Raw genomic sequence first — 72,089 nt, forward strand, 5'->3', positions numbered from 1 at the left:
GGTCTGGGTGCCAACTCCCACTACTCCTAACCCTGCAAGTGTAATTATTGCAGTTTTTTTATAAACTGCAATAATTACCTTGCAGGTTTAACTCCACCTATAGTGGCTGTCTACTAGACAGCCACTAGAGGTCACTTCCTGCTCTTTAGCACAGGAAACCTGTGCTAGAGCGTCGCTGGAAGTCCTCACGCTATGTGAGGACCTCCAGCATCGCTCAAATCCCCATAGGAAAGCATTGAAATTATTTTTCAATGCTTTCCTATGGGGAGCGCTAATGCGCATGCGCGGCATTGCCGCGCATGCGCATTAGGTCTCCTCAGCCGGTGGGCGGGATCAGTCTTGCCCACCGGCTGACGCAATACAGAGGAGGAGCGTTGCGGAGGAGGAGACAGCAGCGAGGGACATCGCCGCTGCCTCAGGCAAGTGACTGAAAGGGTTTTTACCCCTTCAGTAACCGGGGATTAGGGGGTGGGAGGGAGAGGGACCCTCCAGTGCGGATCGTTTTCCTGGCACTGGAGATTCCCTTTAATATAGGAAGCTTGATTAATAAAGATGCCCAGCACAACTGTCTTATGTGAATATCGCTGTTTATACGGCAATAGAGTATTTCTGATTTTAGGCACCAACATTGGAATGTCTGGCTCACAATTAGAATTTTAATTTATCTAAAAGGTGTTCAATTGGGTTAAGGTCAGAGCTCTGTACAGGCCACTCAGATTTCTCCAAGCTAAACTCATCTAGGAGTCCACGTCTGGATTACGTACATTACTCAGAAGCAAGAGATTATGAGAACACATTTAAAGTCACTGAGTCTGCAGTATGTCCCATTGTACTGTCAATGTTTGATTATGGAGGTTTCAGCAATGGATAAGATAGAAACATCTAAACTCAATTAAAAGTGGTGTCTAAAAACCTATGGCTACATAGTGTATTTTCCAAGTCAGGCCAGCCACCAAGACTCTTTGTAGCGCAGGAAAAAAAAAAAGCAGAGCCAATAGTGAAAGGTCATTAATTTCTTGGGTGCTTAATGGCATGTGCGTGTCCATTTTCAGAACTTGAAGGTTCTGACTAGAAATTGTGAGTCTGTATGCTATGTAATATTTTATTCCAAAATATATATATAACGGTAATTCATTGTAGCCTTTTTAGAATTCTGGTTTTCTATTTTTCATTTTACATTGCCATATTGTTACCTCAGACATCTTACTATCTTGTTCCTCAGATATTATATTATCTTGTTTTGCAGGCTGTTTGTGATGTTGCATTTGCTTTCAAGTGTTTTGTTATTTCTGGAGGCAGGTAGAAAACATTCATCATGTTATGATTAATCTATGCAATGTGATTGCTAGATTAGCTTTAAACTTGCAAATATAAATCATCTTCGATGGCATGTTTTCAATGAAAAATAACATATCTTATTATAAAGTCTTTCTGGACAGAACTTGTAGTGCTTGCCCCCGTGGCACAAGGAGGGAGCCCAGAGCTTTATTGAGCAATGGAGCACATTGTATAATTATAATGCAATGCCTAACCTCCACAGCCAGCAGTTTTACTATTTACTGCAGGTCTTTACACATCAGACAATTATATACACAGTTCAGACAGTTATATACACAGTTCAGAGTTCATGTTTAAAGTAGAAACTGGAGCCTCCTATATTAAGTAATAACTAGGTTCCTGAGATGACACATGCATTTCTTACTTTACTAAATGGTCATGACCTACTACAAAAGGAAGCCCCACTTGTATAAATACTCTTAATATTGTAACAAACCCATTATACATAAGATGCTTTTTAGATAATATTCTTCATTTGTAAATTGGTTTTAGTAGATGAAGGATTTATGCCCACACAACTTTATTCACATTCTTCACATTAGTCTATAGCAGGGGTAGGCAACATTTTAGCAGCACTGTGCTAAAATAGGATTGTGATGTCCCATATCGTGCCGGTCCTATTTTTTAAAATTGAGGTGTATATGTTGCCATATTCTGTAAATAACATATTGTGTTATTTATGAGCTATTGTATTGTATATGTTCATGAGTAGTTTGTGCTATCCTGTATGATAGCTATGAATGTGGGCTGTGTATGGGGCTGCTTGTAGAATTGTGTGTGTGGATGGATATGTCACATAGTGTGTTTGGTATTGTGTGTATGTGTGGGTCTGTTTGGGATACTGCGTGTGAGAGGCTGCATATAGGGTTGTGTGTATGGGGATTGTCAGTGGTGTTGAGTTTGTGCAGATTGTGTGTTGTGTTTGTGTGTGGGCTGTTCATATTATTTGTATGAGATGAGGGTTATTCTGCATTTCTGTGTATATCTAGCAGTGTGGGTGGATTCCCTGGGTTCCAGTGGAGACCAGGCTGGCCAGGTACAGGTCAAAGACAGGAGCTGCAACAGCAGCTGCAGCTGTTCTACCCCAGTGTGGATTCCCATTCACAAGTGCTGGAATGAAGTGATCTGAGATCACTTCATATATGTGCTGCAATGCATAAATTGAGTATTGCCCTTCACCAACATTTTGTATTAGTAGATATCTGAAGTTTTAGAATAGAATTTCGTACCTTGGCATCTGAGGTAGACTGGACTAACAACGAATGAATCAATGCTTTTTAAAAATAATTATTCGAAGTTATACTTGATAAAATTGCTGCCAAAGACCTACCTAAGGGGTTAAATTACTTTATTGCCTATGTGATGCATATCGATAATAGACTCAGGACCAGGGAAAGTACTAGAAACAGAACTAGACGTTTCACTATGTCACTAGCACCTCGATTCTCAAAACCTGTTGTCCCTGACCTCTCGACGCGGTCTGAACCCGAACCTATGCAGTTAGGGGTTACAGGAATGTATGAGGCAGAGAAACAGTATAGGAGAAGAGAGGGTCTGTGCTTATATTGTGGCAAGAAAGGGCATATGAGAGATGCTTGTCCTATACGTCCGGAAAACTTTGGCACCTAAGAACCTTAAGGGGAAAGGTCTTAGGTGTAATGGATACGTCCTCTACTAATTTCCGAAGCAGATTTCTCCTTGACATTTCCACCTTTTGCAACGAGGAGAACTTTTCATGCAAAGCCCTGGTTGACTCAGGTGCGGCTGGTAACGTTATTGATTTGTATTTTGTTAAAAAAAACACACTATACCAGTCAAGGAGAGATCATCACCTCTAGCAGTTGAGGCTAATGATGGAAGACCCCTATGTCAACCTCTTATTACCCATGAGACCTTGCTTATTTGCATCACGATAGGAGCTTTGCATAAGGAAGACATTACTTTTCAGATAATCGCTTCCCCTTCTTGTCCCATCGTATTAGGGTTCCCTTGGCTCATCAAGCATAATCCTCATATTGACTGGACTAGAGGGGAAATACTGGAATGGGGTAGAGACTATCAGGAAAGCTGCATGTTACCCATTTCTCAAAAAGTGGGCATCGTTGCTTTACCCACTGCTACGTCTCCCGAAATTCCCATACAGTATTGGGAGGTTAAGGAGGCGTTTAGTAAAAGTCAGACTAATGCTCTTCCTCCACACAGATCTTCTGATTGTTCCATTGATCTGTTGCCCGGGGCTATGCCTCCTAAAGGAGCGGTATATGCCATATCCCCTGATTAAAGTAAAATCATGGATGAGTACATCAAGGAATCTATAAGTAAAGGCCATATATGTAAATCATCCTCGCCTGCTGGTGCAGGGTTCTTTTTTGTAGCTAAGAAAGATGGAGAATTATGACCTTGCATAGACTACAGGGCATTAAACAAGATTACTATCAAGAATGCCTATCCCATTCCCCTTATATCCAAATTGTTTGATAGACTCCAGGGTGCTAAGATCTTCACTTAGGAGTGAGTACAATTTGGGGAGAATTAGGGAGGATCACGAATGGAAGACGGCGTTTAAAAGTAGGAGTGGGCACTACGAATATCTTGTTATGCCCTTCGGGTTATGTAATGCACCAGCCGTAATTCAAGATTTCATTAATGATGTACTCAGACTATATTTACTCTTTTGTGCTTGTATACCTGGATGATATCCTTATTTATTCCCCCCGACATCCAAACTCATCATGATCATGTCAAACAAGTTTTTCAAACTTTACTTAAAAATGGTCTTTATTGTAAACTTAAGAAATGCGTATTTGATCAACAAGAGGTTCAGTTTTTGGAGTATAACATTTCTGCCTCTGGTTTCCAAATGGATCCTCGCAAACTAGAGGCCGTTCTACCATGGCCATTACCCAGTGGGTTAAAAGCCATACAGAGGTTTATTGGTTTCTCTAACTATTACAGGAGATTAGAGATGTCCCGAACAGTTCGCCGGGAACTGATCGCCGGCGAACATAGCTTGTTCGCGGTCGCCGCGGCGGGCGAACATATGCGATGTTCGGTCCGCCCCCTATTCGTCATCATTGAGTAAACTTTGACCCTGTACCTCACAGTCAGCAGACACATTCCAGTCAATCAGCAGCAGACCCTCCCTCCCAGACCCCCCCACCTCCATGACGAATAGGGGGCGGACCGAACATTGGATATGTTCGCCCGCCGCGGCGACCGCGAACAAGCTATGTTCACCGGCGAATAGTTCCCGGCGAACTGTTCGGGACATCTCTAAGGGAGATTCATCAAAGGTTTCTCTTTGGTAATAGCCCCCATCACCAATATGACACGCAAGGGGGGTAATTGTACTATATTGCCTAAATAAGCTAAAGAGGCTTTTGAGCTTCTTAAACAAATGTTTGCATCTGGTGGGTGATCGGATTTGTTTATGATCACGCACAACAGGTTGAAGGTTCCCAGCATGAAGTTTGCTTGGCCCTCCGAGGTTTCTTGGCCCTTTTCGTGTGGTTAGGAGAATCAACCCTGTTTCTTATTCTCTGGCCCTTCCAGCATCCTTACATATACCTAGTACTGTTCATGTGCCCTTGCCAAACCGCTTGTTTGCAATCGGTACACAAGTCAGATTGTTCCCCCTGTGGTTGTTTCTGGACAGCAGGAGTATGAAGTCTCCTCCATCATTGATTCCAGGTTTTCTCATGGTTCCTTACATTATTTGATTTGAGGGGGTATGGGCCTGCTGACCAGTGGGTTTAAGCTTCTGATATCCATGCTGGCCATAAAATGTGTTCTTTTCACGCCAAGTTTCCTCTCAAACCTGGTCCTGCTCGCCCGGTGGGCGGTCTTCAGGTGGGGGGTAATGTCACGTATTCATCCACGCATAAAAATATGGTTAATGGCATTTACTGTCCTGACAGGAAAAGTTGTGCCGAGCAACATTACCGTCCTGACAGGAAAAGTTGTGCTGAGCAGCAATCATGCACATGGTAATTACTTTTGAGTGTCACTGTATATCTCTGTGTCTGCAAGTGTGTCTATGTGTGTGTATATGTGTTTATGTTTGTCTGCCAGTGTGTATCTGTGTTTGTACCAGTGTGTGTGTGTGTGTGTATCTGTGTGTGCCAATGTGTGGATGTAGGTATGTGTGTGTGTGTAGGTATATGTGCCAGTGTGTGCATGTGCCTGTGTAGGTATATGTTTGTATATGTGTGTGCGAGTGTGTGTATGTGTGTGTGTGCCAGTGTGTATATGTGTATCTGTGGATGTGTCTGTGAAGGTATATGTTTGCATCTGTGTGTGTGTCAGTGTGTGTACATGTGTTTCTGTATGTTAAGGTTTTTCTGTGTCACTGTGTGTGGCCACATATATGTATATGTGCATACAGCCCAGCATTCAAACATCAATATGACATACAAACACACTCCTACTATCAAATGCCAACACTACATGCAAACACATCCCTGCAATCAAATGCAATCAAACCACTACATATAAATACACTCCTATATTAAAACACCAACATTATATACAAACACACCCCTGCATTCAAACGCACTACACACATACACTAGTGCTTTAAAGTAGCAACAGTATATATTAACACAAAACTTAATTCAAATGCCAACACTATGCACGTATAGGCCATGTAATTTCACACACACATACATACTTTATAAATAAACATGCTTACATCACTGCGGAATATGTTGACGCTTTATAAATGGCAGTAATATATAGTAATAATAAATGCATTCAAGCACACAAAAACTGCTCACAAGTAAAACCCTGTAAGGATGAGCAAATAGTAGATCCCCAGTTGGCAATGCATCATGGGAATCTTTCTTTTTATTTAGTCTTTTCATCTTTTTTAATACAATTTCTCTACAAAAAGGGTAAAGTACAAAGTAAATACAAATACAAAAAGAGAAGTCCTGCGCTTAAGCAGCAAGGACTACAACACACATCAGCCCAAATATATAGTAAAAACCAAAGAAAAGAAAAACGTTACCTGCGCTTTCTCCTTAATCCCTATGTATATTTAGACAAATGGAGGTCATTTAGTTGCTCCAATGGCCATTGGAGGGAATGCCCGCCTGCCAACGTCAAGGCAGACCCCCCTAAGCGGGCTGATGTGTGTTGTAGTCCTTGCTGCTTAAGCGCAGGACTTCTCTTTTTGTATTTGTATTTACTTTGTATCACACAGCCTGGTTACAATGCTGCTACCCATCCCATGTGTTCCCTATTAAGGGTTAATAAGTATAGGGGTGTATATAAAAAATACCCCTTTCTGTCTCATTAGAGATATCTTTGCCAGAAGCTCAAGGAAGCAGGCTGAAGGGTCAGTGTTAGGACCCGCTTAGGGGGGTCTGCCTTGACGTTGGCAGGCGGGCATTCCCTCCAATGGCCATTGGAGCAACTAAATGACCTCCATTTGTCTAAATATACATAGGGATTAAGGAGAAAGCGCAGGTAACGTTTTTCTTTTCTTTGGTTTTTACTATATATTGGGGCTGATGTGTGTTGTAGTCCTTGCTGCTTAAGCGCAGGACTTCTCTTTTTGTATTTGTATTTACTTTGCATCACACAGCCTGGTTACAATGCTGCTACCCATCCCATGTGTTCCCTATTAAGGGTTAATAAGTATAGGGGTGTATATAAAAAATACCCCTTTCTGTCTCATTAGAGATATATTTGCCAGAAGCTCAAGGAAGCAGGCTGAAGGGTCAGTGTTAGGACCTGCTTAGGGGGGTCTGCCTTGACGTTGGCAGGCGGGCATTCCCTCCAATGGCCATTGGAGCAACTAAATGACCTCCATTTGTCTAAATATACATAGGGATTAAGGAGAAAGCGCAGGTAACGTTTTTCTTTTCTTTGGTTTTTACTATATATTGGGGCTGATGTGTGTTGTAGTCCTTGCTGCTTAAGCGCAGGACTTCTCTTTTTGTATTTGTATTTACTTTGTATCACACAGCCTGGTTACAATGCTGCTACCCATCCCATGTGTTCCCTATTAAGGGTTAATAAGTATAGGGGTGTATATAAAAAATACCCCTTTCTGTCTCATTAGAGATATCTTTGCCAGAAGCTCAAGGAAGCAGGCTGAAGGGTCAGTGTTAGGACCTGCTTAGGGGGGTCTGCCTTGACGTTGGCAGGCGGGCATTCCCTCCAATGGCCATTGGAGCAACTAAATGACCTCCATTTGTCTAAATATACATAGGGATTAAGGAGAAAGCGCAGGTAACGTTTTTCTTTTCTTTGGTTTTTACTATATATTGGGGCTGATGTGTGTTGTAGTCCTTGCTGCTTAAGCGCAGGACTTCTCTTTTTGTATTTGTATTTACTTTGTATCACACAGCCTGGTTACAATGCTGCTACCCATCCCATGTGTTCCCTATTAAGGGTTAATAAGTATAGGGGTGTATATAAAAAATACCCCTTTCTGTCTCATTAGAGATATCTTTGCCAGAAGCTCAAGGAAGCAGGCTGAAGGGTCAGTGTTAGGACCCGCTTAGGGGGGTCTGCCTTGACGTTGGCAGGCGGGCATTCCCTCCAATGGCCATTGGAGCAACTAAATGACCTCCATTTGTCTAAATATACATAGGGATTAAGGAGAAAGCGCAGGTAACGTTTTTCTTTTCTTTGGTTTTTACTATATATTGGGGCTGATGTGTGTTGTAGTCCTTGCTGCTTAAGCGCAGGACTTCTCTTTTTGTATTTGTATTTACTTTGTATCACACAGCCTGGTTACAATGCTGCTACCCATCCCATGTGTTCCCTATTAAGGGTTAATAAGTATAGGGGTGTATATAAAAAATACCCCTTTCTGTCTCATTAGAGATATCTTTGCCAGAAGCTCAAGGAAGCAGGCTGAAGGGTCAGTGTTAGGACCCGCTTAGGGGGGTCTGCCTTGACGTTGGCAGGCGGGCATTCCCTCCAATGGCCATTGGAGCAACTAAATGACCTCCATTTGTCTAAATATACATAGGGATTAAGGAGAAAGCGCAGGTAACGTTTTTCTTTTCTTTGGTTTTTACTATATATTGGGGCTGATGTGTGTTGTAGTCCTTGCTGCTTAAGCGCAGGACTTCTCTTTTTGTATTTATATTTTAATTATCACAATGACAAAGAGGTTTGGAGATAAATGCATACAAAATCCATTTATTCTTTAGAAGTGAATAACCACATAGCAAACATTTGTGGGTAGAATATTTAAGAGTTATGTGAAATTGTATTAAAGTAGTGAGTATTCTACAATACAGAAAACAATGTTCTGAGGAGAACTGTATATAGTCCTCTAGCAGTAGAATTAGTAATAGGGATATCTCTATTGGTAATAGAGTCTCACCCATAGCAGACAGTGACAGGTACAACTGACTGATCTCCTATAAGCCACAGAATCCTAGACATTAAATTTAAATATTAAGAGTAAGAGAAAAATTGTAGCATTCAGGGCAAATTCAGAAATATGTAGGGAGATTGTGTCAGCTCTTTCAGAATCATATTGTCAGAGGTTGGCAAAAACAAAAAAAACGAGAAAAAAAAAAGATTTTCAAAGTTTAAATGATTAATTATATAATATCAGTAGCAGGGAACCCCACAAGGTAGATCTCCAGATGTTTTGGAAATGCAACCTTTTGGGTATCCCTGCTCTATAGTGATTTGTCAAAGATATTCGTTTAATAGAGTGGAACAACTGAGACGCAAGCGTAGAAATTCACAAAATACTATTTAAACTTGGACAAACCGTGGCATTTTAAAGGAGCACTATAGGGACAGGAACACAAACATGTTTTCCTGACCCTTTAGGGTTAAAACCACCATCTAGCCACCCTGGTCCCCCAATGCCTCCCTAAAAAAATGTAAAATCTTACTTGTATTCAAGTATAGAACTGCTAGCTGTGGCTCTGTTTCCTGTAGACCTCACCACTGCCTGCTGACATCAGCAGAAGTGGTAGCCTGCTCCAATCGCAATGCTTCCCCATAGAATTGGCTTAGACTGACAAAGAGGCAGATCAGGGTCAGAGCCAGCATGATTCAAACACAGCCCTGGCCAATCAGCATCTCCTCATAGAGATGAATTGAATCAATGAATCTCTATGAGGAAAGTTCAGTGTCTGCATGCAGAGGGAGGAGATACTGAATGTTTGGATGCATTTTAGGCAGCCATAACCCAGGAAGGATCTCTAACAGATATCTAAGGAGTGGCCATTGAAGTTATCACTAGGCTATAATGTAAACACTGCATTTTCTCTGAAAAGACAGTGTTTACAGCAAAAAGCCTGAACGTAATGATTCTACTGACCAGAACAAATTCAATAAGCTGTAGTTGTTCTGCTGACTATAGTGTCCTTTTAAGAGTAAGTCCAATTAACTCACTAAAACTTTAAAATCTAGCAGACAGATTTGGACAGTCCTAAGGATTTACTCTTATTTCTTGTAGTTGCCTGCTAATTTGTCTCTGTGTATTGATTTAAATTCTGTTACCAATGCCTGTGAGTGTGTTTCCTGAACCGTAGAACATAACACCACTCTGAACATTCAATAGGAAGATTTACAGCCAGCCATATATGAGGATTACATGCTAAGATCTATAAGCCTGTTTCTTAGTGTGGAATTGGTATCGTTTTTGTTATCCTGTCTGTTAAGCTACACTTAAAGATCAAAAATGTAAAAACAAAATTAGTAATATTTTATGAAAAGTGCTATAATTTTACCATCAACCTTTTATTTATAATCATTATTATTTTATATTTTAATAAAATAAATGGATTTAAAAAAACATATATTCCAGTACAGCAAACGTTGGCAATGTAAATGTTTTTTTACCTGGATGTAGTGTTCAATCATTCTAAGCATCATACGAAATAGACTGCACAAACAATTGCAGTGGCAAGGCCCATGACTGCTTTTAAAAAGACAAAGCAGTCACATAAATATATAAAAAATATTCTATACTTTTTTAGAAAATAATACAACTGACAGATTTTGCAATATAGGCAACATACTTTAAGTGACACATCTGCTTTAATTCAGCCACTGTCAATGTGCTTTGGGTTTAAAAGACACATCTACAACAAAAATGGTACTAAGACCCAACAATGATAAAGCAGAGTCAATATACTGAACTGGAATCCAACTCAGTCACATCAATTCTACCTTGAAAGAAAAGCCCTCGATTACATACAGACCCAGTTAGATCAATGTCTAATATCCGGCCACATCATACTTCATGCAGCATTATATTCACTAGGTCACACTTACATCATGTTGGACTAAACCAAACCTAAATTCATCCTTAGCGGCTTTTTATACATTAATTGTTTGGCATCCTGCCTGATGTTCTATACATGTATAAATGATGCAAAATTGCCACAAGGGCAGGACCTGCATATACTCTTGCATTTCTATGGTCCAATGTCCTTTCACAGTTTCAAAGTCCTTAAAGAGACACTCCAGGCACCCAGACCACTTCTGCCCATTGGAGTGGTCTGGGTGCCAACTCCCACTACCCTTAACACTGCAACTGTAAAAATTGCAGTTTTCATAAACTGCAATATTTACCTTGCAGGGTTAACTCCTCCTCTAGTGTCTGTCTACTAGACAGCCACTAGAAGGCACTTCCTGGTTCATAGCACAGATTTTCTGTGCTATAGCGTCGCTGGACGCCCTCAATGCTTCCCATAGGGAAGCATTGAAAGCATTTTTCAATGCTTTCCTATGGGGAGGTCTAATGCGATAGGATTGTTGAACATCTAAAAACACATGGATTTCAAGATCAGAGACAACATGGGTTTACTTCAGGGAGATCATGCCAAACTAATCTTATTGATTTTTTTGATTGGGTAACTAAAATTATAGATCAGGGTGGTGCAGTAGACATTGCTTACCTAGATTTCAGTAAGGCTTTTGACACTGTTGCACATAGAAGGCTTATCAATAAACTGCAATCTTTGAGTTTGGATTCCAATATTGTTGAATGGGTAAGGCAGTGGCTGAGTGACAGGCAACAGAGGGTTGTAGTCAATGGATTATATTCGAAGCTTGGGCTTGTCACCAGTGGGGTACCTCAGGGATCTGTACTTGGACCCATTCTCTTTAATATTTTTATTAGTGATATTGCAGAAGGTCTTGATGGTAAGGTGTGTCTTTTTGCGGATGATACTAAGATATGTAACAGGGTTGATGTTCCAGGAGGGATAAGCCAAATGGAAAATGATTTAGGTAAACTAGAAAAATGGTCAGAGTTGTGGCAACTGACATTTAATGTGGATAAGTGCAAGATAATGCATCTTGGACGTAAAAACCCAAGGGCAGAGTACAGAATATTTGATAGAGTCCTAACCTCAACATCTGAGGAAAGGGATTTAGGGGTGATTATTTCTGAGGACTTAAAGGTAGGCAGACAATGTAATAGAGCAGCAGGAAATGCTAGCAGAATGCTTGGTTGTATAGGGAGAGGTATTAGCAGTAGAAAGAGGGAAGTGCTCATGCCATTGTACAGAACACTGGTGAGACCTCACTTGGAGTACTGTACACAGTACTGGAGACCATATCTTCAGAAGGATATTGATACCTTAGAGAGAGTTCAAAGAAGGGCTACTAAACTGGTTCATGGATTGCAGGATAAAACTTACCAGGAAATGTTAAAGGATCTTAACATGTATAGCTTGGTGGAAAGACGAGACAGGGGGGATATGATAGAAACATTTAAATACATAAAGGGAATCAACACAGTAAAGGAGGAGACTATATTTAAAAGAAGAAAAACTACCACAACAAGAGGACATAAAATTAGAGGACATAAAATTAGAGGGACAAAAGGTTTAAAAATAATATCAGGAAGTATTACTTTACTGAGAGGGTAGTGGATGCATGGAATAGCCTTCCAGCTGAAGTGGTAGAGGTTAACACAGTAAAGGAGTTTAAGCATGCGTGGGATAGGCATAAGGCTATCCTAACTATAAGATAATGCCAGGGACTAATGAAAGTATTTAGAAAACTGGGCAGACTAGATGGGCCGAATGGTTCTTATCTGCCGTCACATTCTATGTTTCTATGTTTATATATATATATATATATATATATATATATATATATATATATATATATATATATATATATATATATATATATATATATATATATATATATAAACAAAAAGAGAAACCTTGCACTCCTACTTACATATTTAGTGACCCGGTGCTCGATTGCACTATTCAATATTTGTAAAAGATAATCAGCACTCCCAGGTATTTGCAAAAAAAACTTCTTATTTATTCCAAATGTCAACGTTTCAGTTCCTCTAGGGAACTTTCATCAGGACAGCAAGCAAGTGGTTGCTTGCTGTCCTGATGAAAGTTCCCTAGAGGAACTGAAACGTTGACATTTGGAATAAATAAGAAGTTTTTTTTGCAAATACCTGGGAGTGCTGATTATCTTTTACAAATATTGAATAGTGCAATCGAGCACCGGGTCACTAAATATGTAAGTAGGAGTGCAAGGTTTCTCTTTTTGTTAACATGGGCCCGGGAGTCTACAGAATTACCTCCTCTCTTCTTGAAGACTTCAAATTATTTCTCAGAAACAGCAATGTTAACTTTTGTTAGACTGTAGGTAGACATTTTATGCACAAAAACTGCTACACCAAGTTGTAGTTGTTTTGATGCTTAACCCCTTAAGGACCAAACTTCTGGAATAAAAGGGAATCATGACATGTCACACATGTCATGTGTCCTTAAGGGGTTAAAAGGACACTTATATAAATAGGTATAAGTAGAACGGGACGGAAAAAACTGGTGTGGAGAAAGAACTTATGATGGCATAGTGTCAGGGTACCTGAAGTCTCTACCTCCGAGAGAGGTAGAGACTTAGACGTTCATCCGTCCGGACGCCATGTTTCCTCTGTTCCTCGCGGTCGACCCGGTCACACAAACGCCGGCCGCGAGGGAGTCTCTTCCTTTTGTAGCATGGTGCCCGGAGGCCGACGTCATCACGCCAATCCGGAACGACCTGTCACTCAGTCCGAGACAGACTAATCAGGTTTCGTCGGAGGCGTGTCTATCCTCTCTAGCCAGGGTATTTAAACATACTTCGCCCTGTTGCTCATTGCCCTGTCGTGGTTCTAGCCTGTCTAGTCACACAGTGCTCTGGTGTTTCTCAGTTATCCTTTTGGTTTCGACCCGGCTTGTTTCCTTACTCTGTTTACCTCCGTTATCCTTGACCCGGCTTGTTCCTCGCTTACCCGTCTTCTCGTTCCCTCGACCTCGGCTTGTCTTTGACCATTCTCTATACTCTCTGTACGTTAGCCCGGCCATTCTAAGGACCGGTATACGTACCCTGTACCTGTTTGTACTTTGCGTGTTGGATCCCTGTCCCGATCCTGACATTACGACAGGGCCAATGGATCCTGCAGGTACAAACAGTCAGGTTGGTTCCTCTGATTCCAGGTTTGACGCCATGGAACACAGAATGGACCAAATGGCCTTAGCACTACAGGCATTGTTGTCTCGTGCTAATAATCCTCCAGAGGAGACGCGTCCTACTTCTATTTCCTCTGTAGGTTCAGGCCTAGAGGTAGCTACTGTAGGTGCCTCTTCCCGTGTTACTCCACCTGTACGTTATGGTGGGTCACCTGAGAAGTGTCGTGGTTTTTTAAACCAGATCAGCATTCACTTTGAATTGCAACCTCGCTCCTATCCTACCGATAGGGCAAAGGTTGGGTTTATTATCACCTTACTCATTGAGAAAGCTCTGAGATGGGCTAACCCATTATGGGAGAACGATAACCCGTTGGTATACAATTATACTGCCTTTGTAGCTGCTTTTAGAAGAACTTTTGACCCCCCTGGTAGAAAGGTCAATGCAGCCAGATTACTGTTGCGCCTGAGACAGGAGAACCGAACATTAGTGGATTATGCACTAGAGTTCAGGTCTCTGGCGTCAGAAGTTAAGTGGAATGAACAGGCTTATATGGATGTATTCTTGAACGGGTTATCAGATGTTATCCTTGACGAAATTGCTACTAGGGAGCTACCAGAGAATTTAGAGGACTTAATTTCGTTCATTTCTCGTATTGATGAACGTATAAGAGAAAGACAGAACACTCGAGAGAGGAACCTAAGACCTGCCTTTAAATTAGCACCCGCATTTCTAAGTCCTGAGTCCAATACCTCACTAATTCCTGAACCTATGCAGATAGGCAATACTCATCTCTCAGAAGAGGAGAGACTGTACAGGAGAAGGGAGGGATTGTGTATGTATTGTGGAGTCAGAGGTCATTTACGCCTGAATTGTCCTGTTCGCTCGGGAAACGCCCGCACCTAAGTTTCTCTAGAGGACAGGCCTTGGGTGTTTCTATTTTGTCCTCTACGCATAATTACAAAAATCACAGGCTTTTACTACCAGTTTCTTTAACATGGAAGAAGGAAGTACTTAAGACCGTGGCATTGATAGATTCCGGCGCTGCTGAGAATTTTATCGATCAAGCCTTTGCCACTAAGCACACTATTCCTTCCCAGTTAAGAGAGACCCCCTTGGCCGTTGAGGCCATTGATGGTAGACCACTACTCGAGCCTGTTATTACTCGTGAGACTATATCCATGAGCCTGTCTGTTGGTATCTTACACGAGGAGAGTATATCTCTTATGCTTATTTCGTCCCCTTCCGTTCCCATAGTCCTGGGGTATCCATGGTTAAAGAGACATAACCCTACTATCGATTGGGAGTTAGGGGAGATACTCTCGTGGGGTCAGGGTTGTCAGGAGAGGTGTTTACAGAAGGTATCCCCTTTGGCTGTAATTTACACACCTGACACTACTACCCAGCCTAAAGAGAGACAGATACCTCCTTTGTACATGGACTTAAAGGCAGTATTCGATAAAAAGAACGCTGATACTCTACCTCCACACAGGTCCTTTGATTGTAAAATTAACCTATTACCTGGTACCATGCCTCCTAGGGGCAATGTATACCCTCTATCCACTAAGGAGAATGCTGTTTTAGAGGAGTATATTCAGGAGAATTTAGACAAGGGATTTATCAGGAGATCCTCATCTCCTGCCGGGGCTGGGTTCTTTTTTGTTAAGAAGAAGGATGGGTCACTCAGACCTTGTATCGATTATCGAGGGTTGAATAAAATAACCATCAGGAATGCCTATCCTATCCCCTTGATTACAGAACTCTTTGATCGGTTAAAGGGCTCTAAGATTTTCACCAAGTTGGACCTCAGAGGGGCGTACAACTTGGTGAGAATTCAGCAAGGCCACGAGTGGAAGACAGCGTTTAATACCCGCTATGGTCATTATGAGTATACGGTCATGCCTTTTGGTCTCTGTAACGCACCTGCAGTTTTCCAAGATTTGATTAACGAAGTTCTTAGGGAATTTCAACATGATTGTGTTATTGTCTACCTGGATGACATACTCATACACTCTAAAGAGATTGAGACCCACCATCGACAAGTCAGACAGGTATTACACAAACTTTTACAACATGGTTTGTACTGTAAACTTGAGAAATGCAGTTTTGACCAGACCCAGATAGACTTTCTTGGATACGTGATTTCTGGGGAGGGCTTTAAGATGGATCCTGACAAACTCCAGTCTATTTTAGATTGGCCATTGCCTCAGGGACTCAAAGCTATTCAGAGATTTATTGGCTTCTCTAATTATTATAGACGCTTCATTAAGGGCTACTCGTCTATTATTGCGCCCATCACCAATATGACCAAACAAGGGGCGGATACTAAGACATGGTCTACTGATGCTCTAGCTGCTTTCAAGAGTCTCAAAGAACTTTTTGCTTCTGCTCCAATACTAGTCCATCCGGATACGACCTTACCGTTCCTGCTCGAGGTCGATGCCTCTGAGACAGGAGTAGGGGCGGTTCTGTCACAAAGATTGGGGGTAGATAAACCATTGCACCCATGTGGTTTTTTTTCTAAGAAACTTTCGGGTCCTGAGAGCAGATATGACATCGGCGACAGAGAACTCTTAGCAGTCATTAAAGCCTTAAAGGAATGGAGACATTTATTAGAGGGAACCTTACACCCTATTACTATCCTGACGGACCACAAGAACTTGTCCTATATTGGGGAGGCTAAGCGCCTGTCCTCTAGGCAGGCTCGTTGGTCCTTATTCCTGACTCACTTCAACTATGTGCTGACTTATAGACCTGGTTCGAAAAATTCTAAAGCCGATGCCTTATCTCGCCAGTATGAACCTTCTACTGTACCTGAGCCGGTCCTTTCCTCTATAGTTCCGAAATGCAATATTGTTGCTAATACGAATCTCAGGATTCATTCTCCGTTACTGGCCGAGATCGTTAAGCTACAACATTTAGCACCTAGACAGACTCCTGTGGGTCGACATTTCGTTCCTCCTGCTCTTCAACTGGAACTGTTGCAGTGTTTCCATAACAGCAAGATGGCGGGACATCCTGGTATTCGCAAGACTTTTGCGTTGATCTCTAAGGATTTCTGGTGGCCTGCTTTACGTAGGGATACTAAAGATTTCATCGCTGCATGTGAGGTTTGTACCAAGACCAAACAACCTCATACGCTTCCTTGTGGATTCCTGCACCCCTTAGAAGTTCCAGAGAAGCCGTGGTCCTGCTTGGCCATGGACTTTATTGTCGATCTACCTATCTCTAAAAAACAGACTGTTATCCTCACCGTGGTTGACAGATTCACTAAGATGGCACACTTCATTCCTCTGCCTAAACTTCCATCTTCTCCCGAATTGGCCGAGATATTCGCCAGGGAGATTTTTCGCCTACATGGGATACCCTCTCAAATTGTGTCTGACAGAGGTTCCCAATTTATTTCCCGTTTTTGGAGGTCCTTCTGTTCGCAACTTGGTATCAAATTGAACTTTTCTTCTGCCTATCACCCTCAGTCTAATGGAGCTGCTGAACGTACCAACCAGAAAATTGAACAATATTTGCGATGTTTTGTTTCCGAACACCAGGATGATTGGGTCGGTTTGATTCCTTGGGCAGAGTTTGCACACAACAATCTCGTTTGCGATTCTACTCATTCAAGCCCCTTCTTCATGAATTATGGCTTTCACCCGTCTATTCTTCCTTCGGCTTCTCCTTCCCAGGGGGTGCCGTCGGTTGATGTTCATGTTGCTAATTTGAGGAAGTTGTGGGATCAAACTCGGCAAATCCTTACGCACAATTCTATGCTGGTTAAGAAACATGCTGATAAACGTAGAAGGGCGGCTCCGCTCTTTGTTCCGGGTGATAGGGTATGGTTGAGCACGAGGAACATCCGTTTAAAGGTGCCCTCCATGAAGTTCGCTCCCCGTTATATTGGACCTTACAGGGTGTTGTCTCGTATCAATCCAGTTGCGTATCGTCTAGCTCTTCCTGATACCTTACGCATCCCTAACTCGTTTCATGTGTCGTTGCTGAAACCTCTTATTTGTAACAGGTTCTCCTCCACAACAGCCCCTCCTTGTCCTGTTCAGGTGGAGGGTCAGGAGGAGTATGAGGTTAACTCTATTATTGATTCTCGTATCTCCCGGGGGAATGTACAATATCTGGTCGATTGGAAGGGATACGGTCCTGAGGAGAGGAGTTGGGTACCTCAGGAGGATGTTCATGCTCCTCGTCTCCGCAGGGCGTATCACTCTCGCTTTCCATCTCGTCCCGGTTCTTTCCGCCCGGTGGGCGTATCTGAGGGGGGGGGTACTGTCAGGGTACCTGAAGTCTCTACCTCCGAGAGAGGTAGAGACTTAGACGTTCATCCGTCCGGACGCCATGTTTCCTCTGTTCCTCGCGGTCGACCCGGTCACACAAACGCCGGCCGCGAGGGAGTCTCTTCCTTTTGTAGCATGGTGCCCGGAGGCCGACGTCATCACGCCAATCCGGAACGACCTGTCACTCAGTCCGAGACAGACTAATCAGGTTTCGTCGGAGGCGTGTCTATCCTCTCTAGCCAGGGTATTTAAACATACTTCGCCCTGTTGCTCATTGCCCTGTCGTGGTTCTAGCCTGTCTAGTCACACAGTGCTCTGGTGTTTCTCAGTTATCCTTTTGGTTTCGACCCGGCTTGTTTCCTTACTCTGTTTACCTCCGTTATCCTTGACCCGGCTTGTTCCTCGCTTACCCGTCTTCTCGTTCCCTCGACCTCGGCTTGTCTTTGACCATTCTCTATACTCTCTGTACGTTAGCCCGGCCATTCTAAGGACCGGTATACGTACCCTGTACCTGTTTGTACTTTGCGTGTTGGATCCCTGTCCCGATCCTGACACATAGGGGTGGTGGATAAAATCCAAGTGTGTGTGGGTCAATCAGGTTAGAAATAGGGCATCAACAATAGGTAAGGTTTTTTTTATTCTATTACCACCTCTCCAATGGGGGTCAATGTGTTCAATGCCCATGAAGGGAAAGTCTTGCCAATTAAATTTCTTGCAGCTATTACAGTGTATGGGTACTGTATGTTTTTGGTTTTTTTTTCTGATATTATTTTGATGTTCTAAAATTCTCTCCTTTAATTTTCTACATGTCCGCCATATGTATTGTTTCCCACATGAGCACTGTAACATGTAAATGCTATACTTTGTATTGCAATTAATATTTGTTTTTATTTTAAAACTCTAATTCGTGAAAGTACTTCTAAATTCCTTTTTTGGACATACAGGCCTTGCATGTGTTGCAAGGATTAAAACCTTTAAATTTAGATAAAGTGCTTTTTCTTGGTGGTTTTGGTGCATTACTTGGGGTCAAAAGATTTGTAAAAATTTTTGTTTTCTTAAAAAAATTTTGATGCCTTTCTTAGTAGTACTTTTCCCGAAATGGGATCTTTACACCCTAGTTCAAATTATTATGCAAATTATATTTTTCTCATTTACCTAAATAATTGATGTAAATAACAGTCAACATAATTCTCATATTATCAACTATTAAGATACAATTCAAATTTTATTGAAAAAACCTCCTAATGATAACAGTATTTTTTTTAAACATAAAAAACTTACAATGCACTGCTCCAAATTAGTACACACAGTAAGTTTCAAAACACTTTATAGGTTGTAAAGAACTGAATATTGTCATTTGTTGTGTTTGCAGCATATTTTCTGAAATCAAAAGCTATTTCAATCAAACTTATAACAACATTTTAACTTTTTAAACATTTTAACAGGTCACGTTACATTTTAACATAGGACCCCTTATTTTATAGCAGCTTCACAAGTCTTGCATCCATTGAACTTGTGAGATTTTGAACAGTTTCTGCTTGAATTTGTTTGCAAGATGTCAGATTAGCCTCCCAGAGCTGCTGTATGGATGTAAACTGCCTCTCACCCTCAAAGATCTTTTGCTTGAGGATGCTCCAAAGGTTCTCAAAAGGATTGAGGTCAGGGGAGGATGGAGGCCACACCATGACTTTCTCTCCTTTTAACCCCATAGCAGCCATTGATGCAGAGGTATTCTTTGCAGCATGAGATGGTGCATTGTCATGCATGAATATGATTTTATTACGGAAAGCATAGTTTTTCCTTCTGTACCAGGGAAGAAAGTGGCCAGTCAGAAACTCCACATACTTTGCAGAGGTCATCTTTACACCTTCGGGGACCCTAAAGGGGCCGACCAGCTCTCTTCCCATGATTCGGGCCCAAAACATGAATCCACCACTGTCTTGCTGACGTCGCAGCCTTGTTGGAACAGGGTGGCCGTCCACCAACCATCCACTACTCCATCCATCTGGACCATCCAGGGTTGCACGGCACTCATCAGTGAACAGGACTGTTTGAAAATTAGTCTTCATGTATTTTTCTGCCCAATGCAGCCATTTCTGCTTGTGAGCATTGGTTAGTGGTGGCCAAATAGAAGGTTTATGCACAGTTGCAAGACTCTGGAGGACTCTACACCTTGATGTCCGTGGGACTCCAGAGGCACCAGCAGCTTCAAATATCTGTTTGCTGCTATATAATGGTATTTTAGCAGCTGCTCTCTTGATCCAATGTGTGGATCTGGCAGAAATCTTCCTCAATGTGCCTTTATCTGCACGAACCCGTCTGTGCTCTGAATCACTTAAGTTTTCGTGAAATATCTAATGTTTTCATACCTTGTCCAAGGCATTGAACTATTTCACTCTTTTCGGCAGCAGAGAGATCCTTTTTCTTACCCATATTGCATGAAAATGGTGCTATGCTTAATAATGTGGAGCACCCTCCTTTAGTAGTTTTTCCTTAAATTGGGCTCACCTGGTAATCTAATTATCACAGGTGTCCGAGATTGTTTTCAGTGAACAAAAGAGCCCTGAGACACAATGCCATCCTTGAGTTAAACTGAAAAACTAAATATTGAATCTTTGTGACACTTAAATAGAATTTGCATAATACTTTTGGAACAGGGTGTACATAAGATACCCCAGTGTTTATTTAGGCCAAATGTATGTACAGTACTACTCAAGCAGTCTCTGTAACTTGCTACTCTTACTTCAATAAAACAAAGAATTAAAAAAAAAAATGCCAACACTACAAACAAATACATATATACATTTAAACACTCAGAAAAAATTATTGCACCAGGTCCCTCTCTACATAAGTTCCACCACTGTCAAGAAACAGGCAGGACCAGTCTAGTTTGGTTTTCTTGACCACACTAAGGTATTACTAGATGCACACACCTACACCCTGTGTGCTAGCCGAAGGGTGCCTCATATTGATGAATGATGCTTATTTTATACATCGATGGTTATTACAGTAGAGTGATGTTTCCCAAAACAGTCCACAAGGCACATTAACAGTCTAGAATTAAGGCATTTACAAGTACTGTTCCACTGGGAATACAGACAAAACTTGGACCATTGGTGAACCTCGAGGACTGGGTTGCGAAACATTGCAGCAGAGGAATGTGAACATTTTCTGATAAATAACAAATTGCACTTGGAAAAAAACTGCAAATATATGATACACGTACAAGCCAATATATGCCACATATTACAACATTTATTCAATTTTCACAAAAATATGACTGCTCAGGTGTTTCAATGTAAAGCAGCACTAAAAAAAGCAATATTAGCTCATAAATAAATACAGGAGAACTGAGGCTATGAATGTCATGTAAGCTCTTAAGCTTTGAAACTATCCAAAGTTAATTGCATTTTGGTCCTTTGTTATGTAGAGCCTATGCATTGTGCAGTTCTGTAGTCATGTACATACAAATGCTAATAAAAGGATAATTCCAAACCATCATGCATATTTTGCAGATAGCTGTGAATAAAACATTTTTATAAATGTGTACTATAGGTTTTTTTTTTTTTTTGTCAGCATGCAGATTCATCTGATATAAATGAGAGCAGAGGGAAAAGTCACGAGAATAAAACATGACCCTGTGGAAATAGATATTACAAGTAAGAAATAGATATTACAAGTAAGAAAGGCCAATGCCCATAGCTCAACATAATTAGTCATTTACACATTACAGATAAGCATCTAAAATGTGTAACATTGCTGCGATAAGGGTCCTCACTTACTGTATGATTTATACTTTATATATGGGCACAATATCACTATCCAAATAAGTCAAGTTCTTAAAAACTGAAGAGTGTATGTAAAGAAAAACTAAATTTAGTTTGAAAAAAATTTATAAAATAAAGGAAAAATATAAAATACATTGTTTTCCTATAATAGGTTTAGTACAAATGGTGATGAATTCCAGATGGTAGATATAATAATTTGTCCTGATTTTGGGAATACCTCATATGCATAGGATTTACTTCAACTTTTTTTTCCGTTACTGATCACATAAAGCCAGATACACAGCAGCAACAATAGACAGGGCAGATTGTGGTTGTGGACAGAAGGGCAAAGAACCCTATGTTCACAACAATTTATTGCATCTAAAACAAACCCCAAAAAGTTGCGCTGTGCCTTAAAAAATATGTGCAATACAATGCAAACAGTGCTACAAATCTGTGCATATAGTGCAAATAGCAAAATAATTCAAGAAATATAAGTCGGTGTGAGTGAAAGACTAACACCTCTAAGTGGAGCGCTGAAATAAATATACAGAACTTACCAAACTATTCTATGTTGGAAGTTTGGCATAAAATACATGTTAAAAGAACAAAGGGTACAATATAGTGCAGATGGTCCTTAAAAGTGTGATTCAATATGTGGTATAGCAGAGAAAACACTCACATTTAATGGAGCCTGTGTATAGATACTGGCTCCATAATCAGGCCTATGTGCTCTTATGGCTGAACCACCTTTCCGCTTCGGCTTGCAATGATCCTCACAAACAAGACATAAGGGGAGAAGGTGGACCAATGTGTAGACTGTAATAATATAAGATACAAGTATAAAATAATAAATGGGGTGCTCACCTAATTCTGAACCTACTCTTCCCGGCTCTAAGGTATGCAGGTTCTGGGCCAATTTGGATGGGGATGGCGCTACCCCTATGAAGATTCCCAGAGGCTTCAAGAAAGGACTTGCATAGGATGTGTAGATTAAAAATAACACGATTTATTGCTGTACTATGACAAAATAAAAGTATATACACAAAGTGTAATAAAAAGTCCTTTAAAAAGTCCTTTAAAATGGCCAATACGCGTATCACTCTCAAAAGAGCTTCCTCAGTCAGCTGTAGTGATGGTCCTCTGAATCTTCCATTTTAAATGTCCTTTAGTCCTTCCCATTTAATGGTTCCAGGGCTGTTTGTCCAATCATAGTGTCTAACAGATAATTTGTTCACAAAGTGAAAATAGTGTGTGTTTGAACCACTGTGTTTATTGGCCGAATTTCGGCGCTTATTTTTATATAAGATTTCATTGGTGGGCAGCGTTGAATGGCAAAAGCCCAGGGAGTCCGTCGGAGTGGTTGGCGGAAGTGACGTTGCGGACCTCCGCCGACGTCACCTAACCGCCTCCCCGAAAACGGCTCCCAGGCTGTCCTCACAGCCCAACTGTACATGCGTGTATTGGAGGGAGGGGACTGCACGCCCAAGGGGAGGTTCCTTAGTGGTGAAAGATATATCGATCCTGGAGGTCGTTCCGCCCCTTGGGCGTGCAGCTCTAGTGTTGATCACATCACTCCTCCCATATTGCCCTTGGCAAAAGCACCCATAGTAGAATAGGGCAAAAAATACAGTTAAGTGTGATAATATGGAGCTGTGTATGGGCAAAAAAATATGAAAAATAAAGAGAGAAGAGAGATAAAGCATTTGAACATAATTAGTACACATATATGTATACATGACAAATATGTGCATAAAGTGCTCATTATATAAGGTGACCTTTTTTTATAAGGTGCATGGTGATATTATGTATAATTATTAGTGAGAATTAGTGTTATTGTCCCTAAGGTGCTCCTTGTGCAGGGTGACCTTTTTAGTAAAATTTCGTTTAAGGATTGTTATGAAGATATGTATCCTTGTGACTTATGTATAAAAATAGAGATCAAAAAAGTGTAATGGCTAAAAAGAATAAATGAAACTAAAAGCCAAAAAATGGGGAATTGGTAATATTGCTAAGGGTATGTAAAAATTACTACAGTAGTGTTGGTGGAATCTATGTGAATAAAAAATACTAAAAAAAGTAAAAAAAAAAAAATTAAATTAAAATTGTATTAAAAATATACTAAAAATATTAAAAATATAAAGAAGGGGAGGGGGGGGGTGTCTCTCCAGAGAAGGGGGAGAAAGTGTAAAGGGTAAAACGGAATGGAATGAGATGGAAAGTGCATTTAAATAAAGTGACATAGTTCAAAGTCTATATTCAAACCTTGGGGTTGTAAGGTCCCTCGGTTGAAGATCCATCTCATCTCGCTCTGTCCCAAACGCTTGACCGGATTCAATTTGTGCAAATCATAAATCACACTATTTAATTGTGCAGATCTGCAATACAATGCAAACTTCTCATTCATGAAAATGCATAAAGATGTGCAATAATGTTTGTGTTACAAATCTGTGAAAATAGTACAAATGGAAAAATGTTTCAGTTTATGTAAATCATAAACCACAATATTCATATGTGCAAATAGCCAATTTTGTGCAAATTCCAAAAAGCACACTGTGTAAAATTCATAAATGTGTGCAAAAGAATTTTATTAACTCTCAATACTTGGTCAGACCACACAATTATATGCAAAAGTGAAAACAAAGAAATATGGTGTAAAACAGTACATATCGGGGATATATTATGTAAGTGAAGCACTGACAAACTTTGAGCAGTTAGAGAAACATTGAGCAAGGCTCGGGCTTTCAGCACATCCAGTAAAATAAACTAACGATACTAATTCACTATTATCTTGCTTTTTATTGCTTTTAATCTCTTTTTATAAAATATGGTGTTCCTGATTATATTTCCTAACCTCATATCATGCCTTAATTACCAATTCCTCTGTGTACTTTTTATCAATTTTTTTTTTTTTACCAATACTCCAGCCTGTTCATCATACAGTTTTGTATTAGTACAATTTCGTCAAATTCTCTTAAATTGACCCTTAGGGCTATCCACCAACCAGGGTGTATAATGTCCAGCATTGTACAAAACATATTTGTTAGCATCCACTTTTTGAAAGAAATTGTTGATTTTCAGTTAATTATTTTTTACATATATTTCTATATATAAAAATGATATGCTTGTAGTACTGTAATGACTGCTCAAAGATATACGCCAGTCATTTTCATTTAACTTATTTAGAAAGATTTCTAAACTGTTAATGGAAGCATTCCACATAAAAATCATCATATTTATGGTAGTCCCGAATGGGAGGCGAACCTGGTCACCTACTGCAGATACATTGATGATGAATGGGTAATGCTTATAGAGACTCAGTGGCTTGCACTTTGGTAAATCCCCATTCAGGTCTCAAACAAGTTTTTGCTCATGTGCCATTACAGAGTGAACCTTTACCATTTGTATATCAAACTGAAATGCAACGAAAATAATAAAAAGTTGCCTCTGCATGAGAGATACAGCAGATGATTGCCCAAGGAAATAATAAAAAATAATCAAAAGGGAGAAAGGATTGATCAGTGTAAAAGTAAAGACAAATCTCTTATAGAGAAAGTAAAGAGTGTATACAGTATAAACAATGCAAACAAGTGTGGTAGCTGGAGTGCTACAAACCACCTGAGTGGGAAACCCCTCACACCACTCAATATAACATAAATGAATACATACAATAGATGGTAAATCACACTTCTGGATATGTCTGTAAAAAATCTATATAACACGCACAATAGTGTAATACAGTTTGTATAACTGAACAGTGCAGAATTCTCAAATGAGGTACTCACAAACGTGGAGCCAATAGTGTGTGGCTCTCACTGATATCGCCTTGGGACGTTTTTTTGGAAGGATGTCCCTCTCCTGACTGGATCACTGCTCCCACTTGATTTCCAAACGATTCCAAGATGGGTGGATGTACTCAGTTTTTCAGGAAAAATAGATAAATAAATAAAGCTCTTCAATATTTAAATATTTAGGAAATGGCATGAATAGCCAATGACTTTATTAGGAAAAAATACTTATAAAAATAAAATATAAAAACACTGGGTGTTAAAATAACATATAAAGTGATGCAGAACTTATAGCTAAAAACTGCTAAAAGAAAAGATAGCCAAATGGCCAATGAGTAGTCCGAAACGCGTTTCGCCCCTGTTTGGGGCTTTATCAATCGGTAATAAAGTCAAATCTCTTCTCTGGCGGCTTTTTCTCAAATTGCGTCCTTTTACTTCCGGGTTCCGGCTGGATTCCGTTGTGGAACGCACTGTGCGTTCCAAATCACTTCCGGGTTCAGGATTTCTTTCGTTTGGAACGCATTGTTGCGTTCCACTTCGTTCTCTACGTCACTTCCTGGCCTCAGATGCCGATCATTCACAGCACTTAGTGCATTTCACCATACGCAAACCAGTCTCTTATTATAGTATGAAGGAAACAGTCTCTTTATAGCCTCAATTAAACAGACAAATCACATTAATAATTTATCTCCAAAAAGTGCACTTCTTTTCTATTTTACCGGAGTGAAAAAAGGAAAAAAGGAGTGAATGGCCATAAAATATATAAGGAATAACCAATAAGATGTGCCAAATCAATCTATTATATAACCAATAGGTATACAATTAATACAAGAATAATATGAAAATTAAGGAGTCATCTTACTAATATTCATTTTAAAGGGGCAATAATTAACACCCCTTACATTATGTAGAGGCTTATAGCAGCATGCAATTAAAAACACATTTTTCATGCATCTTAAAAAAAGTGACACACCTCGAAATCAGAGTTCAGACCGTGGGGTGCAAGAGTATTAAAATTATATATAAATTGCATCTCTTCCTTCCCTATTTTTTGGTTAAAATCGCCCCCCCCCCCCCCCCCCCCCATCTCTTTTAACTGTTTTCAGCGGACAGAAAAACAAATTATCGGGATTTTTTTGGTGATATCTCTTAAAATGATTGGACACACTATGTGTTTCTATTCCATTTTTAATATTTCGTATATGTTCTGAAATTATTGTGTGCAGGCATCTTATAGTCCTCCCTATATATAGTAAATTGCAGGGACATTGTATTACATAAATCACTCCATTTGAAAAACATGTTAATTGGTCCCTAATATTTAAATCCTTATTAATGTGCTCTTTCAGATTAGTTAGATGTCTTTTCTTACTTTTAGTGCTCCTGCATGCCAAACATGTCCCGCATCCATAAAAACCTTTATTTTGAGGTTTTTATGGATGCGGGACATGTTTGGCATGCAGGAGCACTAAAAGTAAGAAAAGACATCTAACTAATCTGAAAGAGCACATTAATAAGGATTTTAATATTAGGGACCAATTAACATGAGCACTGGGTGACAAAATAAGTGAAAGGGGGTAAAGAAAACATGGGCAGAGGGTAAAAAAGGGGGCATATGAGCAGAGAGGTACACATGGGAAGATATGGACAGAGGTAAACAAAAGGGGAAAAGGGAGTATATGAGGATAGAGACAAGTTGCAAAAGAGGATAAATATTCAAGGTTATTTACTAAAATCCAAACTATAGAATTTTAAATACAATTTGGAGTTTAGTGAATAATACATGATTAATGTGCAATCAAGAAGATAAGCTATTTTGTTTGTGTGGTTTTTTTTTAAATACATCTCAGTTCAATAAAATAATCCTTCAGTAGATAGATAGACAGATAGACAGATAGACAGATAGACAGATAGACAGATAGACAGATAGACAGATAGGCAGACAGACAGACAGTTCATCTTTAGTCTTGTGGTTTATGAGATCTCTGAAACCTCTCAGTGACCTTGTAGTGAAAGAAAGTGGCATAACTCCAACCGTGCTATAGTTCTTATAATGCAGTTTTTGTTTCTTTTTTAGATCTGCACAGTTTTGGTGAATCCTAGAACCCTGTGTGGTTACTGTGAAGTAAAATATAAAGAGTAGGTCATCTCTGTTTCTGACCTAAAAGTATAATATAGCACAAATTCCTAAGTAAAGAGACTAGTTAATGAACTTTTTACTCTTTCTTCTGCCTCATTTGTACAGTAATTAATGCACATGGGATGGTCTAAGTCATTTTTATTTTACACTCTGCATACAATTAGGATTCTGCATGGCAAGTCTTTTTATAAATACACGCAAACCTAGTTTTTAAATTCCACGTTATAAATATTTTGAATACATATACAATTTCCCACAGGAACTAATAATGCTTCTGTCTACTCTGCTTATTTTTGTTAATTTATATGTCAGTTTTCTAGTATCTGTAATGATTAGTGATGTACCGAACTGTCCGCCGGCGAACAGTTCCTGGCGAAATTAGCGTGTTCGCGTTCGCCGCGGCGGGCGGACACATGCGCAGTTCGATCCGCCTCCTATTCGTCATCATTGGGCAAACTTTGACCCTGTGCCTCTCGGTCAGCAGACACATTCCAGCCAATCAGCAGCACTCCCTCCCTTCCACACCCTCCAACCTCCCTCCCAGCATCCATTTTCGATTCATTCGGAAGATGCATGCTTAGTGAGAGGAGGGAAAGTTTAGCTGCTGCTGATTAGATAGGGAAATTGATAGCTAGGCTAGGGTATTCAGTGTCCACTACAATCCTGAAGGACTCATCTGATCTCTGCTGTAAGGACAGCACCCCAAAAAGCCTTTTTTTATGGCTATAACATCAGGCTGCTTTTTTATTTTTCCCTGTGTAATGTAATTGCAGGTGCCTGCCTGCCAGCTTCTGTGTGAGGTTCACATTGGATACTGTGCCTACTTGCCCAGTGCCACCACTCATATCTGTTTTAACAATAGGTTAAGCTTTACATTTAAAATAAATATTTTTTTCACTGTAATAGAAGAGCAGTTGCCTGCCTGCCAGCTTCTGTGTGAGGTTCACATTGGATACTGTGCCCACTAGCCCAGTGCCACCACTCATATCTGTTTTAACAATTGGTTAAGCTTTAGATTTAAAATAAATAATTGTTTTTCACTGTAATAGAAGAGCAGTTGCCTGCCTGCCAGCTTCTGTGTCAGGTTGGATGCCTTGCCCATTTGCACAGTCAGTGCCACCACTCATATCTGTTTTAACAATAGCTTAAGCTATAGATTTTAAAGAAATCATTTTTTTTCACTGTAATAGAAGATCAGTTAGTTGTCTGCAAGCATCTGAGTGTAGGCCTACTTCAGCGTGTGCTCTGCAGACCTGTGCCAGTGTGCTTTGACAGTTGCCAATCATATCTGGTGTCTCTTTAGCGTGCTTTTACAAAGAAAAAAGGTTTCCAGTGTAAGCTAATAGCAGACAGTCAGTGTCCTTCAAGCGGCTCTGTCAGGCCTTCCTTCAGCGTGTGCCCTGCACAACCCTGCCAGCATACTTTGACAGTTGCCACTCATATCTGGTGTCTCTATAGCGTGCTTTTACAACCAAAATTTTGTTTCCACTGTAATAGAAGAGCAGTTGCCTGCCTGCCAGCTTCTGTGTGAGGTTCACATTGGATACTGTGCCTACTTGCCCAGTGCCACCACTCATATCTGTTTTAACAATTGGTTAAGCTTTACATTTAAAATAAATATTTTTTTTCACTGTAATAGAAGAGCAGTTGCCTGCCTGCCAGCTTCTGTGTGAGGTTCACATTGGATACTGTGCCCACTTGCCCAGTGCCACCACTCATATCTGTTTTAACAATAGCTTAAGCTTTAGATTTTAAAGAAATCATTTTTTTTCACTGTAATAGAAGATCAGTTAGTTGTCTGCAAGCATCTGGGTGTCAGGCCTACTTCAGCGTGTGCTCTGCAGACCTGTGCCAGCGTGCTTTGACAGTTGCCAATCATATCTGGTGTCTCTTTCGCGTGCTTTTACAAAGAAAAAAGGTTTCCAGTGTAAGCTAATAGCAGACAGTCAGTGTCCTTCAAGCGGCTCTGTCAGGCCTTCCTTCAGCGTGTGCCCTGCACAACCCTGACAGCGTACTTTGACAGTTGCCACTCATATCTGGTGTCTCTATAGCGTCCTTTTACAACCAAAATGTTGTTTTCACTGTAATAGAAGAGCAGTTGCCTGCCTGCCAGCTTCTGTGTGAGGTTCACATTGGATACTGTGCCTACTTGCCCAGTGCCACCACTCATATCTGTTTTAACAATTGGTTAAGCTTTACATTTAAAATAAATATTTTTTTTTCACTGTAATAGAAGAGCAGTTAGTTGTCTGCAAGCGTCTGGGTGTCAGGCCTACTTCAGCGTGTGCTCTGCAGACCTGTGCCAGCGTGCTTTGACAGTTGCCACTCATATCTTGTGTCTCTATAGCGTGCTTTTACAACCAAAATTTTGTTTCCACTGTAATAGAAGAGCAGTTGCCTGCCTGCCAGCTTCTGTGTGAGGTTCACATTGGATACTGTGCCTACTTGCCCAGTGCCACCACTCATATCTGTTGAAACAATTGGTTAAGCTTTACATTTAAAATAAACATTTTTTTTCACTGTAATAGAAGAGCAGTTAGTTGTCTGCAAGCGTCTGGGTGTCAGGCCTACTTCAGCGTGTGCTCTGCAGACCTGTGCCAGCGTGCTTTGACAGTTGCCACTCATATCTTGTGTCTCTATAGCGTGCTTTTACAACCAAAATTTTGTTTCCACTGTAATAGAAGAGCAGTTGCCTGCCTGCCAGCTTCTGTGTGAGGTTCACATTGGATACTGTGCCTACTTGCCCAGTGCCACCACTCATATCTGTTTTAACAATTGGTTAAGCTTTACATTTAAAATAAATATTTTTTTTTCACTGTAATAGAAGAGCAGTTAGTTGTCTGCAAGCGTCTGGGTGTCAGGCCTACTTCAGCGTGTGCTCTGCAGACCTGTGCCAGCGTGCTTTGACAGTTGCCACTCATATCTTGTGTCTCTATAGCGTGCTTTTACAACCAAAATTTTGTTTCCACTGTAATAGAAGAGCAGTTGCCTGCCTGCCAGCTTCTGTGTGAGGTTCACATTGGATACTGTGCCTACTTGCCCAGTGCCACCACTCATATCTGTTTTAACAATTGGTTAAGCTTTACATTTAAAATAAAAAATTTTTTTCACTGTAATAGAAGAGCAGTTGCCTGCCTGCCAGCTTCTGTGTGAGGTTCACATTGGATACTGTGCCTACTTGCCCAGTGCCACCACTCATATCTGTTTTAACAATTGGTTAAGCTTTACATTTAAAATAAATAATTTGTTTTCACTGTAATAGAAGATCAGTTAGTTGTCTGCAAGCGTCTGGGTGTCAGGCCTACTTCAGCGTGTGCTCTGTAGACCTGTTCCAGCATGCTTTGACAGTTGCCAATCATATTTGGTGTCTCTATAGCGTGCTTTTAAAACCAAAATTTGTTTTTCACTGTTATAGATTGAATAGCAGTTACTTGTCTTCAAGCGGCTCTGTCAGTCCTTCCTTCAGCGTGTGCTCTGCAGAACTGTTCCAGTGCACATTGCCAATCATATCTGGTCTCACAGTAGCTTGCACGCATAGTACCACTAATCCCCAAAAAAATGACAGGCAGAGGCAGGCCACCCCGCAGGGGCCGTCGTGGTCGTGGTGCTGTGATTCCCTTTTGCCCTAGAATAATGCCCAGTTTTCAGAAGCCACGTACCCTGAACTTGAAAAGTTCTGAGGACTTAGTTGACTGGCTAACACAGGACACCCAATCTTGTACAGCCTCCGCTCGGAACCTTGACGCACCATCCTCCTCCAGCTTAGCTTCAGGCACCTCTCAAGATACCACTCACCCGCCTGCCGCCACCACCAAAACTAGCACCACAGCCGCTTTACTTGGTATGTCAGAGGAGTTATTCACACACCCGTTTGAAGAAATGAGTGATGCGCAACCATTATTGCTAGAGGATGTAGATAACAGGGATATGTCTCAGGCAGGCAGCATTAAACACATGGAGGTACGGTGTGATGATGATGATGTTGTACCCGCTGCTGCTTCCTTTTCTGAGTTGTCAGATACAAGCGAAGCGGTTGATGATGACGATGCATCCATGGATGTCACGTGGGTGCCCGCTCGGCAAGAAGAAGAACAGGGCGAAAGTTCAGATGGGGAGACAGAGAGGAGGAGGAGACGAGTTGGAAGCAGGGGGGGTCGTCGCAAGGAGCTAGTGGCACAGTCAGACATCATGCATCGGCACCCGGGGTCAGCCCGACAGCACGCCAATCAACGGCTGACAAGCAAGGAATGCGTGGCATTGCAGAGGAGTTGGTGACACCGCCACGAATTGCAGGCAGTCCTGCTGCCACCTCCTCTACTCCTCCTACTCCATCCTCTTCCATAACCTCCTCGGCTGAGTCCTCTTGTGCCGCTGCTTCTTGCTCCACATCAACGGCACCCCCCCAGCTCCCCAGGTACTATTCCACATCCCGGATACGGCAGTGTCACGCCGTCTTGGGTTTGACTTGCTTGAAAGCAGAGAGTCACACCGGACAAGCACTCCTGTCCGCCCTGAACGCACAGGTGGAAAAGTGGCTGACTCCGCAGCAACTGGATATCGGCAAAGTGGTGTGTGACAACGGAAAAAATTTGATAGCGGCATTGAAGTTGGGCAAGTTGACACATGTGCCGTGCATGGCACATGTGTGTAATCTGATCGTACAACGCTTTGTGCATAAGTACACAGGCTTACAGGACGTCCTGAAGCAGGCCAGGAAGGTGTGTGGCCATTTCAGGCGTTCCTACACGGCCATGGCGCACTTTGCCGATATCCAGCGGCGAAACAACATGCCAGTGATTCGCTTGATTTGCGACAGCCCTACACGTTGGAATTCAACACTCCTAATGTTCGACCGCCTGCTCCAGGGGCGTACCTAGAGCATTTGGCACCCGGGGCGGGTCCTATTTTTGGCACCCCCCTGCCCCCCCCCCCCCCCCCCCCAAATTTAAATATAAAAACAACCAAATTTTTTTTTATGTATTTAGCACTAAGCAGTGTTTGTGTGTTTGAATGTATGCATGTTTTTGTATGGAGTATATGTGAGTGAATGTAGCGGTGTGTTTGTATGTAGTGTTGGCGTTTGCATGCAAGCATGCATTTGTGTGTTGTGTGGTATTTGAATGCAGTGGTATGGTTATATATAATGGTGGGGTGTGTATGTAGTTTTGACGTTGAAATGCATGAGTGTATTTGTGTGTAGTGTTGGCGAGATTGTTAGATGTCTGCACATATACACATATACGGACATACACACATGCAGATACATATACACACAAACACAGTCACACACAGATACACATTGACACACATGCAGACATCGTGGCGACTCTAGGAACAATATATATGGGGGGGGCACATAAGATACCACAGTCAAAACAGGAGGGGGAGGGGGAGCAGTAAAACTTCTCACTAGGGGATGGGGTAATATGCTGCCATTGGCTGTCTGATGCCAGCATGCTGTGTTCTGCATGCTGGCATCTGACTACACATTTGCATATTATTCACATTAGCCACCCAGATTTCTTGTTGTGGGCTGGCTGGCAACTCTTAATTTCAATCTTTGTTTAGCAGATAACTCCTATTTGCTATCCTTTGTGGGATTGCCATATTTAAGGACACCAAATAAGGTGCTATCTGCTAAACTGCACCCTCATTTAGTATCTTTAAATATGGAAATCTCACATACGGGCACCAATTCAGGGAATGATCTACTAAACAGATAAAGGATAACAAAATGCCCTTTTCTTATTTTCAGTTGTTTAGCAGATAAATCCCTTATTTGTTATCCTTATGTGGGATTGCAATATTTAAGGACAGGAAATAAGGGAGCTATCTACTATACACATACGCAGAGATACACACAATCACACATAATCACAGATTTACACAAACACAATCACTGACCCACAATCACATACACACACACAAATATTACATACATACACACATTTAATCATTAAGAGGTCCACCCTGCCTCCCTACCTTGCTCTAGAAGGGCTGGAGTGGATCCTCAGTCCCTGGTGGTCAGTGGTTGCTGCTGGGATCTCTGTGCTCTTTCTGCACAGGTCCATCGCACGCCCTGTAATGATGCAGAGGCCGCGATGACATCATATCCTGGCTGCCGGCTCACTGCAGGGCGAAGACCGTCAGACACAGTCACTCACACACAGTTACAGGCAGACAGTCAAACACGCAGGCAATCACACAGGCAGACAGTCACACATACACACACAGATTCACAGACAGTCACACCCACAATCACAGGCAGACAGTCACACATACACACAACACAGTCACAGGCAGTCACTCACACACACACACACACACACAGTCACAGACAGTCACTCACACACACACGCACACACACACAGTCACAGACAGTCACTCACACACACACGCACGCACACACACACAAAATCACAGGCAGACAGTCACACACAGTCACACAGACAATCACAGTCAGACAGTCACACACACAGTGGCACACACACACACACACACACACAGTCACAGTCACACACACAATCAGAGGCAGACAATCACACAGGCAGACAGTCACACATACACACAACATAATCACAGACAGTCACACACACACAATCAAAGACGGTCACAATCACAGTTACACACTCACACACAGTCAAAGACAGTCACAATCACAATTACACACTCACACACAGTCAAAGACAGTCACAATCACAGTTACACACAGCACACACAGTCAAAGACAGTCACAATCACAGTTACACACTCACACACAGTCAGACAGTCACAATCACAGTTACACACAGCACACACAGTCAAAGACAGTCACAATCAAGGTTACACACAGCACACACAGTCAAAGACAGTCACAATCACAGTTACACACAGCACACACAGTCAAAGACAGTCACAATCACAGTTACACACAGCACACACAGTCAGACAGTCACAATCACAGTTACACACAGCACACACAGTCAAAGACAGTCACAATCACAGTTACACACTCACACACAGTCAGACAGTCACAATCACAGATACACACAGCACACACAGTCAAAGACAGTCACAATCACAGTTACACACAGCACACACAGTCAAAGACAGTCACAATCACAGTTACACACAGCACACACAGTCAAAGACAGTCACAATCACAGTTACACACAGCACACACAGTCAAAGACAGTCACAATCACAGTTACACACAGCACACACTCTCTCACTTACAGTAAGATTGGGATGGAGGAGGAGTGGATCCAGTCCCTCCTGTGCTGTAGTTGGGGAAGCAGGGACTCCTTCCTGCTTCCCCTCTCTCTGTGTGCAGCAGTATGAGGCTGCATTTAGCTCCGCCCCCGCATCCGGCTTGGCTCCGCCCCCACGGCCGTTTTAGCTCCGCCCCCAAATCTCCGTGCAGGTTTCCTGCTTCCAGCCCCTGCGTGTGAGCTGTGTCGGCTGCCCGGCGCACTGCTGCTACGGCACCCGGTGCAGCCACACAGCTCACAGAATAGCAAGCCTGGCCAGCCCTGGTGGCACCCCCTGCCTGATGGTACCCGGGGCGGACCGCCCCCCCCGCCCCCCCCTTAGTACGCCACTGGCCTGCTCCAACAAGAAAAAGCTGTTAATGAATATTTGTATGACCGGGGTGCTAGGACAGCCTCTGGGGAGCTGGGAATTTTTTTGCCACGTTACTGGACGCTCATGCGCAATGCCTATAGGCTCATGCGTCCTTTTGAGGAGGTGACAGACCTAGTCAGTCGCAGTTGTGTGTGTGCGTGTGTATGGCTGTCTGCCTGTGTGTGTGTGTGTGACAGGGTGAAGATTTCTTGCACATGGGTGTGACAGGGTGAAGATTTCTTGCACAGGGCGCCCAAAGGCCTAAGGCTGGCCCTGCGCATGGGTCAGTGGCTCTGCACCAGACTTCCCTCCAATTGATCAAAGTTAAAGGATTTCAAGTGGACTGATTACAATTACAGGGCCTCTAAAGAGTCCTGTATTGTTATTTGTCGTCACTACCTTCCCGCGTCGGGAGTGGGTCATTTGCGCCCCTGCTGCCTTCCTTGCATGTGGTAGCTGTTTGTCAGGGATTTGGCAATCCATATCTGCCAAGTGACCCTATGTAGGGGTAACAGTCCCTATTCTGCTCTGTGTCAGTGTGTATCATGGTCTCTGTGGACAGGGAACAGTCTCTATTCTGCTCTGTGTCAGTGTGTGACAGGGGTTTTGAGGACAGGTGTCAATCCATATCTGCCAAGTGACCCTATGTAGGGGGAACAGTCCCTAGTCTGCTCTGTGTCAGTGTGTATCAGGGCTGGGCTTTGAGCACAGGTGTCAATGTTAGGTGATTTCTGCCCTTTAGTGATTAAAAGCAGACTCTGCATCAACTGTGCAATTTTCCATGGGAGTTTTGCCATGGATCCCCCTCTGGCATGCCACAGTCCAGGTGTTAGTCCCCTTGAAACAACTTTTCCATCACTATTGTGGCCAGAAAGAGTCCCTGTTGTTTTTAAAATTCACCTGCCCATTGAAGTCAATGGCGGTTCGCGCGGTTCGCCGGTTCGCGAACATTTGCGGAAGTTCGCGTTCGCCGTTCGCGAACCGAAAATTCCGGGTTCGCGACAACACTAGTAATGATTTCACTTTTCTCTTTTACTTAGTTTGCTAAGATGCATTTTACAATACTCTATCGAGTTATTTATTGTAGGCATCTTGTATACAAAACATCAAACTAGGTTCTTTAAGCTATTAATTGAAGTATTTTATGCTATTATCCACAAATTTACATATTTTATTTATTCTAGTTTGAGCCCATGAGAGAATATGTCAGATAGCTATTTAGAAATGTGGCATGTAGACTATCCATTAAAGACTGAATTGCAAATAAACCTAAAGGAACCACTATCCTTCTCTTATGCTTTAACCTAATTTTAGGGAGTAAGAGATTACAGTTATATGTGGATCTTGTATAATAATACTAGACTGTGATGGTACTAATATAGAGAGGGCCATTGTGCAAGAAGATTGTTTGGGCTCCCTCAAGCACAAGGGCGGCCAAAAGGTAGAATCCCATCTAGCTCTCCTAGCTGTTCGGGAAATGAAGATCCAGCGTTCATGTGTTTGGGACCGCTGTTCGGGAAGTCGAGTGTCTGATCTTAGTTCCAGACACTCAACGACCAAGTCCCGCTGCCTTTGTTCGCACAGGGAGAGGGCTTAATTGAAGGTATGCTTTGAAGTTAACGAGGCAGGGGGGTGGTCTCTGTTCGGTAGTTACAAATACTGAATGAAAGAAAAGGAAGTAAACTAAAGAACTTCTTCACAACCCCTATATACACCTCTATATATAATAAGTATATAGGGGTGTATATAAAAAATACCCCTTTCTGTCTCATTAGAGATCTTTGCCAGAAGCTCAAGGAAGCAAGTTGAAGGGTCAGGGGGGTCTGCCTTGATGCTGGCAGGCAGGCATTCCCTCTAGTGGCCATTGTAGTAACTAAATGACCTGCATTTGTTTAAATATACATAGGGATTAAGGAGAGAGCGCAGGTAACTTTTTTCTTTGGTTTTTACTACATGTATTGGAGCTGATGTGTACTGTGGTCGTTGCTGCTGTCCAGGAGTGATGGGAGTGAGCACAGAACTTTTCTTTTTGTATTTGTATACACAATACACACACACATAGATACACACAATGACACATACATGCACACTCAGATACAGACACCTATGCACAGATACACACACTGACACATACACACATTGACACACATAGATACATACATACATGCCATATGTATGTGTAGCAACACTCCTGTTTACATATCTTTTGTATGCAGGAGGGTGGCTTCCTTGGGGTCCTGCTGTTGCTGGATGAAGCTGATGGAAGTGTGGTTGAGGAGCTCCTCTCCACTCCTTTCCTGACTCCAGCGTTGCTTCCTCAGATTGTGAAACGCGTTTCGCCACACAGGGCTTTATCAACTGGCAATAATAATATGAATATTATTGCCAGTTGATAAAGCCCTGTGTGGCGAAACGCGTTTTGGCGAATTTTATATATATTTTATATTTGTACTAATAAAGGAATATTGGCTTTTTTCATCATACATTTGCCATATACCTTTTATTTTATTTTATCTTATAGTTTTATATTATATTACTTTTTTCTCTCTTAACCTGGTTACACGTCATTTTGGAGCTGACCATTGTCCAAAGAATCCTAGGTGGGGATTATACCACCCACGCCATCATAGTGAGCAGTATATCCTGCTCATTCAAATGTGAGTACGTTCTCTATTTTTAAGTCTTACTCTTATATTTTATATACAGTGAGCACTATATTTTATTTCTCCTTTACTTCGAGGAATTACCCACATCTATGTCCCACCAGTGGGGGATAAACGCCACTGAATGCTGATTACACTTGAGCAAGTACATGCTCTTGCATAGGTGAGTCAAATACCTCCCCTACACCCATTTTATTTTATTTTATTTACGCTAATACAGTCTGCACTATTGGAGTCTCCCTGTCTTTCTATTTGCATGCTCATCATTGAGTCAAGATTGCCTATACCATAGAAGATCCAGCGTTTTATTTGACTACAGTATCAAGTTTCCATCAGTCTATTGGAATCCACTACATATTGGGACTATTACGCTCATACTTATATTTATTTTATTGTGTATATATATGTGAGTACATTTTATTTATTTATTTATTTATTTATTTATTTTCTCTCATTTTATCTTTTAATTGTACTATTTTTGTATAGCGCGACCTATTACTTTGTTTTTTCCATATTCTTTATTGAGGACATTAGAGGGAACCTCATACCCATAGGTTGCAGCTTTTCTCCTGTCTCTCCTCCTTCAGACCACCCAGCGCTGATCCTATACCCCCAGCTCAGGGGAAGTGCTCCCTCGCCAGCGCCACCCGCCCATCAGCCCGACCGGCATGTCAGTTAGCCGCAAGGCTAACAAGGCATTTGCCCTGGGCATTTGGGGGCAGCTTTTTTTGCGCCCCCTGGAAATTGACACCCAAGGCTACCTCGCGGCTAAAACGTCCCTGGCTATGCATGTGTGTCTACTTAGTGAAGTAGTGTGCGTGGGTGGTGTGGGGAATTAAGCTGAAGTGTATTTGTGGATAGGCATTATACTATGTGTGTAGAGGCGATAGGGTTTGTAGTGTGTTTGGGTGTGTTTAGGGACTCTAGTGTATAGAAGGATATGGGCTATACTGTGTGTAGGGATAAAAAAGTCTGCAATGTGTAAGAGGAATAGTGGCTGTAATGTGGGGCAATAGGGGCTGTAATGTGGAGGCTAGAGGCTGTAATGAGGCTGTAATGTGAGAGGGAAAGAAGCTGCACTGTATCGATGGGTGGGGGCTGTACTGTATCTGTGGGGGTTATGGACTGTAATCTGCAGTTATAGGAGCTGAACTGTGTTCAGGGATAGGAACCATATTGTGTTGGGAGCGTTGGGGCTATGCTGTGTTTGTGAATAGGGTCTGAACTGTGAGGGTCTATATTTTGAGGGTGTAAGGGACTTTACTGTGGGGGGTACATGGCTGTACTGAGGATGGTAATTGGCTACACAGTCGGGTGGTAAGGGTTTGTACAGTGGTGGGTAAGGAGCTGTACTAAGGGGTATAGGGTCTTCAAATAATGTGGGAATAAGGGGGGTAAGGGGCTTGCACAGTGGGCTGGTAAGGGGCTGTACTGTGGACAATCAGGTGGTTTGTTTTGTGGGGGGAAATATAGGGGCATAAAATATTAAAATGCAGTAATAAATAGGACAGAGGGTTGGCTGGTGAGGAAGTTCCTTGTGTGATCTCAATGGTCAGCCTCAGCCCATGCCCATCGAGTCCCACTGTGCAATTGCCCGAATTGCTCAATGGCCAGTCCAGGCTTGGATATGGATATCTGTTTTACAAAGAAAATGATTTTTTTTAAAAAGACATTTATTGAATTTGATAAAATGATCCTTCAATGCAAAGTTGGGGTATACCTAGGTTACATGGCACCCGGGGCAGAAAATAAGGATTCACACCCTGTACACCTGGGGTGAGGCCCCTACTATATGTGAGCCGCACTACTTGGGTGAAGGAAGACATACTGTGGCAACCTGCTGGACAGGATTTTCAACACTTGTAGGAATATCTCCATTGACAGTGGAGAACCTATTTTATACTCTATAACAGGGCTGTGGCCAGCACTTAAGGGCTCATATCCTGAGCTCCTAGGGTGAGACCCCACTATACCTGTGCTGCTGAGCGAAGGCATGCTGTTGCAACCTCTATTTACTGGGCGAGCCCCAGTCTATTTTATTTGGCCACGATTCAGAGTATAACCTTCAGGGGTTTATGTGAGCATTACCTACTACTATGGTAGGCTGATCTGTTTGCCCTGCATCCTGTGCCTGCCTACTGGTTTGTGCCTTACACAGGGATATGCCATACTACAATAAACCTATCTGCCCATTTCTTTCTGAGGGATTCCCAGGTAACTGAAGGTGACAGTGCCTCGCACACTACTGACCGAGAAGACATGGAAACAACCCTGGACCCTACTAGACACTTGCTGTTCTTACCAAGTCCCCTCTGTCTGCTACTATCTTGTTACTTTGTTTAATTTCACGAAATAACTGTCTCAGGTCATTACCATCCGGCCCTGGTGTGTGCCACTAATTAACCTTGTTCACCTCTACAATACCGAACAAACTATTGAACGACCGACCACCCTACCTAAGGAGTGTGCCGCTGATTAACTACCCAGGAGTTGCGGTTTTGTGGTTAAGCGCAGCCTAATTGGCAGTCGACAGGGTGGTCACCGTTTGGATGAGAGTGTCGAACTAAATACCGAACTACATACCGAATAAACTATCGAACGATTTACCACCCTACCTGAGGAATGTGCCCCAGTTTAACCACCCAGGAGCTGCGGTTTTGTGGTTAACCGCAGCCTAATTGACCGTCGACAGGGTGGTCGTCGTTCGTATGCACAAACACGTGGCAGCGGCCATCTTTAACTACCGAACGTTCAGCGGGACCTGGTCGTCAAATGCCTGGTACTATTTTCGGATGCTATTTCATATGAACTCCGCTGAGATTTATCATGCCCCGTCCGTTCGTGTATAAAATACTGAAGATTGTGCCGTTCAGTATTTTAAGTCTACGTAGGGTACACCGACCCCTTGCAGGACACTATGGCCGAGGATCCCTGGGCTGATAACTGCTGAACAGCCCTCAAGACAATCTTTATCCCCATGGCGTTCCCATGCCATTCGTGAGATCTGAGCACTTTTCGTATATCTTGTGCGTTCAGATCCAAGCAGTCTGGGGATAGGTTGAATGTGACAATTGAAGACTATGGTGTATAAGTTATGTATTTTTATTCAGTTTTCATGTATCCATAAAAGTTATAATGTTGCATGTGCTTGGAGATAGTTGAGTTACTGTAACCATTGGAACTAGTTATCTCCAGGTTAGAGGGGAGGATTTGAAAGGATGCACTTTGTTACCCATTGGTTGTTGCCCTTTGTCACCCTGTGTACCATCAGGTCCAGAGGGGTGTGCCTCTGGCCTGACAATATGTATTTAAGCAGTGCATGAGTGATCAATAAACCAGTTTTCTTACCCTCAACTCGCAGCCTTGACTCGTGTTGTAGGGAAATGCATTATACTAGCTCTACCCATAGCTAGCTGGATGTTCTACACTTACAGGATTATCGCTGGATGCTGTTGGAATTTCGCTACTGCTCTCCGGGATTGGGAATCAGGACATCTAAGTGGTCCAACCCTCAGCCAGCCTGAGGTCAACCGTAACAGCTGTGTGACCTACACATCTGTCACCCACATTCGAGAGACTGGTCCCCTCTCGATCACCTTGCTACTTTATACATGGCTTTGTAGCCTCTAGATAAAGATGTCCATAACCACTTACGGTCGGAAAAACCCATGCCCTTCCCTCCCAGACAAAACGGCACAGACGCGTTGACTAGCGAATGATGTCCTTCATGGTTCTGGGTGACCATGACACCGCAGGAGAGCCAGGAAAAGTATCAGAGACACCCAATACTAACTGCTGGACTCTATCAACCCTATCATGGGTATGATGCCGGACACCGCCAACACTGACCGGGAATGGGCTCACGATATTCGTGAATGGGCTCAGAGATGTTTCTGTTTTTGTCAGAAACCCCAGTGTTCACCTCTCCTATGGGATGAGCATAGCAGCACTCCTCCGTATTGACGGATGGTTGGCAGATCTGGGCTCCAAATCATTGGGATCCCAGGCTCAAGGCACACCAATTCATGAGGGAACTTATTACACACGTTTATGGTCCCACTGCCCCTCATCAAGACCCAAACTTCCAGGGGGAAGGTGTTACGTGGTTACCTCCATAAGGGGTGTTCTTGTCACCAACCACTTTGGGACATCTGACCCTGTACCCCACTATCGCTAACTCATTACCCATATAGTGCGAGAGTCAACCTCTAGTGCTCCAGATAATTTGACAGAGAACACAGAATGCACAGATGCGCTAGGTACCGCTTTTCTCAGGGGAGCGCCCCTAGGGTATCATCGATTTACTTTCTACTACATCCACAGGAGATTCCATCATATCTAGGTGTAAGGCATTCAAACCTAATTAGGACCCCTTTTGTGTAGATGACTGGCTTGCGAACCTGGATTTGAAGACATGTCACAGCGGTCGTTTTTTCCATCCTGTCAGGATTACTGATTGATCTAGCACGTAGAATTGTATCACATCTAGGACTAAAAGGTAACGTCTTACCAGGCGTTAGAATGGCCGGACTTAACGTACAAACTAATAGTCAGGTTACTTGCCGAGGTTGGGGGGCACAGAATGGGACACAATGATAAGGGAAAGCCAGAAGTCAAGGATACAAGAATACAGGGAAGTCAAACAAAGCCAAAACAAAGTAAAAAAAATCAGAAATAAATGCTCAGGAACACACTCACGGACAACCAGTAGGGAAACCACAACAGGGCAATGAAGAAAAGTAAATATAAGTTTAAATAAGTGCTTTACAATTCTGATTGGGCAAAAACGGCCTTTAACCCCAAAATGTGCACACGCTGCTCCCGCGTGACATCACACGCATGCCGATGTCATCATTAACATGGGCGGACGTGTGGGTTATAATTTGGGATGGATCCACACCGACCGGCGTCCATCAACATGTTGCAAGAGTTGGTTATACAGATGCACAGCCTCTGGGCGCAAATACCGCATGGTGAGGAGGAATATGTTACACATCCCTCTTGGCGACGTTATCTAGTTTTCCTGTGACACGATCAACTTCGGCTCTTTACCTGATCCCTCAGCCCGGATTCTTGGGGGCTTCGATAAACTACGGAAACCAGTGATTAATTACATGTGGGGAAGGAGCGGCATTATCTTCCAGGACAATCTTCTTCGGGTCGATTCAGGGAACTGAAGACTTCGTCAACACCTACGATTCTCCGAGGTCCGACTGGAACCGTCGTGTTTCGTAGTGGATGATCCACTTTTTAGGATTTGTAAGCGACTCCGCGCCTTGCACATGGAAGCTTCCCCTCTTCAAAGGACTCCTCTATCCTCAAGGAATATTCACACGGTACTCCACTGCAACACCGTCACCCTACACGTTGCATACCTAGAATTATTCGTGCAATACTTCACTATCCATATACTGTTAAAGAACTCCCATCTTCTATCTGACATCATGAAAGGCATCTTCGATTCCTGCCTACCTCGCAGAACCCTGAGGTCGGATTGTCTCCCGGGGGAGACATATATCAGATGGACCACCAGAATGCGGTGTTCTTCAATTGCCACAATGCATGACACTCTGGCCAACTGGACCTCCCCACGGGGTGTATGCTTTCCCCTCCTTGCAATGTTTGAGAAAATTCTTCATTATATTGTTGTTCAGCGAAAAACACCGCCTTGGCCGTCCCACTGTGACAGAATCAACCTTGTTTCCCAGACCTTATGGAACTGACTACATTCATATCCTACTATTTCTCACGGACCCAAAGGGAACCCACATCTTCTATTCCTGGAGGGTTGGCTGTCCTGGTGGCCTGGAGTCTTTTTGTTTTTTTTGGCAGATTGTCAGACTATTGCAGGCTGCTGGAGACCTCTCCATCTGGGCGTTCCCCGTCTGATTGGTGTTTGGAACTGTACCTTGATCCATTATGTGGTTACTGGGACGGCTCAACGGCCCATGTCCCATTCTGATGACTCTTGTCGCACTTTAGGATTCTTCCTTAGTTTTCCATTCTAAAAAGAAAAGAACTGCTTGAGTACAAGAAAAATACAAAAGAATAACGGGGAAGTAATGAGGTCCCTTTCCTGTGCAACTACAATAGAATAAAAATATACACAAAATATTAGGCAAATACTGGCATGTGTTACAAGATGATCCAAATTTGAAAACAATTTTAAGATCAAAACTAGTGATGTCGCGAACATAAAATTGACTTCAATGGGCAGGAGAATTTTAAAACCAACAGGGACTCTTTCTGGCCACAATAGTGATGGAAAAGTTGTTTCAAGGGGACTAACACCTGGACTGTGGCATGACGGAGGGGGATCCATGGCAAAACTCCCATGGAAAATTACACAGTTGATGCAGAGTCTTTGCTGGTTTTAATCCATAAAGGGCATAAATCACCTAACATTCCTAAATCACAATGGATATGGATTGACAACTGACATATGACATATTGACACCTTGACATATGGATTGACACCTGTCCTCAGAGACCCTGATACACACTGACACAGAGCAGAATAGGGACTGTTCCCCCTACATAGGGTCACTTGGCAGATATGGATTGACATCTATCCTCAGGGACCCTGATACACACTGACACAGAGCAGAATAGGGACTGTTCCCCCTACATAGGGTCACTTGGCAGATATGGATTGACACCTGTCCTCAGGGACCCTGATACACACTGACACAGAGCAGAATAGGGACTGTTCCCCCTACATGGAGTCACTTGGCAGATATGGATTGACACCTGTCCTGAGGGACCCTGATACACACTGACACAGAGCAGAATAGGGACTGTTCCCCCTACATAGGGTCACTTGGCAGATATGGATTGACACCTATCCTCAGGGACCCTGATACACACTGACACAGAGCAGAATAGGGACTGTTCCCCCTACATAGGGTCACTTGGCAGATATGGATTGACACCTGTCCTCAGGGACCCTGATACACACTAACACAGAGCAGAATAGGGACTGTTCCCCCTACATAGAGTCACTTGGCAGATATGGATTGACACCTGTCCTCAGGGACCCTGATTCACACTGACACAGAGCAGAATAGGGACTGTTCCCCCTACATAGAGTCACTTGGCAGATATGGATTGACACCTATCCTAAGGATCCCTGATACACACTGACACAGCGCAGAATAGGGACTGTTCCCCCTACATAGGGTCACTTGGCAGATATGGATTGACACCTGTCCTCAGAGACCCTGATACACACTGACACAGAGCAGAATAGGGACTGTTCCTCCTACATAGGGTCACTTGGCAGATATGGATTGACACCTGTCCTCAGGGACCCTGATACACACTGACACAGAGCAGAATAGGGACTGTTCCCCCTACATAGGGTCACTTGGCAGATATGGATTGACACCTGTCCTCAGGGACCCTGATACACACTGACACAGAGCAGAATAGGGACTGTTCCCCCTACATAGAGTCACTTGGCAGATATGGATTGACACCTGTCCTCAGGGACCCTGATACACACTGACACAGAGCAGAATAGGGACTGTTCCCCCTACATAGGGTCACTTGGCAGATATGGATTGACACCTGTCCTCAGAGACCCTGATACACACTGACACAGAGCAGAATAGGGACTGTTCCCCCTACATAGAGTCACTTGGCAGATATGGATTGACACCTATCCTAAGGATCCCTGATACACACTGACACAGCACAGAATAGGGACTGTCCCCCCTACATAGGGTCACTTGGCAGATATGGATTGACACCTGTCCTCAGAGACCCTGATACACACTGACACAGAGCAGAATAGGGACTGTTCCTCCTAGATAGGGTCACTTGGCAGATATGGATTGACACCTGTCCTCAGAGACCCTGATACACACTGAACCAGAGCAGAATAGGGACTGTTCCCCCTACATAGGGTCACTTGGCAGATATGGATTGACACCTGTCCTCAGGGAACCTGATACACACTGACACAGAGCAGAATAGGGACTGTTCCCCCTACATAGGGTCACTTGGCAGATATGGATTGACACCCGTCCTCAGGGAACCTGATACACATTGACACAGAGCAGAATAGGGACTGTTCCCCCTACATAGGGTCACTTGGCAGATATGGATTGACACCTGTCCTCAGGGACCATGATACACACTGACACAGAGCAGAATAGGGACTGTTCCTCCTAGATAGGGTCACTTGGCAGATATGGATTGACACCTGTCCTCAGAGACCCTGATACACACTGACACAGAGCAGAATAGGGACTGTTCCCCCTACATAGGGTCACTTGGCAGATATGGATTGACACCTGTCCTCAGGGACCCTGATACACACAGACACAGAGCAGAATAGGGACTGTTCCTCCTTCATAGGGTCACCATTTTTAGCCCAAGGCAGCTCATCTAATCAGGCCTTTTTTAGTCCAATGTATCGCCCACTGTCAGTCCCTTCAGGATCCATCCCTAATTCATCTTAATAAAGGTGAGGTAATCTAGAATTTTTTGACCTAGGCGACTTCTCTTCTCAGTGACACTACCTCCTGCTGCACTGAATGTCCTTTCTGACAAAACACTTGAAGCGGGGCAGGCCAGAAGTTCTATCGCAAATTGGGATAACTCAGGCCACAAGTCAAGCCTGCACACCCCGTAGTCAAGGTGTTCATCGCTCCTCAGAGTGTCGATATCTGCAGTTAAGGCGAGGTAGTCTGCTACCTGTCGGTCGAGTCGTTCTCTGAGGGTGGATCCCGAAGGGCTGTGGCGATGCGTACGACCTTAAAAGCTCCACATGTCCTCCATCAACAACACGTCTTTAAAGCATCCTGTCCTTGCCGGCGTGGTCGTGGGAGGAGGAGGATTACTTTCACCTCTTCCCCTGTTAGATTCCCGTTGTGCTGTGACATCACCCTTATACGCTGTGTAAAGCATACTTTTTAATGTATTTTGCAAATACTGCATCCTTTCCGACTTGTTGTAATTTAGTAACATTTCAGCCACTTTCTGCTTATACCGGGGGTCTAGTAGCGTGGACACCCAGAACAGGTCGTTCTCCTTCAGCCTTTTTATACGAGGGTCCCTCAACAGGCACGACAGCATGAAAGACCCCATTTGCACAAGGTTGGATGCCAAGCTACTCATTTCCCGGTCCTCCTCCTCAGTGATCTCAATGAAGGTATGTTCTTCCCCCCAGCCACGTACAACACCACGGGTACCAGATAGGTGACAACGAGCACCATGGGATGCCTGTTGTGGTTGGTCTTCCTCCTCCTCCTCAAAGCCACATTCCTCCTCTGACTCCTCTTCCTCTCAATCCTCTTCCAGCGTTGCCGCAGGTCCAGCAAGCGATGCTGATAAGGCTGTTTCTGGTGGTGATGGTGACCACAACTCTTCCTCTTCACGCTCATCTACGGCCTGATCCAGCACTCTTCGCAGGGCACGCTCCAGGAAGAAAACAAACGGTATGATGTCGCTGATGGTGCCTTCGGTGTGACTGACTAGGTTTGTCACCTCCTCAAAAGGACGCATGAGCCTACAGGCATTGCGCATGAGGGTCCAGTAACATGGCAAAAAAATTCCCAGCTCCCCAGAGGCTGTCCTAGCACCCCGGTCATACAAATATTCAGCTTTTTCTTGTTGGAGCAGGCGGTTGAACATTAGGAGTGTTGAATTCCAACGTGTCGGGCTGTCACAAATCAAGCGCCTCACTGGCATGTTGTTTCTCCGCTGGATATCTGAAAAGTGCGCCATGGCCGTGTAGGAACGCCTGAAATGGCACACACCTTCCTGGCCTGCTTCAGGACGTCCTGTAAGCCTGTGTACTTATGCACAAAGCGTTGTACAATCAGATTACACACATGTGCCATACACGGCACATGTGTCAACTTGCCCAACTTCAATGCCGCCAACAAATTTGTTCCGTTGTCACAAACCACTTTGCCGATATCCAGTTGCTGCGGAGTCAGTCACTTTTCCACCTGTGCGTTCAGGTCGGGCAGGAGTGCTTCTCCGGTGTGACTCTCTGCTTTCAAGCAAGTCAAACCCAAGACGGCGTGACACTGCCGTATCCGGGATGTGGAATAGTACCTGGGGAGCTGGGGGGGGGCCGTTGATGTGGAGCAAGACGCAGAAGCAGAAGAGGACTCAGCCGAGGAGGTTATGGAAGAGGATGGAGTAGGAGTAGTAGTACGTATGCACAAAGCGTTGTACAATCAGATTACACACATGTGCCATACACGGCACATGTGTCAACTTGCCCAACTTCAATGCCGCCAACAAATTTGTTCCGTTGTCACAAACCACTTTGCCGATATCCAGTTGCTGCGGAGTCAGTCACTTTTCCACCTGTGCGTTCAGGTCGAACAGGAGTGCTTCTCCGGTGTGACTCTCTGCTTTCAAGCAAGTCAAACCCAAGACGGCGTGACACTGCCGTATCCGGGATGTGGAATAGTACCTGGGGAGCTGGGGGGGGTGCCGTTGATGTGGAGCAAGACGCAGAAGCAGAAGCCGAGGAGGTTATGGAAGAGGATGGAGTAGGAGTAGTATAGGAGGTGGCAGCAGGCCTGCCTGCAAGTCGTGGCGGTGTCACCAACTCCTCTGCAGAGCCACGCATTCCATGCTTGGCAGCCGTCAGCAGGTTTACCCAATGCGCAGTGTAGATGATATACCTGCCCTGACCATGCTTTGCAGACCAGGTATCAGTGGTCAGATGGACCCTTGCCCCAACACTATGTGCCAGACATGCCATTACTTCCTTTTGCACAATCGAGTACAGGTTGGGGATTGCCTTTTGTGCAAAGAAATTTTTGCCGGGTACCTTCCACTGCGGTATCCCAATAGCCACAAATTTTTTGAACGCCTCAGACTCCACCAGCTAGTATGGTAAAAGCTGGCAGGCTAATAGTTCAGACAAGCCAGCTGTCAGACGCTAGGCAAGGAGGTGACTTTCTGACATTGGCTTCTTACGCTCAAACATGTCCTTGACAGACACTTGACTGTGGGCAGATGAGCGGGAACTGCTCAAGGCAAGAGACGGAGTGGCGGATGGTTGAGAGGGGGCAAGGAGGACAGCAGTGGTTGACGTGGCTGAAGATGCTGGACCAGGAGGAGGATGGCAGCTTTGAGTTTGTGTGCTGCTTGTACTCATGTGTTGATCCCATAGGCGTTTGTGATGTGCGATCATGTGCCTACGCAAAGCAGTTGTACCTAGGTGGGTGTTGGACTTCCCACGACTCAGTTTCTTTTGGCACAGGTTGCAAATGGCATCGCTGTTGTCAGAGGCAGACACACAAAAAAAATGCCACACTGCTGAGCTCTGCAATGATGGCATTCTGGTGGTGGCAACAGCATGCGTTGATTGGCGTGCTGTCTGGCTGACCCCGGGTGCCGATGCATGCTGTCTGACTGTGCCACTAGCTCCTTGCGACGACCTCCCCCTGCTTCCAACTCGCCTCCTCCTCCTCCTCCTCTCTGTCTCCCCATCTGAACTTTCGGCCTCTTCTTCTTCTTGCCGAGCGGGCACCCACGTGACATCCATGGACGCATCGTCATCATCAACCGCTTCACTTGTATCTGACAACTCAGCAAAGGAAGCAGCAGCAGGTACAACATCATCATCATCACACCGTACGTCCATGTGTGTAATGCTGCCTGACTGAGACATATCCCTGATATCTACATCCTCTGGCAATAATGGTTGTGCATCACTCATTTCTTCCAGCTGATGTGTAAATAACTCCTCTGACAGATCATGTGAAGCGGCTGTGGTGCTAGTGTTGGTGGTGGCGGCAGACGGGCGAGTGGTAACTTGAGAGGTGCCCGAAGCTAAGCTGGAGGAGGATGGTGCGTCATGGTTCAGAGCGGAAGCTGTAGAAGATTGGGTGTCCTGTGTTAGCCAGTCAACTATGTCCTCAGAACTTTTAGAGTTCAGGGTACGTGGCCTCTGAACACTGGGCATTATTCTAGGGCCAAAGGGAATCACAGCACCACGACCACGACGGCCCCTGCGGGGTGCCTGCCTCTGCCTGTCATTTTTTTTTTCGATTAGTGGTACTATGCGTGCAAGCTACTGTGACAACAGATATGAGTGGCACTGTGCACTGGCAGAAGTTGGCAGAGTAGACGCTGTAGGCCTGACACACACGCTTGCAGACAACTAACTGCTATTCAATCTATTACAGTCAAAAAAAATTTTTTTCTTAAATGTACACTACTGTTACACAAGGTATGAGTTGCACTGGTGTGACACTGTGCCCTGGCAGGCCCTGAAACACACACGTGTGAACAGGGCCGGCCTTAGGGGTGTGCGAGCTGTGCGGCCGCACAGGGCGCCATGGTGCAGGGGGCGCCCTGCGGCCGCATAGCTCACACGGCATGTCTGTTAGCCGCAATGCTAACAAGACATTTGCCTTGGGCGGCATTTTCCAGGGGGCGGCAAAAAAAGCTGCCCCCAAATGCCCAAGGCAAATCTCTTGTTAGCCTTGCGGCTAAAACAGACATGCCTGGCTGCTGGGCGGTCGGGCGGCGCCCGCCCAGCCCAGCAGCCACTGGACCACCAGGGAGGAAGAGACCCCCCCAGCATTCCCATAGGTAAGGAGGCTGGGGGGGGTCTAAATAAATGTTAAAAAATGTGTTAATGTGGGTGAATGTGTGTGTCTGTTAGTGTGTGTGTGTGTGTGTGTGTATGTTAGTGTGTGTGTGTATGTTAGTGTGTGTGTCTGTTAGTGTGTGTTTGTGTATGTTAGTGTGTGTCTGTGTCTGTTAGTGTGTATGTTAGTGTGTGTCTGTGTATGTTAGTGTGTGTGTATGTTAGTGTGTGTCTGTGTGTATGTTAGTGTGTGTTTGTTAGTGTGTGTGTGTGTATGTTAGTGTGTGTGTGTCTGTTAGTGTGTGTCTGTGTCTGTTAGTGTGTGTCTGTTAGTGTGTGTGTGTGTGTGTGTGTGTATGTTAGTGTGTGTCTGTGTATGTTAGTGTGTGTCTGTTAGTGTGTGTGTGTGTGTGTGTGTATGTTAGTGTGTGTCTGTGTATGTTAGTGTGTGTCTGTGTCTGTTAGTGTGTGTCTGTGTATGTTAGTGTGTGTCTGTGTCTGTTAGTGTGTGTCTGTGAGTGTGTTTGTCTGTTAGTGAGTGTGTGTGTCTGACTGTGAGTGTGTTTGTCTGTTAGTGAGTGTGTGTGTCTGACTGTGTGTGTGTGTGGCTGTCTGCCTGTGTGTGTCTGTTTGCCTGTGTGTGTGTGTGTGTGTGTGTGTGTGTGAGACTGTCTGCGCGTGTGTGTGTGTGTGTGACTGTCTGCGTGTGTGTGTGTGTGTGACAGGGTGTGGGAGGGGGGGACGGGAAGGGGGGGGCGCTGTGAAGATTTTTTGCACAGGGCGCCCAAATGCCTAAGGCCGGCCCTGCGTGTGAAGGAAACTAACTGCTATTATTTCACAGTCAAATTTCTAGTTGTTTTTTTTAATGTACACTACTGTTACACCAGATATGAGTTGCACTGGTTTGACACTGTGCCCTGGCAGGCCCTGAAACGCACACGCGTGAAGGAAACTGACTGCTATTATTTCACAGTCAAAAAAGTTTTTTTTTTTTTTAAATGTACACTACTGTTACACCAGATATGAGTTGCACTGGTGTGACACTGTGCCCTGGTAGGCCCTGAAACGTACACGTGTGAAGGAAACTGACTGCTATTATTTCACAGTCAAATTTCTAGTTTTTTTTTTTTATGTACACTACTGTTACACCAGATATGAGATACACTGGTGTGACACTGTGCCCTGGCAGGCCCTGAAACGCACACGCATAAAGGAAACTGACTGCTATTATTTCACAGTCAAAAAAGTGTTTTTTTGTTTTTTTTTTAAATGTACACTACTGTTACACTAGATATACGTTGCACTGGTGTGACACTGTGCCCTGGCAGGCCCTGAAACGCACACGTGTGAAGGAAACTGACTGCTATTATTTCACAGTCAAATTTCTATTTTTTTTTTTTAATGTACACTACTGTTACACCAGATATGAGTTGCACTGGTGTGACACTGTGCCCTGGCAGGCCCTGAAACGCACACGTGTGAAGGAAACTGACTGCTATTATATTACAGTCAAAAACATTTTTTGTTTTTTTTAAATGCAAGCTATTGTGACACCAGATATGAGTGGTGGCACTGGGCAAGTGGGCACAGTATACGCTGTGAGCCTGACACACGCTGGCAGGCAGGCAATTGCAATTAGATTACACAGGGAAAAAAAAAGCATACTGATGTTCTAGCCCTAAAAAGGGTTTTTGGGGGTGCTGTCCTTACAGCAGAGATCAGATGAGTCCTTCAGGACTGTAGTGGACACTAAATACACTAGCCTAGCTATCGATTTCCCTATTAAATCAGCAGCAGCTACACTGTCCCTCCTCTCACTAAGAATGCAGCTTCCGAATGAATCTAAAATGGATGCTGTCCAGGAGGTGGGAGGGTCTGGGAGGGAGGGTCTGCTGCTGATTGGCTGGAATGTGTCTGCTGAATGTGAGGTACAGGGTCAAAGTTTACTCAATGATGACGAATAGGGGGCGGACCGAACATCGCATATGTTCGCCTGCCGTGGCGAACGCGAACAAGCTATGTTCGCCAGGAACTATTCGCCAGCGAACTATTCGGGACATCTCTACTAAACTCCTTATGAATATGGAATAGTATGAAAACATTTTTTATTATTATTTTTTCTCACTGTCACAATGCAAATATCATTCTTTTCTCACTTTTATAAACTCATCATATTTTATGTAATCTTAGATATATGCCTTTAAGAAGACACATAATTGTATAGAATTCGCAATATGTAATATTACTTAATTATTAAGATCAGACTGTATTTGATATAGAAACATATAAACATAGAATGTGATGGCAGATAAGAACCATTCGGCCCATCTAGTCTGCCCAATTTTCTAAATACTTTCATTAGACCCTGGCCTTATCTTATAGTTAGGATAGCCTTATGCCTATCCCATGCATGCTTAAACTCCTTTATTGTGTTAACCTCTACCACTTCAGCTGGAAGGCTATTCCATGCATCCACTATCCTCTAAATAAAGTAATACTTCCTGATATTATTTTTAAACCTTTGTCCCTCTAAATATCCTAGATTTATAATGTGTATGATGCAAATTCATTCGTTTTTGCTATGTAAGCCCACTGCAGCAATAGGAATATACAGCATGTTTATGCAGCTTCCCATCAGCTTTTCTTAATAAGCACGGGCACTTCCGAGCGATACATTGTTTCCAGACGGCAGAATTAGACATGTGGCGTCTGGAACACACAATGTATTCCATTGCAGTGAAATACCGTAAGTGACGCACCCCAACCTCCAAACCGGAAGTAGACTATTTGGACTACTTTGCACACTTCAGGGCTATATTGTCCACATATTACAAAGATTTTTATTATTTTATTCATTTGATTTTAGATACTTTCCTAAATAAAGTACCTTTGATATACTAAATCTCCAGCATCCTGTGTCCAGGTTACCAGAGGTATACAATACAGACCGGGAGCAATAGGAGTTGGACCTCCTCCAAGTATCCTACTACGCTTTCCATCAGAGCCATATGAGGTTAATGGCTCTTCACTTATCCATACCATAACAGCTTCACCTTATCTATGTATATTTTGTATGTTTGTAAAAGTGGTTTAGGGGATACCACTTAAGGTGTTTAGAGCTCTTCTCACTCCTTAATTATTTCGAATTGTGCACCTTTTTGTAATTGACTCTCTTGTATGTCTATCAATGGAGTGTCTCCAAGTATTTGAAAAGGTGTGGCTCGGTCAGGGTAGAACTATAAGGTCATGGCAGGTAATTCTTGTGTATACCAAGCAGGGCCGGATTAACATAGGGGCTGATGGAGCTGCAGCTCCAGGCCCAGGCCCATGGAATAGGCCCATTGATTTTAAAAAAAAATGTAAAAAAAAAAATTTTTTTTTTTTTTTTTTTTACATTTTTTTTTTCACACATTACTCTTAGAGATTCCACCTGGCTTTTATTTTATTGGCACAGCCAGTATTTGAGGCTGCCTGGCTGGTGCCAATATTGCACTACCACTTACCACTTTGCCGATATCCAGTTGCTGCGGAGTCAGTCACTTTTCCACCTGTGCGTTCAGGTCGGGCAGGAGTGCTTCTCCGGTGTGACTCTCTGCTTTCAAGCAAGTCAAACCCAAGACGGCGTGACACTGCCGTATCCGGGATGTGGAATAGTACCTGGGGAGCTGGGGGGGGCCGTTGATGTGGAGCAAGACGCAGAAGCAGAAGAGGACTCAGCCGAGGAGGTTATGGAAGAGGATGGAGTAGGAGTAGTAGTACGTATGCACAAAGCGTTGTACAATCAGATTACACACATGTGCCATACACGGCACATGTGTCAACTTGCCCAACTTCAATGCCGCCAACAAATTTGTTCCGTTGTCACAAACCACTTTGCCGATATCCAGTTGCTGCGGAGTCAGTCACTTTTCCACCTGTGCGTTCAGGTCGAACAGGAGTGCTTCTCCGGTGTGACTCTCTGCTTTCAAGCAAGTCAAACCCAAGACGGCGTGACACTGCCGTATCCGGGATGTGGAATAGTACCTGGGGAGCTGGGGGGGGTGCCGTTGATGTGGAGCAAGACGCAGAAGCAGAAGCCGAGGAGGTTATGGAAGAGGATGGAGTAGGAGTAGTATAGGAGGTGGCAGCAGGCCTGCCTGCAAGTCGTGGCGGTGTCACCAACTCCTCTGCAGAGCCACGCATTCCATGCTTGGCAGCCGTCAGCAGGTTTACCCAATGCGCAGTGTAGATGATATACCTGCCCTGACCATGCTTTGCAGACCAGGTATCAGTGGTCAGATGGACCCTTGCCCCAACACTATGTGCCAGACATGCCATTACTTCCTTTTGCACAATCGAGTACAGGTTGGGGATTGCCTTTTGTGCAAAGAAATTTTTGCCGGGTACCTTCCACTGCGGTATCCCAATAGCCACAAATTTTTTGAACGCCTCAGACTCCACCAGCTAGTATGGTAAAAGCTGGCAGGCTAATAGTTCAGACAAGCCAGCTGTCAGACGCTAGGCAAGGAGGTGACTTTCTGACATTGGCTTCTTACGCTCAAACATGTCCTTGACAGACACTTGACTGTGGGCAGATGAGCGGGAACTGCTCAAGGCAAGAGACGGAGTGGCGGATGGTTGAGAGGGGGCAAGGAGGACAGCAGTGGTTGACGTGACTGAAGATGCTGGACTAGGAGGAGGATGGCAGCTTTGAGTTTGTGTGCTGCTTGTACTCATGTGTTGATCCCATAGGCGTTTGTGATGTGCGATCATGTGCCTACGCAAAGCAGTTGTACCTAGGTGGGTGTTGGACTTCCCACGACTCAGTTTCTTTTGGCACAGGTTGCAAATGGCATCGCTGTTGTCAGAGGCAGACACACAAAAAAAATGCCACACTGCTGAGCTCTGCAATGATGGCATTCTGGTGGTGGCAACAGCATGCGTTGATTGGCGTGCTGTCTGGCTGACCCCGGGTGCCGATGCATGCTGTCTGACTGTGCCACTAGCTCCTTGCGACGACCTCCCCCTGCTTCCAACTCGCCTCCTCCTCCTCCTCCTCTCTGTCTCCCCATCTGAACTTTCGGCCTCTTCTTCTTCTTGCCGAGCGGGCACCCACGTGACATCCATGGACGCATCGTCATCATCAACCGCTTCACTTGTATCTGACAACTCAGCAAAGGAAGCAGCAGCAGGTACAACATCATCATCATCACACCGTACGTCCATGTGTGTAATGCTGCCTGACTGAGACATATCCCTGATATCTACATCCTCTGGCAATAATGGTTGTGCATCACTCATTTCTTCCAGCTGATGTGTAAATAACTCCTCTGACAGATCATGTGAAGCGGCTGTGGTGCTAGTGTTGGTGGTGGCGGCAGACGGGCGAGTGGTAACTTGAGAGGTGCCCGAAGCTAAGCTGGAGGAGGATGGTGCGTCATGGTTCAGAGCGGAAGCTGTAGAAGATTGGGTGTCCTGTGTTAGCCAGTCAACTATGTCCTCAGAACTTTTAGAGTTCAGGGTACGTGGCCTCTGAACACTGGGCATTATTCTAGGGCCAAAGGGAATCACAGCACCACGACCACGACGGCCCCTGCGGGGTGCCTGCCTCTGCCTGTCATTTTTTTTTTCGATTAGTGGTACTATGCGTGCAAGCTACTGTGACAACAGATATGAGTGGCACTGTGCACTGGCAGAAGTTGGCAGAGTAGACGCTGTAGGCCTGACACACACGCTTGCAGACAACTAACTTTTATTCAATCTATTACAGTCAAAAAAAATTTTTTTCTTAAATGTACACTACTGTTACACAAGGTATGAGTTGCACTGGTGTGACACTGTGCCCTGGCAGGCCCTGAAACACACACGTGTGAACAGGGCCGGCCTTAGGGGTGTGCGAGCTGTGCGGCCGCACAGGGCGCCATGGTGCAGGGGGCGCCCTGCGGCCGCATAGCTCACACGGCATGTCTGTTAGCCGCAATGCTAACAAGACATTTGCCTTGGGCGGCATTTTCCAGGGGGCGGCAAAAAAAGCTGCCCCCAAATGCCCAAGGCAAATCTCTTGTTAGCCTTGCGGCTAAAACAGACATGCCTGGCTGCTGGGCGGTCGGGCGGCGCCCGCCCAGCCCAGCAGCCACTGGACCACCAGGGAGGAAGAGACCCCCCCAGCATTCCCATAGGTAAGGAGGCTGGGGGGGGTCTAAATAAATGTTAAAAAATGTGTTAATGTGGGTGAATGTGTGTGTCTGTTAGTGTGTGTGTGTGTGTGTGTGTATGTTAGTGTGTGTGTGTATGTTAGTGTGTGTGTCTGTTAGTGTGTGTTTGTGTATGTTAGTGTGTGTCTGTGTCTGTTAGTGTGTATGTTAGTGTGTGTCTGTGTATGTTAGTGTGTGTGTATGTTAGTGTGTGTCTGTGTGTATGTTAGTGTGTGTTTGTTAGTGTGTGTGTGTGTATGTTAGTGTGTGTGTGTCTGTTAGTGTGTGTCTGTGTCTGTTAGTGTGTGTCTGTTAGTGTGTGTGTGTGTGTGTGTGTGTGTGTATGTTAGTGTGTGTCTGTGTATGTTAGTGTGTGTCTGTTAGTGTGTGTGTGTGTGTGTATGTTAGTGTGTGTCTGTGTATGTTAGTGTGTGTCTGTGTCTGTTAGTGTGTGTCTGTGTATGTTAGTGTGTGTCTGTGTCTGTTAGTGTGTGTCTGTGAGTGTGTTTGTCTGTTAGTGAGTGTGTGTGTCTGACTGTGAGTGTGTTTGTCTGTTAGTGAGTGTGTGTGTCTGACTGTGTGTGTGTGTGGCTGTCTGCCTGTGTGTGTCTGTTTGCCTGTGTGTGTGTGTGTGTGTGTGTGAGACTGTCTGCGTGTGTGTGTGTGTGTGACTGTCTGCGTGTGTGTGTGTGTGTGACAGGGTGTGGGAGGGGGGGACGGGAAGGGGGGGGCGCTGTGAAGATTTTTTGCACAGGGCGCCCAAATGCCTAAGGCCGGCCCTGCGTGTGAAGGAAACTAACTGCTATTATTTCACAGTCAAATTTCTAGTTGTTTTTTTTAATGTACACTACTGTTACACCAGATATGAGTTGCACTGGTTTGACACTGTGCCCTGGCAGGCCCTGAAACGCACACGCGTGAAGGAAACTGACTGCTATTATTTCACAGTCAAAAAAGTTTTTTTTTTTTTTTAAATGTACACTACTGTTACACCAGATATGAGTTGCACTGGTGTGACACTGTGCCCTGGTAGGCCCTGAAACGTACACGTGTGAAGGAAACTGACTGCTATTATTTCACAGTCAAATTTCTAGTTTTTTTTTTTTTATGTACACTACTGTTACACCAGATATGAGATACACTGGTGTGACACTGTGCCCTGGCAGGCCCTGAAACGCACACGCATAAAGGAAACTGACTGCTATTATTTCACAGTCAAAAAAGTGTTTTTTTGTTTTTTTTTTAAATGTACACTACTGTTACACTAGATATACGTTGCACTGGTGTGACACTGTGCCCTGGCAGGCCCTGAAACGCACACGTGTGAAGGAAACTGACTGCTATTATTTCACAGTCAAATTTCTATTTTTTTTTTTTTAATGTACACTACTGTTACACCAGATATGAGTTGCACTGGTGTGACACTGTGCCCTGGCAGGCCCTGAAACGCACACGTGTGAAGGAAACTGACTGCTATTATATTACAGTCAAAAACATTTTTTGTTTTTTTTAAATGCAAGCTATTGTGACACCAGATATGAGTGGTGGCACTGGGCAAGTGGGCACAGTATACGCTGTGAGCCTGACACACGCTGGCAGGCAGGCAATTGCAATTAGATTACACAGGGAAAAAAAAAGCATACTGATGTTCTAGCCCTAAAAAGGGTTTTTGGGGGTGCTGTCCTTACAGCAGAGATCAGATGAGTCCTTCAGGACTGTAGTGGACACTAAATACACTAGCCTAGCTATCGATTTCCCTATTAAATCAGCAGCAGCTACACTGTCCCTCCTCTCACTAAGAATGCAGCTTCCGAATGAATCTAAAATGGATGCTGTCCAGGAGGTGGGAGGGTCTGGGAGGGAGGGTCTGCTGCTGATTGGCTGGAATGTGTCTGCTGAATGTGAGGTACAGGGTCAAAGTTTACTCAATGATGACGAATAGGGGGCGGACCGAACATCGCATATGTTCGCCTGCCGTGGCGAACGCGAACAAGCTATGTTCGCCAGGAACTATTCGCCAGCGAACTATTCGGGACATCTCTACTAAACTCCTTATGAATATGGAATAGTATGAAAACATTTTTTATTATTATTTTTTCTCACTGTCACAATGCAAATATCATTCTTTTCTCACTTTTATAAACTCATCATATTTTATGTAATCTTAGATATATGCCTTTAAGAAGACACATAATTGTATAGAATTCGCAATATGTAATATTACTTAATTATTAAGATCAGACTGTATTTGATATAGAAACATAGAAACATAGAATGTGACGGCAGATAAGAACCATTCGGCCCATCTAGTCTGCCCAATTTTCTAAATACTTTCATTAGACCCTGGCCTTATCTTATAGTTAGGATAGCCTTATGCCTATCCCATGCATGCTTAAACTCCTTTATTGTGTTAACCTCTACCACTTCAGCTGGAAGGCTATTCCATGCATCCACTATCCTCTAAATAAAGTAATACTTCCTGATATTATTTTTAAACCTTTGTCCCTCTAAATATCCTAGATTTATAATGTGTATGATGCAAATTCATTCGTTTTTGCTATGTAAGCCCACTGCAGCAATAGGAATATACAGCATGTTTATGCAGCTTCCCATCAGCTTTTCTTAATAAGCACGGGCACTTCCGAGCGATACATTGTTTCCAGACGGCAGAATTAGACATGTGGCGTCTGGAACACACAATGTATTCCATTGCAGTGAAATACCGTAAGTGACGCACCCCAACCTCCAAACCGGAAGTAGACTATTTGGACTACTTTGCACACTTCAGGGCTATATTGTCCACATATTACAAAGATTTTTATTATTTTATTCATTTGATTTTAGATACTTTCCTAAATAAAGTACCTTTGATATACTAAATCTCCAGCATCCTGTGTCCAGGTTACCAGAGGTATACAATACAGACCGGGAGCAATAGGAGTTGGACCTCCTCCAAGTATCCTACTACGCTTTCCATCAGAGCCATATGAGGTTAATGGCTCTTCACTTATCCATACCATAACAGCTTCACCTTATCTATGTATATTTTGTATGTTTGTAAAAGTGGTTTAGGGGATACCACTTAAGGTGTTTAGAGCTCTTCTCACTCCTTAATTATTTCGAATTGTGCACCTTTTTGTAATTGACTCTCTTGTATGTCTATCAATGGAGTGTCTCCAAGTATTTGAAAAGGTGTGGCTCGGTCAGGGTAGAACTATAAGGTCATGGCAGGTAATTCTTGTGTATACCAAGCAGGGCCGGATTAACATAGGGGCTGATGGAGCTGCAGCTCCAGGCCCAGGCCCATGGAATAGGCCCATTGATTTTAAAAAAAAATGTAAAAAAAAAAATTTTTTTTTTTTTTTTTTTTACATTTTTTTTTTCACACATTACTCTTAGAGATTCCACCTGGCTTTTATTTTATTGGCACAGCCAGTATTTGAGGCTGCCTGGCTGGTGCCAATATTGCAGTGATACTGGCAATACAAAGGATGGTATTTTTCTCAGTATAAACAAGAGATTACTATGCAATACCAGCACTGGCCAGTAGGGGTCACTGTATGTGGAGACAGGCAGGTATAGGAAGTTCCTGCAAATCCCTCCCTGCCTATCTATACTCACTGATCTGCAGGGGTGCAGCTACAGAGAGTCCAGACAGCAACTCCCACCCTGCAGAGACAGCCTACAGCTCAGAGAAGTAAGGGATGGGGGAAAGGCTGCAAGGAGACATACACTGAGACACTAAGGGACATTGGAAGACATTATGACACAGACACATTGGGACACAGTGTCCCATGTCTCCCAGCCAGTGTCCGTGATGTCTCAGTGCCCCCTAGTCTCCCAGTGACCCCTAGTCTCCCGGTGCCCCCAGTCTGCCAGTGTCTCACTGTCCCCATGTCTCCTCAAGTGTCTCAATGTCCACATGACTCCAAGCTACTGTCCCTAGTGTATGTGGCCCTGGTGTCTCAGTGTCCCCATGTCTCCCAGTGCCCCCATGTCTCAATGTCCCCATGTCCCCCAGCCAGTGTCTCTAGTGTCTGTGTCCCTGGTGTCTGTGTCCCCATGTCTTCAAGTGTCCCCTATTTTCCCATTGTCCCCATGTGTCCCAGCCAGAGTCCCCTAGTCTTCCAGTGTCCCTAGGTCTCCCCGTGTCCCCAGGTCTCCCCATCTTCCTAGTGTCCTAGTGACATGGGGACCCTAGGATACATGGGGACACAGGGAGACATGGGGCATTGAGACACTGTGACACATAGGATCACTGGGAGACCTGGGGACATGACACTAGGGGACACTGGGAGACATGGGGCACTGAGACACTGATACATAGGAACACTGAGACCTGGAGTAATCGACACATGGGGGCACTGAGTCATGAGGGTACTGGGAGACATGGGGGCACTGGGAGGAATCCATCTATACAGTAGAATCAAACTAAGTAGTTTTTGGTGATTTTACAGCATTTTCTCTTATGTCACTCCTTGTGATTTACATCATGTGATGTCACCCATACATATTTAATTATGCAAATTAGTAAGGCCGGTATGTTTTTCCAAGAAAGGTGGCAACTCTAACTACTTTTCACATACTCTTACTTAAGTATGGAAACGTAAGAGGGATGCATGGGAACAAAACTTGTGTGGACTGGCTGACAATGAATATAGTTAAAGGGACACTATAGTCACAAGAACAACTACAGCTTATTGAATTTGTTTTGGTGAGTAGAATCATTACCTTCAGGCTTTTTGCTGTAAACACTGTCTTTTCAGAGAAAATGCAGTGTTTACATTACAGCCTAGGGATAACTTCACTGGCCACTCCTCAGATAGCTGTCAGAGATCCTTCCTGGGTTATGGCTGCCTACAATGCATCCAAACATTCAGTGTCTCCTCCCTCTGCATGCAGACACTGAACTTTCCTCATAGAGATTCATTGATTCAATTAATCTCTATGAGGAGATGCTGATTGGCCAGGGCTGTGTTTGAATTGGCTCTGCCCCTGATCTGCCTCTTTGTCAGTCTCAGCCAATCCTATGGGGAAGCACTGTGATTGGATCAGGCCACCTCTTCTAATGATGTCAGCAGACTGCTTGTGTTTCTGAGTCTAACAGCATGCAGAGTTACAGCTTCAGGCTTGAATACAGTAAGATTTTGCTATAATTATGGAGGCATGAGGGGCCCAGGGGGGCTAGATTGTGGTGTTAACACTACAGGGTCAGGAATACATGTTTGTGTTCCTGACCCTATAGTGATCCTTTAAGGTAATGCTGACTTTGGTCTCTCTAACACTGTGGCATGTTCCCTTTCTTCTACACTCACTACACACAGCTTTTATCTGTCCCAGACTATATACCAGGAGCGTCTGCTTGCTAGTAAGAAGGTAAGGAGACAAGTGGACCAGCGAGTGCTCGGGGACAGTCCTTAGAAAGCGTTGAGTGAGCGCATCATTAGATGCATTTATGCCAAGCCCAGGGTGCTGTCTGCATAGTATGCCCTTAGTTGGCCAGCTGCATGATTGGCAGTCAGCCTGACATGCATTCATGCCAGGCTGGCCTTCTAATTCTTTGGGCAGACATGTCCTCTTTTTGGGCATGTTCGCCCCTTTTGGCAGGTTACATGATTTGTGTCAGTGGCACACCCTTTTACCGTGCCCATTGACTTCCTGCTTGACTGGACGTTGCTGTTAGGGGTTATGGATTTACTTGAAAGATGAAAACATAAATTAGAGAGAGATTAGCCTAGGGTATGTGTTTTCTTATAGCTGCTGTTTTCTTTCTCTCCAGCACAATCTCCATCAGATACATGACGCTTGGGAGTGTTTTACTGTTTTTGGTCGATATGATTCTGTAATTAGGCCCGTCATAATTGTCAGCACCAGGCCCACTGGGCTCTTAATCTGGCCCTGATACCAAGGATAGGAGTTACATTCTAACAACATTAATATACACTTACAAATGAATGCCTATTTCAATAACTGCATTATTATTATTATTATTATTATTACTATTATATTTATATAGCGACAACAAATTCTGTATCGCTTTACAATTGAATGTAATTCTGATAACATATTAATATTCTTACTGATTTTTAAAATCATATTTTTTTTCCTTGCCCTGTTGCCTTTTCATATTGTAAAAGTGCGTGATTAAATGTCTATGATTTTCATTCATACATCTATACATTTAAAAAGAGAGAGGGTTTAGACAAATAGGCTAATCTCTCGTTTACTTGCATGGTAACTCGGTATTCAGCACCTTTCCTCACCAGCATTTAATTAACACATAGCAATAAGTTACTCATCTAAATCTTTATTTCTCATGCTTTATGAATATGTGTTTGAGAGACATGCCAGTGGACAGATTATTATATAATTCTCTAGTCATGCAGAAAATTAGTCACATCACGGCTGATCTTACCAAAATCCTACAGGATCCTACATATTATTATAGTAGTTTAACTCACATTGGGAAAATGTAAAGCGCACATAATGTTTTAGAATGAATCAAGATTTTGACTTTGAAAATTAAAGATGTGGGTTCTTGGGGTGTATGTATGTATGTATGTATTATTATTATTATTATTATTATTATATAAACTATTATCAGATACCATGCATTGGAAAAACAAGACTGGACATTAATTTATAAAGCATTACATATATTAACCCCTTAAGGACACATGACATGTGTGACATGTCATGATTCCCTTTTATTCCAGAAGTTTGGTCCTTAAGGGGTTAAACTACTTCAGTTAGGATTGTCTAATAAACCACAAATTGCCAGGAATTCACTATGGAGTCTCAAATTTAATGCCAAAATAGCTCAGCTGGAAAAATCAAAAAGTCGGATAATCTTTCCATATTGTCCTGAAATGTGCAATTCAATTGTGATTTCCTAAAAATTCCCAGTTTATTTCTAAAGCAAGAAATCTAAAATATAGATTTTAATGTTCTTTTAATAACTCTACCTTGATTTTTGGAAAACCACTTCAGAATCGACTTGTAATTAAACAGCATGTTACTAAGTGGAGAAAATATAAATGCTCTGTATTTGAAATGTCTACACTGAGATCAATACAAAATCTAAAAGCACTTTACCCTTGCTGATCATGAGAGAATATTTCAATACATTTAATTAGAGATTCATTAATAATTGTACAAGATTTGCAGTTATCCTAACATTTCTCACACTCTGCATACATTCATTTTTTAAAATGTGTTTGTTATCATCAAGATAAATGTCTTAACAGTTTTAGAAGCCAGTGATTATGCATGGATAGAGTAAGGTAACATCAAATCGCCAGTACCCCTTATCCCACTTTACCCCATCCCCACTTCCCCAAGCCAAGGGCATTTCCTCCAGGGCAAAATGATGACTTTATTGCCAACACATAATTGTTAGAACTTTTTTTTTTTTTTTTTTAATTCTTTATTTTTGTTGTGCATGTTTTAACAACGAGCGTGTGTTGCCACAACAGCAGTCACACGCAAAATCATACATTTTCAAACATGGCAAGTAAAATGTCTGCACAAGTTTTATATATTATAAAACAGAAATGATATGCATAGCGTGGGTCTGTGAGTATACGGCTTAGAAACATGTTTGATCTATCTATGCTAACAATAGTAGGAGCAGGCAATAGTCGCTTAACGGCTAGCACATTGCAAATTATAAGATATGAAACTGTTAGAGATTAGTCACATTTTTTTTTTCAGTATTAATATGATCTCTAGAACACATTGTAGACAGGTGGAGGCAGCAGCTAAGGCTTAGATTATAAAGGCAAACAAGATGTGTTACTGCTTCCCTGTCTACATGAAATGAGGTTCCACTGGGTGGCTTGGCAGGTGACCTGCTATTGCTAAAGTGGGATCAATAAAGGTACAGGATGCAAACGTGAACTATTTAGCATCTGGTTGCAGGGAGGGGGGGTATGTGTACCGGCGCTGTGGGCCCAGGTTGGGGGCTGAGTTATGCAGGCAAGGAGTCCCTCAGCCTATGCCTGTTACGGGCATCGGTAGCATGTACTTGCTGTGTCCATGTAAAGCTCACTGCTCAGTGGGGCCCCCGGGTTTAGTTCCATCTGTGGTGTTTCTGTGTGAAGCATCCTTTTGTATAGCCATGTGGTGTTCAGCTATCCTCTCCAGGTGTAGAGTTGTGCCTCCTTGGACCAAGGTTCTTTGTTTAGGTAGGTGGTGTGGCTGCAGGGATGGCTCGTTGATCCAGCTGCTGTGTCGATGGGAGCGAGTACGTGGGTTCCAGCAGCCTGGCACTATGGTCCGCCATGACGGTTTTTGGCGCCTTCGTGGCCGTTTAGAGGGCCTGTTGGCTTGGAGTGGGTATCTGTAATGGCGTCTGCGGGTCACAGGGCGGATCCATAAGGCGATCGCTCTGGCTGCTTGGTTGCAGGACGCTCCGCATAGTGTCCAGAGGCCCTTGCAGAGCCTGTCAAAGCCCTCTATGCAGCGAGCGGGTAGTGTGGTGTGTGCACCCGGCCTTCTTGGCTCCTGCTGAGCGGCCATCTTGTGTGTACCCCGGTGGTCCAGCATTCCTGCCGGCGATGTAGCCATGTGGCTGATCAGCTTGCCTGGTCTGTCTGTCCAGTGGGGACCGGTATATCCCCCACCGGTCCAAAGGGGGGGTAGGAGACCTGCTTAGTTGCTTAGGGGGTCCAGTGTCGGAGAGAGTGGCCGCCTCTCCCTGGCTCCGGCTTCTGTAGGCCGCGCTTGGTGTCCCGCTTTTCTGGCTCCTACGGGCTCCAAAAAGGTCTCGTTTTGTTCAGGGGTGCACCCCCGACGTGGGTGATGCACCCTGGTAGGTCTTTGGGCTATTTAGCCCTCGCTTTATGCTGTTTTTCCTGCCCGTCGAGCAGGAGCTCGTGTCCCCTGCTTCTGCTCCGTTTGGTGGTCAGGCTCCGCCCCTCCGTTAGAACTTTTCTATATGGCTTTTGCAAAGCAAAGAACATTCTCAGTAGAATAAGAATCACAGCAAATATGATGTGATTACTGTGATGGAGAACTGTTTCTCAGCGTATTTTACTGCTCTATACTAATATTCAGTCTCTATCATCAGCTCTATCATTTGCTGATCAAATCAAACATTATGCTGTCTATTTAACCCCTTAAGGACCAAACTTCTGGAATAAAAGGGAATCATGACATGTCACACATGGCATGTGTCCTTAAGGGGTTAAATGGCTTTTCTAGAACTAATTCAATTTACAAAAAGCTAGACGTCTTTCACAGGTGAACAAAAAGGTTTGTGTTCTGCTGTTCTTTGGGTAAGGATTTTCAATTTTCTTTTCTTTTACGCAACACCACTGTGGAAAAGGTGACACAAGAATCTGCTTCTCACATTCAATGTTCTGCCGGCTCACATGGGGATATATTGCTGCTTTTTTGCTTTGTCAATCTCTCTTTGAATCAACATATCTAAACCCCTGGAGGATAAGCATCAGGAAACTTAAAGAAGAGAAGGATCATAAAGGTGGTCTGACTCAAAGATCCTTTGGCAAAACGTGCATACATTGCAAATGTTTTTCTAACAGAAAGGTTATACAAACAATACCTTTCATATAATAAAATGTAGCATGGTTAATCTATGCCTCAGGCATCGTCCAATGAAATGTTACAAATATATATATATATATATATATATATAAGCAGCTGTACAGCAAGTAGAATAAAAAGCACAGACCCAACCTGAGTTATTGCGAACGTTATATTATTTTTTTTCTAATCAATATGAAATGTTTTATATATTTTCTGTTCAAAAAGCATTGGATCACTTTTGCAACAATTTATGTGGCTATATTTTCTAAAATTCAAATTCAAACTAAATGTATAGAATTCTACAATAAGATTCTTAGAAGGACATTCTGTGCTTGAAGTGACTTGTTTTAATGTATTTCTTAGGTAATTCAGATCCTATGTGCAAAACAAATAAAATAAAAGGATACTAAGTTCCTGCTGCTTCTTACTTCAAAAAAATCACTGAAAACTCACTCCATCAAGAAGGCATATACATTTAACAGTTGACAGCTTTCCCATTACCCTACTGTTTGTTTTTAAAGGAACACACCAATTCATTTATATTAACAATTTGGTAGATATAGCCCCAAAGAAAACATGTATTTTTTTCTGCAATTTTCTTTGAGGGACGTAAAAAAATCATCTCACAAAAAGTTGTTAACCTGCTATCTGCAGGCTTTGTAAGCACTCCCCTCTTTCCCCAACACATATGTTCAGTATGTGAAGGGTAATAACATACCTAAAGCAAGAAAGCTGAAGTGCTTTTGTGTGTGGTGTGTTCCTTTTAAAGCAATGCAGTCTTATTGAGCACACAATATGGCAACTGTGCCTTGTCCAAAACATATTGCAGGCTCTGATTCAAACCTCTCATTGTGTTGGTCCAAAGTCTAATATTTCATTTCAAGTAGCAAATTATATCAGCATTTTGTCATAAGGAAAAATCGTACGTGTAAAACATGGCTAAACTGACAGAAAATTACAATAACTAAAATATATCTAAGATTAAATATTTATATTCTCTTACATGTGCATTGTACCAGTTTACCTACTCCATATGTTTGTTTTCTGGCAAATATTTAACGACAACTGTCACCTCAAAACTCTTCTTAATATATTAATTATTTTATTAAGTTTTTAAAGGAAACATTTTTAAATAAGGTATATGGGGAAAAAAAGTTAAAACTCATCCCTACCATTAGTAAATGACAGGATCTTCCAGCCATATCCATGAACCTTCAGTCAAACAGTGTTTGAACTCCAACATTTAGTCTCTTTGGTCTTCCATGTTACTGTGCAGGGAGTGAAACGAGCAAGATCATGGAGACAATCTGTAGGTTTTCAAACACTGTTTGACTCAAGATATATGCATATGATTGAAGGATCCTGTCATTTACAAAAGATAGGGATGAGTTTTCTATTTTCTTCACATATACTTTATTTAATACAAATCTTTTTACTTTTAAAACAAGATGAAATTATTATTATATTTAAAAAAGTTGAGGTGACGGTGTCCCTTTAAGGTCACATTTGGATATAAAATATGTGCATTTAATTATATTATTGCAAATATATATAGTACGTGTTACCTACGCTAATTCCCTTCCTGTAGCTGGTCAGGAACCATGTAACTGAAAAAAAGACCCATTTCCCCCTCAGTAACTGGACGACACGCAGTCCTGGAGGTAAGACACAATTTTATTGGCCACACACGACTTTTATGCATAACCCCCTGCAAGGGGTGGATCACACAAAACATACAAGGTCACCTCCCAGGATCCTCCCCCTCCCTGGGTCCCTAGTGCAGGAAAGGACTCTGTTCCCTTTGTCCCCAAAGACTGCCACTAAAGAGGTTTCCCACACCAACCGCCAGGGGTCTTCTTCCCAAGAGCTTCTGCGCCTGGGAGTCTCAGCATGGAAAAAAGGGACTGTCCCTTTGTCTCCAAGGCACAGAAAAGTCCACCTGCGGGAAAAGAGCTGGTTTCTTTGTCCCTCGGGCTCATGAGAACCTGCCAAACTCCTCAGTACCCCAAAAGTGCCGACACCAATCTGAGGGACCCTCGTCTGACTAATCTACATTCACAAGATCCTGGGGTGAAACCCTGTCAAGGGAAGCGTCTTCTTTTGGGGTGTGAATGCTCCCCCTGGCCACCGTTCGTCTATACGAATGGCGGCCACCCAGGGAAGGACTCATTAATTACTTTCCTTGCGGTTTCACACCTATGTGGCAAATGCGAACATTTTGATTAATTGGTGTGAACGTTCTAATGGGGAATGCTCTCCCTGGTGGTGTTCACCTGTACGAATAGCGGCCACCCAGGCAAGCAATCATTAATTGTTTCCCTTTGCGGTTTTGTGGTTTAACACCTATGTTGCGAGGTGTGAACATTCTATCCTAACATTCTAAATGAGGTGTAACAGATCCCCTCTGGGCTCATTCATGGTATCTGTACTTTATGTGAACTGTTCATTCGTTTAAAACCACTGTACAACCGATTGCCATAGACTATAATACAAACTGTCCAAAATACAGAATTAAATACCGAACACCGGACCACCCTGATGCTTAATTGTACTCCAATTTATCTCCCTGTTCGACTAATTGAAAGCCGCAAACGCTTTGTTCAAGTCCCTGGGTGGCCGCCATTTCGGGAGTTTTACACGTGGCGGCGGCCATCTTAAACACCCGAACAGCAGTGTTTTGCCGTCGAGTGTCTGGAACGAAAATCGGACACTCGGCTAAGCAAACACCGCTGAGACCTCCGGACCTCCATAAATCCGTGCTGAAACTACCGAACGTCCCGCCATTCGGTAGAATGACTAAGTTAAGTATACAAACACCAGGAGACCCATGGATGGCAAGAAGTTTGGGACTTTTTAGTACACGAACAGAGACCGACCGCAAGGCCAAAACTTATGGAACTGTTTTTGGCTACTTTACCTGTGCGGTCGGTCAAAACTTTAAACCCTCATAACTCCCAAACCCCTGGCCCAATCTGGGTGATTTTTAAATATGTTGCTCACCCAGAGTAGGGATATCGGGGATACCAAGTTTATGAGGGTACCCCAGATATTTGGGGTACATCCAAAAACTTGGGGAAAAATGTGTGTTTCTTAATTATGTTAATGCTTATCTAAGGGGAGGAGATGTGTGGGATGTACCTTGTATTTTATTGGTTACTTTATAATTGCTTGTGGGTGTCTCCCTTGCATGGGAGCACCGCATAAAAGGAGAGCATCTGCCATTAAAGATCAGTTCTACTTCACCCTTCAAAACTTAGCTGTGTCTCGTTATTGAAAGGGAACCTGCTATATATCACTAGCTCTTCTCAGAGCTCTGCCTCTCTACTGCTTCAGGGATTTAGCTGATGGGACTTTGCCTCTTCACCTCAACCAAGCACCTGGCCCAGAGAAAGGACGTCTCCAACGGCAAATACCCCTCTCCAGTCTGAGTAGCCGTTACATGAAGGATTGGGGTGGTCCCCGTTCGGGAGGTGAATGAACCCCCTTTGGTTACTGGGATATGACATGTCACAGAGCAGCTGCCTTCCCAGTGATAAATGAACACTGCACTACAAGGGGAAGCACTTAACTATATATAGATCCACAACACAGCCACCCATCCGGCTTCAAGATAAGAATCCACCCATTATAAAGTATCTTGACTACTTATCTTGGGGGAGGATGAATGCACTTTTGTATTCATAGCCTGCAATGTGCTATAGTGGTTATGGTGCTTGTAGAGTATGCCTGCTATGACAATTTATGAATGCTCACATCGTTTTCACTTTTAGGTGGACTGTAGGCAGTGGTGTATCCTGATTTCGTGCTGCCCTAGGCAGGACAAAACTCAGGCACCCCCACTCCCCCCCCCCTACCATCTCCACCCAACCCTTGACCCGCCCCGCCTTCTAAATACACACACACACATTTACTGACAGATACGCATACATTAGCTAACAGAAACACACACACTCACTAACAGACACACACAGTTAGACACACACTTACTAACAGACACACACACACTAACAGACACACTCACACTCACTAGCAGACACACACTCACTAACAGACACACACACACACACACACACACACTAACAGACATACACACACTCACTCACATTAACACATTTCTTTTAATTTCCCCCCCCCAGCCTCCTTACCTTTGGGAATGCTGGGAGGGGAGGATTCTTTTTCTCCCTGGGGTCTAGTGGGGCTGCCGTCGGGCTGCTGGGCTGGCTGCTGGGCTGGTTGCTGGGCGGGCGGGCGGCTGGCGAGGGAGCACTTCCTCTGAGCGGTCTGCTCAGCTCCCTCGCTCGCTGCAGAGTGAGGCTGGGAGCCGGAAGATGACGTCATATTCCGGCTCCCAGCCTCACTCTGCGGCGCCCGAGGGAGCTGAGCAGACCGCTCAGAGGAAGTGCTCTCTCGCCAGCAGCCCGCCCATCAGCCTGACCGGCATGTCAGTTAGCCGCAAGGCTAACAAGGCATTTGCCCTGGCCATTTGGGGGCGGCTTTTTTTTACCGCCCCCTGGAAAATGCCGCCCAAGGCAAATGCCTTGTTTGCCTTGCGGCTAAAACGTCCCTGACCGTAGGAGGGTTGGGGATAAGTAGTAGTGTTACTCAAGGTGGTGAAACTTGGGTGGGGGGGTGGGACTGAACAGAAGTAGATGGAAAGGAGGGGGAATGGGTTGCAAGCTTGTGCGTAGTGCAGCGCTTTCTGTTTTTTCAACCCAAAACCCATTTTTTGTATGTCTAGTTCCCCCATTTTTCTGGGTACACCTGGTTTTCCCTGCTCAAGGCGTGTAGCTTCTTTTGCCACTCCCGAAGCTGGGTCTGTGATTTCCTTTTAAGCTCATTCGTTCTTTGGATTAAGATTCCCCTGATTAACGGCTTGTGTCTGGGCTTGTTTTGGTATTTGGTTAGTGGAGAAGTAATCTGTTATTGCCGAAGACTCTGTCACTACATATTTAGGGTCATTGAACAACGTTTCGTTCAGTCTCCACAGACTACAGTTTTTGAAGTCGTAGGAGTCTTTTACTATTTGAGTCACTGGGGCATGGTCGGACTAAGTAATGGTGTGAATGGGGCATTGGAGTACCTGGTCGAGATGTGTACCCAGTAGAAAGAAATGGTCTATTCTAGTGTACAAGTTGTGCACTGGTGAAAAATCATTCGGATTGAGGGTCCTCCATACGTCATAGAGGTCATGGTCCCTCGTCAGTTTGACTAACGGTTTACATGCATGTGACAGTTGAGTGTATCGGGGGGTAAGCGGATGCACTGTTGTATCAAGTGTGGGGTCCAATATGTGGTTTAAATCTCCACATAGTACTGTAATTCTGCTCTGGACTGGTGCCAGGCGTGTCAGAACCTTATGTAGGAAATTCTGTTTTTCAGAATTTGGTGCATACAGGTTTACTAGCGTATATTCTAAGTGGTTACTAGTGCGACCAAGATGATAAACCTACCCTCTGTATCAATAGTTATGTGGTGTGATTTAACCCCTTAAGGACACATGACGTGTGTGACATGTCATGACTCCCTTTTATTCCAGAAGTTTGGTCCTTAAGGGGTTAAAGGCTACTGTGTTGCTGATCAGAATAGATACCCCTTTCGATTTGGAATTAGAAGTGGCATGGTATTGGTGTGGAAACTTAGCTTGTTGTAGGTTTAATGCTTTGTTGAAATGGGTTTCCTGTAGCACACTATATCAGGCTGCATTTTTTGTAATTCTCTGGCTAAGCAGTATCTCTTCACTGGGATGTTGAGGCCTTTGACATTATGGTGGTATATTTTCATGGTAAGATATAGGCGGTTTC

The sequence above is a fragment of the Pelobates fuscus genome, chromosome 6 (genome assembly GCF_036172605.1).
Source record: "Pelobates fuscus isolate aPelFus1 chromosome 6, aPelFus1.pri, whole genome shotgun sequence".
Classification (NCBI taxonomy): Eukaryota; Metazoa; Chordata; class Amphibia; order Anura; family Pelobatidae; genus Pelobates; species Pelobates fuscus.